At 39.5% G+C, this 72,089-nt stretch overlaps 1 long non-coding RNA gene across 2 annotated transcripts; it reads left to right on the top strand.

The window, feature by feature from the left end:
• The first annotated feature begins 28,889 nt into the window (after window positions 1-28,889).
• LOC123598904 lies at window positions 28,890-60,256 on the top strand. 2 transcript variants are annotated; one of them, XR_006712873.1, is made up of 3 exons: window positions 28,890-29,444; window positions 53,150-53,218; window positions 60,022-60,256. It is a non-coding gene; the product is annotated as an uncharacterized LOC123598904 (long non-coding RNA). The 2 variants fall into 2 exon arrangements; XR_006712874.1 differs by lacking the exon at window positions 28,890-29,444 and adding an exon at window positions 38,234-38,560.
• The last annotated feature ends 11,833 nt before the right edge of the window (window positions 60,257-72,089 follow it).

Here is a 72,089-nt window from a genome sequence, read left to right as displayed (position 1 = left end):
TCTCTTCTAATCCAGGGCATTTTTCACTACTTTTCATTCTCTATAATTCTATTAATTGCAAAATTCATCAGAAATGATCAGTATTATGGATTGAATGTTTATGTCTCCCCAAAATTTATATGTTGAAGCCTTAAACCCCAGTGTGACTATATTTGGAGATAGGGCCTTTACAGAAGTAAGTAGGGTTACATGAGGTCATGAGTATGGGGTCCTCATGATGGGATTAGTGCCCTTATAAAAAGAGATTCCAGAAAGCTTTCTGGCTCTCTCTCTCTCTCTGTCATATGAGTGCACAGGAAGAAGAAGGTGGTTGTCTGTAAGCTAAGAAGAGAGCCATCACTAAAAAGTGACCAGGCTGGGGGCACCTGGATGGCTTAGTCAGTTGGGCGTCTGACTTCGGCTCAGGTCATGATCTCATGGTTTGTGGGTTTGATACCCATGTGGGGCTCTGTGCTGACAGCTCGGAGCCTAGAGCCTGCTTTGGATTCTGTGTCTCCTTCTCTGTCTGCCCCTCCCCAACTTGTGCTCAGTCTCTCTATGTCTCTCAAAAAATAAATAAACATAAAAAAAAAAAAAAAAACATGATCAGGCTGGCACCCTGATCTTGGACTTCTCAGCCTTCAGAGCTATGAAAAAAGAAATTTCTGTTGTTTAGGCCACCCAGTCTATGGTATTTTGTTATGGAAGCCCAAGCAGACTAATGCAACCGATGAAAGAAAGAATACTTTCTTTATATGGACAAATTTGGCTACTTTCCCATTGGTTTGGTATTGGTACAAGTACTGATGTTGCCTTGATGAAGTACAATTAAATGGTGAAGGAAAACAGAAGTCTTTATCTTTATCTTTACCCCTGTAGTGCTAAGTTTCTATAACTCATAAATTCACATTTGTAGATAGAGATGTGTTGTGTGATTTATGCGCAAATTCTATCTTGGACCTGCCCTAGAGATGGAGCTGCTTATGCAAACACAGATTAATTTGATTAAAAAGAATATTTATTATGTCTTAAAATTTCTCTTTCAAGTGGGAATATGTTATTCACTACTGAATGTTCAGGGCTAAATTAGGTGCTTCCTAATTATCTTGGTCAAAGGGGTTAGTAGCAGAGGGAGTTTTACATTTTTTATTCTGCAGGGCATCTATTCACACTATTGCCCCAGCTTCCAATGAGATAAGAATTAGCTGGCAAGGTAAAATTAGGTCTACAACTTCTACCCAACATTTAGGGAATCTAAACATTTAGGAAGGAACTAAAATCAAAATGGGTTCTTTCCAAATTTTTATATGGGTTTTCTTCATAACAGAAAAAATGCTGTTGATTTTCTCATTGTAAGTCAAATCTAGATGGGTAATGTGTTTGGAGGGGACACTGTAGTTAATGTTTCAGTTTTGGATTGAGAAGTGTCAGGGGGGGGTCAAATCCTAAGTAAATGTGTGTAAGGATATTGATTATGATAAAGACATATCTGGAAGGATTTGAAAAGAATATTTAGTTCATAGTGGTTATCTCTGGGAAATGAGATACTGCAATATTTTATTTTTATGATTTATGTATACTTATGTTATCAAAATAATGTTAAAGCAAAGATAACCAATAGGATTTTTGAGCTTTTTTTGTTTAAAGCCATGCCTTTAAAATCAATGAGTTTTAAGTCAGAAATAAAATATATTTTCATTTGGAAAAAAGAGGCATTTAGGAAAGTAGCAATATTACAATATAAACACATCTAGAATGTAATATAGATTACATAGAATGTAATATAGATTATAAACATGGACTAGTAGAGCAAACACTAAATTTCAAGCTTTCCAAAATATTTCTCTTAGGATTTTTTTCCTGCAGCACAAGGATGCTTAGGTAGTAATAACAATAATGATATGTATTACCTAATTGGGTTTCATAGCTTTCCAGCTAAAGAACATCCTCTTATTTGAACCCAATAAGAATACTCTCTGGTAAGCAGGGCAAATGCAGCTTTCTTCAACTTACTCATTAAGTAACTGGGACTCACAGAAAGTAAGTGACTTGTTCAGGTTGAGACGGTAAGAAATGGCTGGGTCAGAAGTAGAAATAATGTCCAGTGTTTTTCCACCATGGAACTATATTCATGATCACCACTTAAATCACTTCCTACTCACTTAACTCTCCCTGGGTTTTTATACCACTCCAGTAGGCTCACCCTTACAAAGATCACCAAGGAACTCCATCTTGCCTTGTGATTTTTAAAAATTTTGTAAATATTTTAATTTATTTTTAAGAGAGACAGACAGACAGAGACAGAGCACAGCGGGGGAGGGGCATAGAAGGAGAGACACACCGAATCTGAAACAGGTTCCAGGCTCTGAGCTGTCAGCACAGAGCCTGATGTGGGGCTCAAACTCATGAAGCACGAGATAATACAAATATATATGTATATAGGTATATATATATATGCTTTTATTTACTTGTATCAGAGATAGATAATACACCAAAGATACTAATCTAAACTGTGACTTATTTCGTTTAATCATATATCTTCAGGAACCTTCCGTATGGTACCTGTAGAGCTGCCTCATTTTTTTTAATGGCTGAATTATATTCCAGGATAAGCCATAATTTACTTAACCAATTCCCATAATTTTATTAGTTATTTCAGGATGAGTCATAATTTATTTAACCAGTTCCCTGATGATATATATAAGTTATTTCCAACCTCTTACTATCGAATATTGTTCTTCAATATACATTGTTGCACATTTATCATTTCGCACAAGTATAAATATACTAAAGGACCACTTCTCAGAAGTAGAATTGCTTGGTCAAAGGGTCCATTCACACTTAAAATATTGATATTACCATGTTGCTCTCTATAGAGAATGTGCCAATTTATACTCCCATCCACAATACATGAGGCTGTTTCTCTGCAATCTTGCCAATGTGAATGTGGTATGTTACTGAACTTTTTGATCTTTGCTAATTTGATAGGTGAATTTTATTAGTAAATTTTATTTTATTTTTTAATTATGAGGGGTATTGAGTATCTTTTCTTTCCCAAGATCCATTTGTATTTCATTTTTCAGTCACAGTGTTTCTATATCCTTTACTCACTCATTTTCTCTGGATGCTCTGTAATTCTCGATTTCTCACCCTCCTGGTTTTCCTGCTGCTGGACTGGTTGCTCCTTCTTGGTAATTTGTGCTGGGTCTTCCTCTTTTATAGACCTCTAAGTAGTAGAATGCCCCAGGGCTCAGTCTGTTTTATTTTCTACTCATTACCTAGTGATCCCCTCCTGTTCCATTGGAAAGCTGATAGCGTCCAAACTTATACCTCCAACTCCAGTCTCTTCCCCAGTGCTTTGTCTAACTGCTTTCCAATATCTCCACCTATGTGTCTAATAAGCATCTCAAATTTAATGTGTCTAAAGGATAACTCTTGATTAACCCCTTTTCTCTCCAAGTTGTCCTCATTTCAGTAAAGAGAACTGCCACTCTACCAGTTGAGCAAGGTAAAACACAAGTTATTCTTGATTTCTCTCTTTGTCTCACTCCCAACAGCCAATTCATTGGTAGGCTTATCAGCTCTAACATTAGAATATATCCTGAAATCTACCAATTCTGATTACTATAGCTGCTACTGCCACTTCTACTACTGCTGCTGCTTCTACTACACTAATCTAGTCCAATGAGTCTCCTGCAGTTTCATCCATGTGCAGAGGTACAGTGTGTCTTCTCATATGGATCAAAGAATCACTGACCATGTACTCCAGTTTTATTGTATCACATTGGCAGGAAACGAGTAACACTTGGGGAAGAGTGCTTGATCCACAAATTCCTGGTTGACAAAAGATTCTCACTGCCTATTAGATTGGGGGCATTTTGAGAGCCATTCAGGACTGCTTTATTCATCTCTGTATCCACAGCACTCAGAATAGGGACCAGTAGGTGCTCAATTAATGTTGGTTGAATGAATGAATGAATGACTTGACTATTGGTAAGAGGTGGCTGGCCTCATGCTAGAGAGCTTAATGAGTCAGTAGCCACAAAAAATTAATTCAACAGACCTTTAGTAAGTGTCAGGGGCATAAGCTCACCTCACAGTCTGCATTCCAGGTCATTTAATGTTAACAGAAAGCACAGGGTTCTTGAGCAAACCACTCTGATTCCTTGACTCCATTTTTCCTTTGATTCTTTCAAACTGAACATCTGCATTAAGTCTGCCACCATGACCCTGTTTTTTTTTAAGTTTATTGATTTATTTTGTGTGTGTGTGTGTGTGTGAGAGAGAGAGAGAGAGAGAGAGAGAGAGAGAGAGGCAGAAAGAGAGGGAGAGAGAGAATTCCAAGCAGGCTCTTTTCTGTCAGTGCAGGTCCTGACATGGGGCTCAGTCTCATGAACTGTGTGATCATAAACTGAGCTAAAATCAAGAGTCAGATGCTCAATTGATTGGGCTACCCAGGTGTCCCTACCCTGTTTTTATTTGAGTAATTTTTGTTAGGAGATCGATTGAGAAACTCGGATGTTCAGCTTACTGGTCCACCTCCTATTTCTGTGATAGGGCTAATAGTCAGGCTCTTATTCTGCTTCAGTACCCAATTTCAGTAATTAAGTCCTTGTCATCCCTAGGACTACCTTGATAGTTTCCCTCATACAGCAATTGCTCTGGGATATATCTTACTCTAGATCCTTTTCCAGGTTTCTAGGGTCCTGCCTTTGGTCTCCATGCCTGCAGTTGAATACTTGATATGTTTAGAGACCTAATCATCTCTTACCCAGATCTGTGCTTATTGCCTGCTGCCTGACTCCTTAAAACTTGCCCATCTTCTCAGGCGTCCTTCCTTCCTGCTATGTCTGTGTCTCCAGGTCCTGCCACGTCTGGTTTGGATTTTCAGTCAGTTTCCCTCTGACTCCCTCTTTCACTCCCTATATTGAGGTACAATGAATGAGAAAGTCAGCTTGCAACTCTTTGTAGCCTGGGCATGATCCCAAAGGAAAAAAACTCATGGAGATAAAGGAAAGAAGCTCTTTGTCTTTCACCCAAGTTCATAAGTGCTATGAACATTACATGGTTTGAACTCGGTAGATTGCTTTCTTCCTTTGTTGAACTCCTACAACACATTCTGGATGTCCTAGAGTGCATTGTCATCACTTAGATGTCCCAAGTGAGATAGTAATCTCTTCCCAACAAGATGATAAGGTTCTTACAAGTGTACATCTCAAGCCTTCTTGTTCCAACATCAGTTCCAATATCAGTACCAACTACCATTTTTGAACACTTATGGTATGCTAGACACTGTGCTAAGTGCCTTATTCATAATACCTTATTTAGTCTTTGGAACAATCTTATAAGGAAGACTTGAATATAAGGGAAATTGTTATTTGATGGGCATAGACTTTTAGTTTTGCAAGATGAAAAGTTCTGGAGACCTATTGTGCAACAATGTGAAAATACTTAATACTTAAGTGTACCCTTAAAAATTGTTAAGATGGCAAATCTTATGTGTATCTTATCACAACTTAAAAATTTTTACACGTAAGACGTAGACTGAAATACTATATAGTATTGTGCTATGGCCAACAATACATACACAATATAATTTTGCTATTAAAGATGGTAGTTCTCATGATGACAATGGTTAAATGCTTCAACTATGCAATTGCTCTAAATTCTGGACATAAAAGTCTACTCTATCAAAAATGCACATGGGCAATTTTTATAAATATCATCATCATGTTGAACAGTTGTTAAGAAAAATTAGTGAAAGCTTAAGACTTTGTCTCATGTCTCTGAAATTTGGTTAGAGGTGATTTTCTTGGGAGCACATACATAATATACATTATGTGCATGCAGAGACATAGCTTTACCACACACGTTCTGACCCTTTAACTTACTCTGAAAATGTGTATTATTTAGTGAGTCAGTACCTTCCCTGGGTGACAAATGTGCTTGTTTATACTTTCTTTATATCTAGAAAAATTACACATCTGGTGCTAAATATCATGGTTAGACTTATATATTTCATTACATTTGAAAAGAATATCTTCTTGGGCTTATATATTACAACATAGAAAAAAAGCTACATTTTTAGTGAGAAAATGCCCTTTATTTCATAGCTTTTTGGTATATTGAATAGGTAATCCCATTGTCTGTTATTCTCCATTAATGAAAGTTCATATTGCTTTAGTTTTTATAATATCAAAATGTATTATTTCTGATCCTTAAAATGCCAAAAAGTTTCAAGTGTTTCAATTTATATAGTGTAAATAGCCTGTGGATCTGACAGGAAGCTGGGAAGTTTCCCTGCTCCAAGATATAGGCCTACTGTGGATGTTTGAAATGCCACCAATAGTGATTCATTGCTTTCTGCTAAACTTTTCCTTCATACAGTGGTTCTATCCTAAATTGCAAATACTCCAGGAAGGGGTAATATACTGAGTAACTCATACTCTATTATGAAATAATTGATCATATCTTTTCTATGATGGGAGAGACTATACTGGAAGTCTTCACCCAGGACCCATGAAAGAAAACTAGATAAGGATGGTCCCAATCAGGTAACGTGTAGTCTGGAAAGGATTTCTCCTTCCACCTGAACAGAAGCTGAGTTCCTGATCCTTGTATAAAATGAGTTTCTCAATTGCAAGTTTAAGTTTTGTGGATACAAGCAAAGTGCAATAGAAATCTGGGACAATTACCTAAATTATTTCATTTTTTAACACCTTCATTAAATCTAAACAGGGATTTTTGGCTTAAATTATTCAACAGGACTAACTGCATTAAAATTATCTAAAATTGCCTTGCTCTCTATTTCACCTTATCTGTTTAGAGAGACAGACCTTAGGCTGTGTCTGCTTCACCCTGTATGGATTGATTTGGGGCCAAAAAAAATTCAATTAATTCTATTCACAGAGGACCATCATAGTGCTGAGCAAATGGCAAAATGAATGCTTCTGATTTCTTGCTGCCCCATCCCACTATTAAGTCTGGGAGGGACTGAGCCTGACATCTTTAATGATCTCAGTTCAGTTGGTTCACTGCGTGTCTGTGTGGGTTTCCATTTGACGTCTTATTTTAGATATTTTGGCTTCAAAAACCGTGTTGCCTTGGGATAATCAGTAGAGCCAGTTCATTGTTTCGGAAGCAAAGAAAGCAAATTGAGGCAGTGTGTTGCTAGCTAACATCTACTGTGTGCTTGTCATGTGCTGGGCATTCATTAACTCATTAATCTGAGGTTTATTGTAAGTGGTGCAGCAGCTTCAGTGCTTGGCGGTTTGACTCTATAACCTGTGTGCTTAAGTGTAGCTCTGTGCTGAAAGTCAGTGGAGCACACCGGTCAAGACTGTGGGCTCCAGACCCGGATTGCTGAGTTATATAACCTTATTTGCCTCAGTTCCTCTCATTGTAAAATGAGGGTGATAACAGTTTCTATCTCATTGGGTGGTGGGGAGGATAGTGGATACGTGTAAAACACTTAAAAGAGTGCCTAGTGTGTAGCAGATTACTTAATAAATATTACCTGTTATTATTAATGGCATTATTATTATAGTCCCTGTAGTCAATGAAGCAATGCTTCTGAAAGGGGTCGTGTGGAAATCCCAGTCTTTTGCCACTCAATTGGCCCCTCCCCCACCTTTTACTCTTCGCTGCAGCACTCCCATCCGGCCACCATTACATATTCTTAAGAATTAAGGTTGGTGGGGCGCCTGGGTGGCGCAGTCGGTTAAGCGTCCGACTTCAGCCAGGTCACGATCTCGCGGTCCGTGAGTTCGAGCCCCGCATCAGGCTCTGGGCTGATGGCTCAGAGCCTGGAGCCTGTTTCCGATTCTGTGTCTCCCTCTCTCTCTGCCCCTCCCCCGTTCATGCTCTGTCTCTCTCTGTCCCCAAAATAAATATAAACGTTGAAAAAAAAATTAAAAAAAAAAAAAAAAAGAATTAAGGTTGGTTTGGGACTGTGTATTTCAGCAGAGTTATAAATCAACATCAAATGAGCTATTTTGGTTCATGTGACAGTCATATGCTTATTATCTTTTTAATTAAAAAATGATCATAAACGTCATCATGATGATGGGAATTGTGTAGCATGTTACCATGTTAGTATATTTTTATATTCATTTCATTTGATATAGCAATACTCTGCAGAAGATTGTGCAGATGTGACTTCCATCAATAGAAATTCTAACACAGGGAAGTCAAGTCATTTGCAGAGAAAGGGAAGGGAATGCAGGGACTCCCTGTGGAGCCTGCCTGGGGCAGGAGAAGTGGAGGGGAGTGGATGAGAAAAGTTTGGTATTAACCTGGGAGTTTGGAGTTACTGGGATTTTCAGAGTCAGGCCTATGTCTGAGGACAGGAGTGAGGGAATCTACAGAAAGAAAAAGAGAGAGAGATGGAGAGAGAGAGGAGACAGAGAGGCCAGTAAAGCAGAAAAGGGAAAGAAAAGCAAACAGGGAAAAGAGGTGAACAATCTGGGAAGAACAGAGGACTAACAGCGGTTTCCCCCACGTTGCTGACTATTCACATCTAAAAATGGAGGTTCCTCAATGGCAGGGTCTTTATCTAGGTCCTTAATTTTCTCATGGCACTTAGTGTAGTATTGTTGAGTGCCTAATGAATTGTTCTCTCTTGTGCAAAGGACTTCCACTACAGCAGCAACTGTGAGCCTAAATGATGGGAAATGGTTCATTTGTCCCATTGAGGAGAAAGGAAGACCTCCTATGAAGTCAAGGAATTGGATGAAAATGATGGGTATTCTCTGGGGTGGTTGAAATTAGAGCTCTGTGGTCCGGAAAATAAACTGTGCTTCAGTACAGATACATTTATGGAAACATCAATAAACACTGTGATTAAACTGCAGATAGGATTCCATCAGAGAGAACAATTCAAATAGTATCACAAAGTTATTTTAAACCCCTATTCATATTTGCAGGTAAAAATTCCAATTTAATTAACCAGATGGGTTATTTAGATGGTTTTGTTAAATTCAAATTATGTTAAAGTAAAAACCTTGTGCTGCAGGATACGGAAAGTTTTCTTTTCCCCTCTCTGCTTTGGTGTGTACTCTTTGCAAATTCTAGCTTCCTAACATTGAAAGTTTTGATGGGTGTATGAATTATTTCGATCAAGAAGCAATCATTAAGTAGTTATTGTGTGGTGAGCTTTAGGTTTATGTAGAGGGAACCCTGATAGCGTTCTTGCTCCTGAGGAGATTAAAATCTTTTGGAGATTAAAAGACAGTGTGACAATGACAAGGGCTCCTAGAGAGACAAGCTCAAAAGACCATGGGAACTCAGGAGAAGGGCAGAATCGGCTTGATCTGTGCCCTAGCTGTATATCTTGGAGAATGAGCTGGTGAGGGTGACGAGCCATTCTTTGCAGAGAGCTGTGCATGTGCAAAGATGCAAACACTCAGGAGCTGAGGATGCTGGCTGGAGTACAGATAGGGACGGGGAAGAGATGCGCGAAAAGATGAAGTTGGCATTGTAGGTAGGGTCCAGTCTTAGAGGGTCTTGTCTGTCATTCTAAAAGTTTGAAGTTTATTTGGAATACCCTAAGGGTGCCACTTAAGGAATTTAAGCATCAGGTCAGCATGGGAGGTAGAAGGAGGGGGCAAAAAAAAAAAATGGGAGTAGAAAGAGTGTGTGCATAAATGATGCATTTTAGATAAAAGCCCTCTGGGCTGCTGGGTGAAGAATGGATTGCAGGAGGGTGTGACTGAAGTCAGTAGGAGGTGGTTGGAGGAGTCTGCAGGAGAGGTGGTGGCAGTAATGGAGAAAGGGGGACAGGTTTGAGCAACAGTAAAGTGGAAGAGTTATTGGAACTTGGATGTTGACTCAATGGCAGTGAGTGAGGGAGAGGAGTTTAGAAGACCCCCAGATTTAAGGCTCAAGAATCTAGTAGTTTCTTTAATTGAGAGAAGTATACTGGGGGGAAGAGAAGGAGTGAAGTGGAAGATGATTTAAGATGACTGTGTTCGGGAAGAACTGTTGAAATTAACATTGCTTAGAATGGTAAATGTCAGGGTTTCCTGATTTCTGCTCTCTGGTAACTGTCTCTGAAACTTTGGATTTGACTCTCCTGCCCTGTCTTCCCTTTCTCCCTGTCCCTGACTTCCTCTTACTTTACACCACTGCTGTTTTCTTTCATCCTTACCTGGCTCTGCTAATGCTTCTATCTCGGTTCATTCCAGCACATCCCCCCCAACCCACCCCCCACTGAGACTCAGCAAACCCACACATTTATAACAGATAGAACAAATACTGAACCAACATTTTTGTTAAATAGCTTGACTGCTTTGTGGACAGGGATTTGTCAACACATCTGTTCTAAAGGATTTTCTTTTAATAGATTTTTTTTTTTTTTTTTTTTTTTTTGTGAAAACCAGATCAGCAAAGCACTGTTACCATGGTCTATCCTTGGAGACCTGGAAATTGCTGTACTAAGCAGAACTGATTAAATGGTATTTTACCTGTTTGGAATGAAACTCACAATCTGTTCCTGAAAATTGTTGCCATTACTTGGCAAATGGTAGTTGAGGAGAGGAGTATACTATTTGTTATATTCTAAGACTGAGATTTGTCATCTATGTATACAGACAATGGGCTCCATCCTCAACTGGATGAATGCAAACTGAACATTGAAGGGGACTCGTTGAGAGCAGAGGGAACTCTGTAAGAGGGAGCACCAAAGCTGACCATCAGTATAACCAGGGACACCACCAGATTCAGAGCTAGGGTGCAGGTCGAGCAGACGACCACCTGGATCCAGCATGGATGAACTACTGCTTCTCAGACATACCTTCATGTGATGCTGCAAAAGGGTCTTGATTACAAATCAAGAAAAAGTGAAACATGGATCACCTTGATGTATAAGTTCTAAAGATGTTGGACCCGCAGAGTGAATGTTATCCTCCTTTGGGAAGGCAGAGAGATAAGGAGAGTCTGACAGCTCTAACACCCTTTTACAGTAGCAAAGATTCAACCATGCCTAGTCTTCACCAAGAACACAGACTACACACCTTTGAGGTAGTATGGTAGCAATTAAGCTTCATCCATCCAGGCAGCCTGACATGACAAGATTAACAGCAGGGAGTCTGGCAGACAGGGTCCAGCTTGGCCTTGCCTCTCTCCTTCACTTCCCAGCAATGTAACTTTGAGTAAGTTGCTTAACCTCTCCAAGCTTCACTTTTCCTTGCATATGAGGAGAATAACATTACTCATCACACTGGCTTGTGGTGAGGAGTAATAGCCACTGTGCTTACCATGCTTAGCATGTTGCCTGGCATGTAATGAGAGCTCAGTAAATGCTGGCTGGGGCTCTTAGTGGCCACCTAAGATGGGAAGACGAAGTTGGAACTAGAGGGCTGTAATGAAGGGCTTTGTCAAATAAAGATGTTTTCCTGTGATGGCATTAAGAAATTGGTCTTTGGGCATTGGGTTACAATGAATATGCTACAAGGAATAATCTTATACTACATAAGCATTCCTGAGGTTTGTAAAAGTCTCGTTTTCTCCCTGCTCACACTTTACCATGTTCAACAGTATTCTGTAAACTGCTGTCATTTAAAGTCAGTTTCAGTCTCTATCTCTGATCACTCTTCACCCACAACCAATTACCAACTTGCCCAGGGAGTTTCTACAGGACATGTGAAGGGTATGCCACAGAAGTCAGAATCCTGACTCTGGTTTTGTCCATCTCTGACCTCTCTTTTTTCCTTTCTTTCTTAACCTCCATTGCCAAGGAAATTAAGCATCTTCTGGAAGAGAATTAGAGCAGTGGTCCTCACTTCTGGCTGCAACCCAATCAGTTGTAGAGCTGTTAATAAATTGTAGATGCCCAGGTGCCTGTTGCTGAATGCACAGAGGACAGCTTACCTAATTCCCCGTAGAACTCCCGTGTGTGTCCTTGTCAAATCAGAAGAAGCCAAGGACCACCCACAGTTGTATTAAGCAATCAGGAAACTTGTGAACACCCCCCTGTAGCTATAAGGCTCTGCACATGTCTCACAGAGCTAGTACACCCATATAGAAGTCAGTCCTGTTTGGATTTAACTCTCCAGTACAGTACTTTCTGCTTCACACATGACATCTGTCAATTGCACTTGTCTTTGACTCAAACTTTTCCCTTCGTTCTTTTACAAATGTATCAAATGGGAGAAATGTAGGATATGTGTTTTCCCCCAAATGTGGGTAACTCTTTAAAACAGGTTTACAACAAAACTTTCTTCCACATCTGAAATAAATCTGTGAGGAGTTAACTGGGCAGAGAGAAGATGATCTCCTCCCTGCATTTCTCCCTTACTGGTCAGAAGCCCTTTTCTCTGTGGCAGTTTATTGTTTCAAGATATCCATGCATGCTCCTCCCCCACCCCCCGAACTGTAATGTCCAGGGTTACAGACGGTTCCCTTGTGAAGAAAGCATGCCTTACTGGGGCTCTTCCTTTTAACAGCTTAATGCCAGCATCCATTAAAGCTAGAGCTGTCTCCTCCCTGTGAAGTTTATTCACAGGTAAAATTTAAGATTACAGTATTTTATCAGTACTAATTTGAAGGTTTTCATTTTTTTTTCATAAATTATGTTGCATTTCCTTCTTTGTCCCAAATTACAACAGACTGGTGAGCATTTCTCAAAAAATGTTCCTTCATTCCAGGCATGTTTATAAGCGTTGTTGAAAAAGAAAAATGTTTCCTGGTGAACAAAACTTGGGGAAATGCTAGAAAAACAAGTTGGTTTCTCCTCTATAGAATCATTTAACCTGGTAATATTCATCGTGTATGCAGTATTTTCCCATAAAACTTTCTTTATTCACAGAGAATCTCTCAGGACTAGGTTTTGGGGAAAATGCTTTGGGAAATGGTGTCCTAAATTTCTTAAACAAGAACTGTAGAAGAGAAGAGAGCAGATACATATCTTGAAACAAAAATTGATACACATGATCTGACATGTTCTTTGATAATAAGACATTTTGAAATTGAATCTGCCTCAAATAATTCAGAACTTTTGATCAATGTGTACCTCATGCCATAAGGATGATGGGGGACAGCACAGCCTTTCCCAGGCAACCACTTAAAAACAAGAGTCTTTGATGTTGTTGTCCTCAGTTGGCAACATCGTCGAAAAAGTGGGTGCACAATACTGAAAATGGGGTAATCCAGACCAGTCCTGTAATTCTACCACTGTTGCTGAGGGAGTTATGAGATTTGGAACAAAAACCATGGGGCCTTTTAGAAATAGGCATGATGTTAAATTGCATTAGAGATAAGTAGGCAACATCTAAAGTGTGGGACAGCTGTTGTGGCTGGTACTGCTCAGTGGACAGGGAGAACTATTGGATCATCTCCTGGGTTAACATCTGTGTAGCCAACTATTAAGAAGGATTCACATTCCTGTTGTTCCCGTTCAAAGCATCCACTAATTCACTCCATAAATACTTACTGGATGCCTGCAAATTAGTAAATACTGTTCTGGTCACTTGGGCTAGAGCAGTGACAAAATAGATAAAGTCCCTGATCTAAAAGGTTTACTGTCTAGTTTAATCTACATAGTGCCCCCATTTAATAGATGAGAAAGCTACTCTAAGAGATTTTAAGAGATTGAAACTGTAGATTTTTAAGACTGGAGTACCTTAGAAAACATTTTTATTCAAACTCTGCATGTGACTCATGAAGAAATACATTTAAAGGGTTACTCCTTTTTATTAGAAATAGTGACAGCTAGGGGCACCTGGGTGGCTCAGTCGGTTAAGTGTCCGACTTCAGCTCAGGTCACGATCTCGCGGTCCGTGGGTTCGAGCCCCGCGTCGGGCTCTGGGCTAATGGTTCAGAGCCTGGAGCCTGTTTCCGATTCTGTGTCTCCCTCTCTCTCTGCCCCTCCCCCGTTCATGCTCTGCCTCTCTCTGTCTCAAAAATAAATAAACGTTAAAAAAAAATTAAAAAAAAATAAAGCAATCTTAAAAAAAAAAAAAAAGAAAAAAAAAAAAGAAATAGTGACAGCTAGGACCAAAAGCCAGGTCTTCTACCTTCCAACTCTGGTCTCTCCCTGTTACCATATGCCGCTTAGAGAATTGACGTGGATGTGTACGAGGTAGGCCCTCGATAGAGGTGTGATTCTCAGACAGTGGGCACATTCTCTGTCCTAACACAGTTGGAATTTGACACTGTCAGCTCAAGCTGCTAACTGAAAATCCAAAAGCAGCAGCGGCTTAAGGACCATGCCAAAGAGTATTTTGCAGGGTAAAAGGGGGCAGGGATCCCCATCAACTGAGAAGGATGAGATAAATGGTCCCAGAACTCTTACTTGCATCTTGTTGGATTATGAAAGCACAGTGGATGTGCTCCAATTTAAACTTGGCCAGACACTGGGGGATTAAGTTTCATGACACAGGAGGTTGGTATTGTAATCTTTGTAGGTTCTCCGTGAGAAGATGGAACTCTTATATGTCATTACATGTAAGGAAGTGATTTAAGGACCATATTTCTGTTACAAACAGTATTAGAAATAAGTATTTCATTTCCCCTTGATTGCAACACTAAATCTAAGAATGTCAAGGGAGAGAATGTACTTTATGGAATGCAGAAAACTTAGTCAAAAAAACCCCTAATTGGTAAAAGTATATCAAAGAAAGCATATAAAAAAACCCCAGAAGACATTTCATATTTCAAATTTATTTATTTATTTAAAAATATTTTTTAATGTTTATTTTTGAGAAAGAGAGAGAGAGAGAGAGCATGAGCAGGGGAGGGGCAGAGAGAGAGGTAGACACTGAATCTGACGCAGGCTCCAGGCTCTGAGCTGTCAGCACAGAGCCCGACACGGGGCTCAAACCCATGAACTAGGAGATCATGACCTGAACCGAAGTCAGACGCTTAACTGACTGAGCCACGCAGGCACCCCATCACATTTCAATTTTTTATTTGAATTATCTAAATGGATATTTGATTGAATGCATGAAAGAGAGTTTAGATTAATATTAATAAACAGGCATGTATTAAGCATCTACTGTACAAAACATCATTAGATAGTAAGAAATACATCTTAAAGGTGAATAAATCTTGATCCCTGAGAGATGGTGAATCCGGCAACACAAGGGATGAAAATTGTCATCTTCATTAAGAAGCATGACATGTTTGGGAGAACAAAACTATTTCTCACTATGGGAAATATAATCATAAAAGAGCAAGCAAACATTTGTTGCCTATGAGAATGTTGGGTCTTAAGAACCTGGTTAGGAATGTGCCACAAAATTATGGAATTACGTGATTTACCTTTTGGAAACTTGATTTGGTATGGATGGTATGATTCAAACTACCATTTGCAGTATGATCTATAATAATAGATGTTATTTTTTGAGATGATGTTATATTGGCCCGGATCCTTCTGAAGTTGGTTCTGACATTTATAAGGGAGCAGTTAGCTCCTTTGCAGACAGCAAGCTCACCATCCTTGCATACTTGTATCTAAAATAGTCCTAAAATTCTCTTTATTGCCACTACACTGTTTCCCAAAATGAAGCATGAGATCATGGTAGTATTTAGTTATTGGTTCAGTTTCCTGTCTTCTTAGATCTTTTTAAAGCTCATATGTCCTTACAGAATGACCTCCTAGCTTAATGCCTGATCATGTGATCAGCTATTTACAAAGTACTGCTGTTCTAATTTGATTCCTTTTGATAACATAAGAGAACATTTAGTTGTATGGTCTGTGGTAAGTATAATTTATTTCATACTCTCAGAGTTCTGAGATTGCAATGGCAGAAAGCAGACCAACTAAATAGCAACGTTGCATGAGAAATTAAATCAGCCTTTCTGTAAAGGAATTTCTTCCAACTATTTCCCCTTATTGATTATATAGGTCTAAATGAAATAGATAAAAAAACAAAATTCAGCCGGTGAATGTGCTAAGCCATGCTTTGTCAATTTTATTATAAAAAATATGTTAAATGTCTGTGTATTGTGTATATCACATCTTACTTGTGTAGGAGTATGTACACTTTAGAATACAGTCAAAAAATTTTTTACTGATAGTATTTATAGCATTAGTTACTAAAATCCTTACCCCAGAACTCACAGCTGAAGATTCCTTTAAGGCAAATGTGCTGAACACCAGTCCCCAACTTTATTGCAAACTTATTATGCATACATAACCATTCCACACTCTTGCAAGATACAAGTCACTACTCCTCAATAACGTTCTTACACACAACTCTGCTTTTCTGTCTCTACAGGAGTGAAATATCTTCCTGAGTTTGCATTATCTTGTTTTGTGAAAGTTTTGTGAATTTTACCTATGACCACAGAGAATTGGTTGTGATTTTACTGAAAACTGTAGCACATTATTCTTATGCAAGTCTCCATGAGTGGCTATTTTTGTTCTCAGTTCTCAACAGGAACAAGTAAATACTGCAGTATGAGTTATTTTTAAGGGCTTTTAAATAGTGTTTGTTATTTCAAGGCATTAATGAGTAAAACTTCTTAGAAAATACTGGTCAGTTGTGTTTATTGCTTTATGTCAACACGCTTGTCATTTTGAGAAAGTGTCATAATCCTAGAAGAAGATGGTTTGCACTCCTTGAGTCTGATTCTAATCTGAGAAGTGTTCTGTGTATCCCTGCATATCTCGCAAAGGATCTGTGGCTGCACATCTGTAAGCATCTTGCTTCTCACAGCAGAGCACACGCATGTTGGGAAGGCTTAGGTTCTTTTCTTCAGCAGTGCATTTGCAAATTGGGTAGCTAATAGGAAAGAGTGGAAGAGTCCATATCCACCTGTAGTTTTTTTTTTTTCTTCTCTTTTTTCCTCTCTGCACTCTTTATATTGTTGACATATTTAGGTTAAGCCAGTTTTATTTAATGGTATGGACTCAACGCAGAGATATGGACTCCAGGCCTGCACTTGCCCACTAGCGGTTATTAGACCTTAAATGTAAACTTCTTGAGCCCCAGTGTCGTCATTGTGTGAAGTGAGAGATTTGCAAACTGGTGGTTCACAGCTTAAACCTAATGTGCACAGGTGTTTGGTTTGGGCCACATAATCACTTTAAAAGTCAGGAGATTTTATATATGATTCTTAATGTCTCTTACCAAATGGGAAGATCTGGCAACATGGAGCCTTCATTCTGAAACAGCACCAATTTTCTGGGCCTAGTTTGCTATCCTTGCACTTGACTGGGTTTTGTTCCCTTGATCTAAAATGGTGTGACTTTTTAGGTTTTGTTTCAAGAAATTTTGTGGGAAAAATTTAGTTCCTTTTAAAATTCATTAGACATGTTACTTTCCTTTCTACCTTATAAGGCCTTAGTTTTCCTCTGGTTCCTTTCTGTCCTGACACTCTTACAAAGGATACAGTACCCCACTTGTGTCTGTTCTGTCCTACCCATGTATGGCCTGTCCCTGTCTGCCACCTCTTAGGGCATTGGTTGAGGGGAATAACCTTGGCTTTATTTTTCATACCCCCATTTAACTTTTCTCCTTTCATAGTTTGCTTCCAGATGGATAATGTAAAATGATTTATCATTGCTTGTGTGGAAATTAGAGAAACAATGACTTTCTACTCATGAAATTCGGAAAGTATGTGGAACTGAGAATAAAATAGTAAATCTCACTTTCTGAAGCTGTACTTGTTCATATTTTTTGGTTACCACACTGTATCTAATGAGATTCTTGCAAAGCAATGCTATGCATGCAACAATTCTCCTATAACTCTCTTTGGAGACAGAGTCCAGCTGCTGTGGTGAGGGTTAGTTGCTTCTTATGGCTTGGGATCATCTTTCATTAACAATCACAGATGGTAGTGTATCCATCTTGGTATAAGAACTGATGTAAGCTTTGGTCAGGCAAAGGAGGACTGTATGACCATGAAGAGCTTCTTCAAGCACCACATCCCTGAATCATGTCCAATGGTCATGTATCTTCAGTTGAATCCTCATCCCTGATTCTTGGGGAGAATCCATATAGTCAACAAAAATCCAGGGTAGGAAGATAACCTTGGATCTATAAGGGGGCTTGTGGAGAATGATGAATGAAATATTTATTTCTAATTATTTTATTAAGAGTTGAATTTGTATAGCTAAAATAGCATTAGAGAGATGGTTTAGAAAAGACAATTGCCTATTTGCTAAAATAAAGCCTCATTTTTTTTTTAGTTAGGTTCTTACAACATGGCTAGTCTTCAACAGCTTTAGAGAAAAACAAATGTTCCTTATTATCAAATGTGATCCTTGAGCTTGGTTATTGACAGCTAAGGACCATCTAAAGATAACACATATTTTGCAAGATGATTCTCTTTTACCTGCTGATTGAATTGTGAAAACTCTGAGCCCAAATGCAAATTTCCCTGTTCCTGTTTTACTGGATAGGCTCCCAAGACTAAGACTAGAGGTAATACAAATTAGAGAATTTCCACCAGTTGATTCAAGGAAATAGCTAGCTTGAAAAATAAACCTGTTAGCAGTGAGGTTTTGTAGAAAAATACAAAAGTAGGAGCTTTGATTCAGTTAAGGAGCATTGGGGGCAACACGATTCCTTTTATAGAGCTATTACTCAACCTATGAAGTAGATTGACTAGATTCTCAATTTGTGAGCTTATTCTCTCTTTTCCTCCTCATCTTTTGTCTGGCTTCTCTTTGCTCAAGGTGGCCTACTAAAAGTAGGGCAGAACACCTTAGGGTAGACCCTCTACCTCTGCTTTTGCAGTATGCATTTCCCTAAGTCCCTCACTGGGAGATGCATTCCAAAATAATGTTGAAAGCAGAAGGGGGTACATTTTGTGAGGCACACAGGCAGTGAATAACTTGGGCAGAAAAGGCTGATGAATTGATCTCTACTTCATTTCTGACTAAATTTTTAAGAATTCCATGGAAAGTGAAAACTCAGACATGATTCCACAAAAGACAAAGATGTCTGGAAGAAGGCATTCTTATGGATGTTAATCTCAACTTTTTTCATATCTGGTCATGATTTGGCTCTGGAAGTTCCTTAATAATATAGACAAGTTGGTAAAATTTTATAACAAGTTTCTACCTGGTGTCGTTGAAGACCTCATGATCTGCTGTAGGATTATTATCTGCCAAACTATGCAAGGAGGGTAACAATCAGTCCTGGGTAAACATTTAAAAGTGCTTTATGAATAAGCAATTAAAAAATTGAGGTGGGGATGAGTACTATTTTATAAGCTTCATTTATATTTAAGTTTGAGAGGGGACTTGGGGGCAGATGGACCAATGCCTTCATTTTACAGATGAGAAAACTGAGGACCAACGAATGTCAATGCCATAATTTAGATTACATAACTTTGTAGCTGCAGAACCAGAATGAATTCTTGATTCCCAGCCCAAGGCTTTGTTATTAGGGCATGCTGCCTTAGATTTTCCCACCAGATCAAGCTGCTGGCTTGGGTAGAATTCTAATAATTGATATTTCATTTTTGATAAAAGTTTGTTTTGTGAAGCCTGCATCACATTATGTCCTTTCAGCACTGTAAAAAGGAGCTTAATTTGAATGTCCTTGTAGCATACTGCACCAACTAAGTGTACCAGCTTAGCCAGTACAGTATTATCACCAGGCTCCAAGAACACTGTGTAACTTTTCCCACCTGATGCTAGACCCTATCTGTCATGTTCAGCTTCAGTTTTGAAAAGCTGCCCAATTCTTTCTGTATCTGACTAATCTTACAGAAAGATGCTGCCTTTAGTGTATGGTAATTTTCAAGGAATCCTCCACCCCAAACCTGCTTCAAATTAATGCACATAAGTAAATGGAGTTATGTTTTTCATAGAAAACATTGGCATAAACAACAAATCATATATAACAAATTAGTTGACCGTTATGTTGAGACATCTAAGTTTACATAAAAATTGCTGTTGTACTAAATCATGGAGCCAAAGTCAAGTATGTATATGAGACCTAGACTTTGGATTGCTTTTTTTTTTCATTAAATGCTTTATTTATTTATTTATTTATTTATTTATTTATTTTTTGAAAAAGAGAGAGAGCATGAGGGAAGGGCAGAGAGAGAATCTCAAATAGGCTCCATGCTCAGCACAGAGCCTGACATGGGGCTGGAACCCACGAACTTTGAGATCATGACCTGAGCCAAAATCAAGAGCTGGGAACTCAACTAATTGAGCCACCCAGGTGCCCCAAGACCTAACTAGCCTTTGGATTTCTTAAGCTCCCTGTCTGAATGTTAGGCATCATGGAACTGTCATAATTGTCATTTTGGGTATCCAACTTTATTTATTTATTTATTTATTTATTTATTTATTTATTTATTTTTAAGATTTATGAAGTCAGACTGCTCAGTGGGGAAAAAAAAATTCTTCTTTAAGAAAAAAATGGGGAGATCTGAACATGGAGAAGGCCCATCAGAAAATATCTGTGACTCAAAGACTATCTTTGAGTATTATTTCTGGGCCTGAGTGATCTTCATGGGTTTTGGGTGTCACAAATGTCATGGCCTGGGAGAAGGAAAAGATAGTGATGGAGGATTTAAAAACAAACAAACAGACAAAAAACCAGAACACAAAAAAAGCAAAGGAGAGAGTAAAAGGAGAAAATGGGAGTGGCAGAGTACTTCCAGAAATGATTCCAAATATGTATGTATGTGCTGTGTTCTCGCTCAGGTTTTTAAAAAAATTTTTTTTAATGTTTATTTATTTTTTGAGAGAGAGAGACAGAGTGTGAGCAGGGGAAGGGCAGAATCCAAAGCAGGCTCCAGGCTCTGATCTGTTAGCACAGAGCCCAACATGGGGCTTGAACTCACGAACCACGAGATCATGATCTGAGTTGAAGTCAGATGCTTAACCGGCTGAGTCACACAGGCACCCTCCCCCCTTTTTTTTTAAACAGCTTTATTGAGTTATACTTTACTTATGTAAAACTTCATCTGTGGCAATTATACGATTCAATAATTTTAAGCACTTTGAGTTTTTCATTTAAGTTTGTCACTTGGCCTCCATTATGTCTAATGAAAGATTAGTAATTAATTGCATTTTCTCTTCTCCTTTGTCAAGTTCCCACATTTTTCTTCCATATTACATTTTCAGGTTAAACCTTCTAGTGAAGTTTTCATTTCAGTTACTGTAGTTTTAACTCTTGAATTTCTACTTGGCTCTTTTATAATTTGTGTCTTTTTATTGAGATTCTCTATTTACTGAATCATTGTCATCATATTTTCCTTTAATTCTTGTTTCCTTTCATTCTTTGAATATATTTATACCACTTGTAAGTCTTTGTCTGCTAAATCCAACATCTGGATTCCCTCAGATGTGTCAATAATGTCTTTTGACTACTTTCCTCCCTGCTTGCCCCACCCCCCACTCCAAGTATAGGTCGTAATTTCTTGTTTCTTTGCATGTCTCATAATTCATAATTTCATTGTTGAATATTGGACATTTTAGATAATCTCTTATAGCAATTCTGGATTCTGACTTTTCCCCCTGAAGGATTTGTTGTTTGTTTAATAAATTGCCTGGTCTAAACCTATGAAGTCTGTCTCCTCTGCAGTGTGTGGCCCTTGATGTTTCTATTGTTTCTTTTTCTTCTTCTTCTTCTCCTTTTTCTCCTTTCCCTCTCCCTCTCCTTCTCTCTCCTGCCCCCTTCCCCTTCCTTTTCTCTTCCTCCACCCCTTCCCCTTCTTTGCTTTCTTCTTCTTCTTCTTCTTGTTTTTATTCTTAAGTCTAACTTTCTAAGGATCATCTTTGTGCCTAAATTTCTTAGTGTTAGTCAACAATTGGTCAGAGACTATGCTCAAATACCTTGAATCAGTATGGATTCTGTTCCTTGCTCATGGATCGGTGTAGGCCTGGGAGTATATTCAAACTTCAGGTCACTTTCAAGTCTGCATCATCTTTTGCCTTCTGCTAACCTCTCTTGAATCTCCTTTTCATATGCCCAGACTCAGCTCTGTCAACCAGGAACAGTGTGGGTGGCTGTGTATGTGCCCAGCCTCTGGTAAATTCAGGATATTTGAATCACATCCCCTCTGGATGTCTCATATCCCACAACTACCTCTAAAAACTCTGGCTACTCCACCAATCCATTGCTTGCCCCAAACAGGCAAGCTCAGGCTAATGGAGACCTGGCCCTCCCTTGCCACCAGATCTCCTTTTAAATTAACTATGCTCCAAATCAAGTGAATCCCCTACAGCAGCAGCAGCAAAGCTTATTATTTTCACAGCCAGTCCCACTCTGGTTGTACTACTAGTCTGAGAACTGAAGGAGAGATGATTGTAGCCTCGGGCAAAATGCCACAGACTTGTGCTGTCCTTACCCAAAGTTTAGTAGTTGTCATGAATAAATGCTTCTCAGTTTGTTATATGTCTTTGGTCAAATTCCAGAGTGCTGAGATGATTGGTTTTGACTATTTTGTCCAGCTTTATAGTTGCTTTTGGGAGAGAGGATTTTTTGAGTGTTTTTTTTTTTCTTTTACTCTTGACTTATTTTATTCTGTCACAGTAGAAGTCAGAAGTCTAAACTTTATTTTAATGACGATATCTTCATTGAAGATAAGCAGCCCATACCCTTTGCGTGTGGATATAAAAGCTCAGCACATATTCCAAAGGTCATGCACTATATTTTATAGTATGCCCCCAAATAGGTAATATTCTGTCCACCACCCATCTTTTAAGAAGCAGACAGGTTTGAGGTCTACCTACACCTCTTCCCCTATGTTCTGGTGAATAAGCATTAAGTGTTTTCATACCTGAGTGCTGATAACCAAGGTGCAGAGGATTATTCTTCTCCTTGGCAATAATAGTAGTCATATAGTTTTCAGGTTGGGAGATTGGCAATGGAAGGACATTATCTTTCTGCCTCCTTAGTAATAAATATTTAGAAAGTAGTAAGAATGTTACAATGTAGTGAGTGCTTACTATGTGCCAGGTAAGCATTGTTAAGCATTCATTGTTAAGCATTTCACAACTTGTATATCGTTATCTTCATTATGAAGCTTAGAAAAGTTAAGTAACTTGCCTGAGGTCACTCAGCCAGTAAATTGTGGAAAAAGGATTCAAATCCAGGTCAGTTGGATACCTAATTCCATGTTATTAATGAGCAGGCTGTACTCCTTTGGGGCATCACTACTCCCAGACATCAAGCCAACAAAATTAGGTTTACATTTGTTTTGAGAGACTGGCTTCCAATAAGGTGGCATTGCTGATGATCTGTCCATGGTGATTCTTGTCTGTTTCAACTGAAACATTGCTTCTTCAGCCCTTCTTCACTGGCTCACTAAATTTACTTGTAAGTTAGGTAATGGAGGAGGGGTTCAAGGAATTGTGCTTAACAACTGATTATTTTTCTAAATCTTTAATTTTCTCATCTTGTCACAGTTTGGGTCCCCTGGGAAGTAGTATCTAAAATGGAGATTAGCATATAAGATGCATGAGAGAGCGCTCTTGAGATCAATACCTTTTTGAAGGGACTGGAAGGGGGCAGAATTGGGCAGAGGGAAGAAACTGAGCTATGATGGAATTTCAACAGAGTCTTCGACAGCCCTATGGGTAGTTTTGAAGCTAGGATACCTTTTCAGAATTCGGGGGTAGTGTCTGGGCCTTTCATACCCACAAAGATCTATCATTGGATATGGGCCACCTGGGAGGATGGGGTGTGACTTGGGGTGAGGTGGCATTCTTCAGCTGATGTAAGCCCGGAAGGGGGTTGACCCCCGAGAGTTATCAGCCAGCAGCACTTGCTCCCAGCTGGGGAAAGTACATACTTTGTTCCTTAAGGAAGATACGGGCAGTTCGTTGGAGTACCCTGCCCAACCATTTTTATTCAAATATTTTTTTCTGTAATTATTACTTTTTTAATTGGGCAAAATTGTTTATGGGAGAAAGTAGTTTTTTGTGGTTGTTGAGCTATAATTGACATAATATTGTATTTGTTTAGGTGTGCAATATAATGATTTGGTATATGTGTATATTGTAATTCTTTATTCTTCTGCTTATTCAAGCAACATACAATTTTTAAGTGTAAAAATTTCACACAGCACTATGTGAGAGGCTGAAGATATGAAAATGAAAAATATCTACAGAGTTCCTGTTCTTATAATGTTTATAGCTTGGGGGAGGCTATTTGTATTTAATTTTCTTCCTTGAAGTCTCTTGTTTAATCAGAACTTGGTTCTAGGTCAGTAACTCAATGTGGCCTAATTGAAGCCAATTTTAATCTCTCATCCAAGCCTTAAGCATTTGGTTGTTGTTTCCCAAATTCTTTTAAATTAGAGGATATCTTTCTTAGAAATACACTAGACAATGTTTAGAAGTTTTTACCATTCGTAAAGTTACAATTACCAGTTTAATGGGCTGTGAGCTGAGGGAAAGGAGACTCTGTATTTTAAAAAAGGTATTAAAAATTAATTATAATTTTTGACAGAAAGTGGTGATAGCAGCAGTTGAATTTGTTGCTCAAGATTTTCCTAACTTCTTAGTGTTATCCTATTATCCTTAAAAAAGAAATAGTGTGTTTTAATTGTAATTACTTTTGATAATTTTTTTACCCTAGGAGGTAAATTATTAATTAGGGTGTGCATTATAAATTACTTTTTTATTAGGTGATTTCTGTCTGACAATAGTTTCTAGCTTTTTTTTAATTAAACTATGTCTCTAGGATTTATTATTAATAGCTTTGGGCTCTATTAAGAGGGAGGCTAATCTGATTTCCACCTTATGACCCCACATATACCTGGAAAATGATTCCACCCAGCTGAGATAACTGGTAAATTATGTGTGTCCGATACCAATGGCTCTGGGTGAGGAATCATTTTTAAATGAATATTTCCTTCTCACATTTTTTCATCATGGTCTTTCACTATAGATTTTAAGTTAATTTGCCTCACCATTACACATGTGTCAGGAGGAATAGGTCTTTAAAAAACTAATCCAGGCATGAAAAGATATCAGGGAGAGAACAAGAAAACTCAATGTAGGATCAACTCCCAGTGATAAAACAAATGAATGAATGGATCACCAATAACGTTACCATTTATGTATAAATGGGGTACCTTGGCTAAAATTGAGTCCTAAGACTATTTTCTCTTCTGAAATTTCATAGGTATAAGTGAAAAAAACAAAAACAAAACTAAACCACAATCCATAAAAACCTCCAACAACAAAACTGCTATGAAGATAGGACTATTTAAAAGAATAAATTAGTTTTTTATTCAGTTTACCCTTTGAGCAAACAATCTTTTGTTTTGAGAAATCCTTTGAAAGAATGGGGTCTTAGAGGAATATCTGTTTCATGTAGGTTTGGAACAGAGCCTCATAACCAAACTCTTTAATATTTCTACACTTAAGTAGATAAATAAAGACCATATGTAGCTGCAGTCTGTTCAGGTCAGATTTGCTACCTAATGAGTCAGCCCCAAACTTAGGAAAAGACATTTGATTTTTAGAGATCTTTGGATTTCAGAATTGTGGGTAAGAGACTGTGCACCTGTACCAGCGAGGTACCTGTCTCTCAGAAAATTAGAGTCATTTATTTCCGGGAAAATATTTTGAGACTTCACCTCTCAAATAATTGAATTAACCTTGGAGGCAAGTGAAGTCTTTTGATATGGGTACCTGTGCCCTTCTTTAGTTGGGGGTGGGTGAAGATAGGGTCTGCAGCCTCAGAGTTGACTTTTCCCCTCACTCCCTAAATGAAGCCTGAATGTTTGTTTTACCCATGTGCACATAGCTCTCTGTTAGGTTTCCTACTCAGAGATTTCCAATCTCCCAAGTAGATTGGTTTGTGCTGCAGCAGCAAAAGAACCCTTAGCAGCCCTTTCATCCTTTTTTCTTAAGTGTGACCGGACAGGGGGACCTGGGTGGCTCAGTTGGTTGGGCATCTGACTTCGGCTCAGGTCATGATCTCGCCGTTCGTGAGTTTGAGCCCAGCGTCGGGCTCTGTGCTGACAGCTCCGAGCCTGGAGCCTGCATCAGATTCTGTGTCCCCCCCTGTCTCTCCGCCCCACCCATGCTTGTACTCCGTCTCTCTCTGTCTTTCAAAAATGAATAAACATACAAAAAAAAAAAAAATTAAGTGTGACCGGACAGCCAAGGAACACAGAGAAATCTAGCACCATGAGAAAGAAGGACCAAGATAAACAGACAAAAAAACTAAACCTGAAGGAAACCAAGATCATTTAGGAAACAGAATAAAACTTAAAAAAAAAAAACACTCATAGTCAAGAAAATATTACATAAAATAAGAGCAATCAGAGAAGTAAGAGCTCTTAAAGAATAAAAATATTATTGCCTATATAAAAAGACTTTAGTTCAAGAGCTGGAAAATGAGGTAGAGGAAATCTCCTGGAATGTGAAACAGTAATACAAAGAAATGGAGTATATGAAAATGCATGAGATAAGAGACAAAACCTGGAGGTCCAACATCTTCTGAGAAAAAGAACAGGGAATGTGAATGGGGAGGAAATAATCAAAGCAATTAAGAGAAAAATAGGTTCCCAGAGTTGCAACACATGAACGTTCAACCTGAAAGGGCATACCCCGTGAGTGAAAAAAAGTCTCTGTTCAGAGTACTGAGGAGGACCAAGAGGAAGAGGGAGGCCTGGAGTCTCTCTTTGGAGAGCCCAGAAGTAGGTGGGGGTGAGACCTGTCCCTTTTGGTGGATTGTTCTGAATCCTATTTGTAGAGGAAATTGTGATTTATTTCTTTGTATCATTCTGACCAAATGGTGGTGGTGGTGGTGCTGGGGTGAGAGAAAGTGCAGCACATCTTTTTCTACCAGGAAAATACAAAATGTTAGATTCAGATTCTGCTAGCATTTATCAAGGCACTTTATTTTTTTAAAATTGTATTTATTTATTTTGAGAGTAATAGAGATAGCACACAAGCAGGGGAAGGACAGAGAGAGAGAGAGAGAGAGAGAGAGAGAGAGGAAATCCTAAGCAGGCTCTGCACTGTCAACATGGAGTCCCAAGTGGGGCTCGAACTCATGAACCATGAGATCACAACCTGAGGTGAAATCAAGTGAGCCAACTGTGAGCCACCCAGGAACCCCTATTAAGGCACTTTAAAAAAGAGCTTTGAGTGCCCTTATTAATTCAAGAGTACAGGGGAAAAAATAGATTATAATATAGAATGTGTTCATGGTCTCATTCATTGGTACACGCATGAAAATTTAGAAAGTAATCTAGAAGGATATATTCCATCTCTCGATGGTGGGACGATGGGTGCCTTTTATTTTCTTCTTTTAATTTCCTTTATTTTATGAAATAAGTGTACACTTGTTTCACAAATTTAAAAAATACCAAACTTGCTTCCATTTGTGTGTGTGTGTGTGTGTGTGTGTGTGTGTGTGTGTAGGGGTGGGGGGGGGTACTTTTTATATTTAAATTACAAATATCCCCAGAGAAGGTAAAAATCTGAGGAAAGTAGCTTGTGAAGGTAAGAATAGGAGAAGCACCTTAGGGTGTTGAGAAAGATGGCCTGGAGGGGGAGAAACTGACTGGAGGGGGAGAATAAGGAGGTTGTAAAACCCGGAAGGTTAAGCTAAAGATAAGCTTCATCTACCTCCTGGTTCATGCAAGACCTGTCTTAACAAATTTCTGAACCGAGATACATAATTTTCTTACACTGATGACACGTTGCTTGAGGGCTGATGCTATCCAAGATTATCTACTAAAGGGCAGAAGAAACAGAACCAGATCTGGAAAGAGTCTGGCCAGGGCTCAGCTGTGAGAGCAAAGGGAAGGAGCCCAGGGCTTACAGTGAGGTAGTTGGGGCATTCTCTGAGCGCAGAGATCTTTCAACTTCTCTTAAATTCATTTAAAAATAGATACACAATGCTTTGCTGACCATTCCAGTGTCCTTAAAGAATAAATCTGTGGCCATTGTCCCTATTGTCATCGTGAAGACACATTTGCTCTCAATTGATCCATGAAGAGGGCTATTCTGGGCACTTTAAAAAGCAGGTTAATAAAGTAGAAATGGTTTCTTTTTCTCTAAGAGCTTGCAGATTGTGAGAGAGAATAGTTTAAAAGCTTACTTTGTGTAAAAACAGAAATTGTAGAACGTAGCTTCTCACAGTGAAGTGCTGAACGACCATGTGATGATCCAATTGGTTAAAAACACCCCTTAATTGAGTTTAGGTCACTAACTTTGGCATTGCCCCCCAAAATTCAAGAATATTCAATATTAAATGCATCCAGATTAATTTAATAATCCATTTAAAATAACAATGATGGAGAATTGTCATAAAATTTTCCATCCAGGTTAAATTTTTTTCTCCAAAAGAGCATTATGTTTATAAGATTAAAAACAAATAATTCAAGCTCTAAAAGTTACTTTTCCCTACAAAAAAACTATTGTGAAATTCTATTTTTTTTTTTTTCAAAGCAGAGAGTAACAAAAGCAGGGGGAAGGTAGGAAAGGAACAGAAAAGTGGATTTAAGAGATAATGTATTGCATTTAAAGAATTTGAATGCCATTACTTTTCATCACTTAACTTTTCAAAGAACACTTTCAGCTTCCTTATTTGCATGTTTCATTGTTTTCCAGCCTTTAAGCACTGTATGTTTAAAATGCAAATGGAATAATATAAGAATAATGAGAAGTAATACTTGGAAATGTTCTGTGAAAATGTTGAAAGAGGGCCTGGTTTCCATCTGATTGAAAGGAGGTGAGGCTTGAGAGAGCAATCAGACTGGATATATTTTACCTTAAGGTCTAAATAGCAGCCCATTGCTAGCCCTCTTTCTCTTGTGTACTGTTGAAAATTAGTTAACATTTCCTTTTTCATGACTCTCTTATTATTTATCTATTTCTCTTATTCTTCACATTAGGTACCTATCAATCAGTTAACCTCAATTCAATGAACATTTATTGAGCACTTATTAACTAGTCATTGTCATATCTGGAATGTAGAATCAATAGTTCTCTATTAAGAAAAGCAGGGTTTGGATAAGGGACAAACATGGGGAAACATTTGTCAGCCTCCTGCTCCACCCCTTTTGATATCTGACTCTCCACTGGATGGGCTAAAAAATCAGATGTCTTGGGTTGGAGTCCTGCATTGCCATTTCTCTAACATGCTACTTACCTTCTCTGAGCCTCCATCTCCTCACCTGTAAAAGGGAATGATAACATCTTTGGTGGCTGTGATGACTGAGACAATACAAATAAGATGCTTATAGCAATAGCGCAGATGATGTCTTTCCTTTGGTTTGTGATGCAACAAAGAAAGTGTAGGGTGACCAGACATCATAGTTTGCCTGAGACTGATGAATTTCCTGGGACATGGTTCTGTCAGTTTTAAAATGGAATGGTGCCAGACAAATCTGGATGAAGTTGTCAGCCTAGAGACAGAAGGATGTGTATTCAGTTAGTCTTAATCCCAACTTGAATAAATCAAATTACATGCTAGAAGAACAAAGTTATACTGGGGCATAGAGCAGAGCATAGCAAATTCCTTCACAAAGAAGAAGGAAAGAGCATTTCATACAGAGGGAGCTGAAGAAGCAAAGGCATGGAGGTAAGAGACTACATGGCCTGCTTGCAGAGGCCTTAAGCAATCTCGTGCGGGAAGCATAAGGGGCGTATGAGTTAGTGAGTTAAAGGTTAGTGAGTTAAAGGTTCAAAAGAGTACGGTATGGTCAGACTATCTGAGGCCTTGAGTGTTATGCTGAGGACCATGGAGTTGTTCAGAGGTAATGGGGAGATGGCCATCAAGGGGGATGGGACAGAGGTATGACATATACTTCTCAAGCCTCAGTTTAATTCTGCAAGAGAAAGCACTCATGTGACCTCTTCAAATAGATTAAAATGAGCATTTTGTCTATAGCTCTCATTGTATTATCAAGTAATCACAAATTTTCTGTTATACCGAATATTTAAGGTGGCTCTCCTTATACGATGGCATGTAGAGGGTACAAAGTCATTTTTGCTTCCTTCCACATTCAAACTTAGGGTCATTTGACTCTCCTCTTCCCATTATCCTCCTCATCTAATCTGGTGGCACAATATGTTGGTTTTTGTCTTCACAGCCGAATTTTCTTCCTCTCCATGCCCTTGCTTAGGCTCTAGATATGTTCCCCTAGATTCAACAAACCATCACATGTGGCCCATGCTCCCAGCCTCTCTCTAGATATAAACATTCATGAATATTGTGCCCAGTTAATCTTGTTAAACAATATTTTTGTCATGTCACTTTCCTATTCAAGAACCTATCATGATTTCCTACTAACACTTGGATCTAGGCCACTTTTGTCAGTCTGTCTTTAATATTTCTTCATCAATGGGCCGTTTCCCTACAACTACTCAGGTTCTCAGAAACCATTTGTGCTATTCACATCCACTTGCTTTTCGCCTTTTTGTTTTGTCTCGTTTGTTTTTGTTTTTAAATTTTCAGTTGTGGTAAAATACACATAACACAAAATTTGCCATTGTAAGCATTTTTAGGTGTACAATTCAGGAGTGTTAAATATATTCACATTGTTGCACAACCACAAATCTCTAGAAACTTTTCATCTCTTTTTGCCTTTAACACCAGGCCTTATTCACAAATCCAGCCCCTCCATCTGTTTCAAACCACTTGCCACACATGGAATTGAGCTTCTTTCCTTTCTCTCTTACTGTTTAAATCCACAGCCAAACTCCAAGAAGAGAAATCCTATGTAAAGTCTATAAAAGAAGAGGTGCTCAATAAATGGATCAAGTTCAAGTACTATTGTTATACTTTGTGTTGGTCTCTAGTCATAACTTGTATGTGGAGAACAAACACATCATTAACAGGTCTCAGGCACATTGGTTATCTCAACTGGTCCTCACTACAGCCCTGTATGGTAGATGCAGTAGATGCTCTTATGTGCAGTTTTCAGATGAGGAACCCGAGAATGATTAAGGTACTTGTCCAAGGTGATGCAATTAGTAAGTGACAGAGTTGGTAGTAGAATCTAAGTATTCTGACTCCTAAAACAGAACTATTTCCACATTGTTTAGCTGCATTTCTTTGAAGCATATCTTGTCTGTCCAACAAGAGTGAAAGCTCCTTGAGAGAGGGAACTACAAGAATTATCTTCAGCAGTCCTAGCATATGGCTGAGTCTTGGGCACAAAGGTTGTGTTTCCTAGGTACTTAGGAGCTTATTGATAATTCACTGCACTGTTGTCTATGGTTTCTAAAATATTTTATATGTTTTATATATAATCCATGTATATCCTTACATAACTCAGCAGAAGAGACTTTCAGTTCTCACTGAATTCTTTTGGGTACATGGGAAAACTGTATCTTCCTTGCCCCCCCCTCACATTGGGAGAGGTCATATGACAAATTCTGGCCAACAGGTTGTCAGTAGTGGTGCCACAAATCTCTCCAGTTGCTTTTCTCCTCCCACCCCATCATGGAGGGAGACTTGTGTAGAGATGGTAGAGTCCAGGATCTAACTAAGCATCAGGGATGTTACCTGGAGACTTGGAGAACATCTCCCCTGGAAAGTGGCCCAGGTCTGCCACTGACCTTGTGACATAACCAACTTGTATCAGGTTAAAACACAAAGATTTTAGTTTAGTTTTTTCTTTTAACCTCAGCACAGTCAAATGGCAAGCACATTAGCATCTCATACTCTCATCGTTGCCCTGGAAAAATCATAAGGAATTGTTCTTAATTTGTGGTTAGGAAAAAACAAGGGTACAGAAAGGTTAAAGGAATGACCTTGAGCCACTCCTCAGATCAGTCTCTTAATCCAAGTTGGTGATCTTTCCCCACATATGTAAGGACTACTATAGGAAATGTAAATCAGGTGCAGAAAAATGCAGACTGACACTCCAACCCTCTCTGCTTGTGCATAACATCCTGCAGCCACAGTTCTCCACCCTACTTCACAGATATCTTCCCTTTTCTTCCCTGAGGAGCCAGTTCCCTCCTTAACTGACAGCTGAAGCCTTTACCAGGGCAGACTATGTTGAAAAGGGCATTATTTATCACTGTGCTGCCAGAGTAACACCAGCCTGCACAAAGGTGTGGTTGAAGAACTGGAATGTGTACGGAAGATAGTTCTGTTGGTCTTGCATGGACTTCTCAGTCCTCATCTCCCAACCTTGTCCCGTGTGAGGAATAGATGGGGATCAAGCTTGCTGGCTTTATAAAGAGGAGCATATCTCTAAGAAAGAAGGAGAGAGAGAGAGAGAAAGAGAGAGAGAGAGAGATTGCACAATCCCATAGTTTCAGTTCAGTGATGGTCATTACAGCTTTTCCTTTGCTTCCATTTGAATCCTTTCCTAGTCAAACTCATTCTTATTAATAACACCAAATAAAATCCAATTACCAGAGTTTAGGGTCTTCTTTTCATCTTCCCAGCTTTGGTTGAAATTTAGACTTTTCTCTTATTTCCCATTAGACCTTATTTCCCTAAAGTTTTACACATACACATGCACACACGCACACGCACATGCACATGCACACATCTCTTACATAATATATAAAACTTTATGCACACAAAGTTTATATTATTTTTTCAAATTTTCTTTCTTTCTTTTTTTTTTTTGAGTTGAGTCCGGTTTTTGGAGGAGCTAGAGGGTGATGATTGAGACATTAAGCCTTGGATACAGACTAATTTTTCTATATAAATTTGCATGGCCTACCGGGAAGTTATGAATGTTTCTTTGCAGCATTATAAAGTTGAACAGATTATTCAATTCATATTTTAGCCTCACAATTTACAACTATTAGGAAAAAGCTGAGAGGGAGGCTGAAAAGATGTTCCTTGGGGGAATTTTCATTGCTGAAATAAAAGATACCAATAGACTCACAAAAAGTTCCATAAAACAAATGGGAAAAAATGTTACACTGAAGATACAGATAATTTGGGAAGCTGCAGCCATCTGGTTATGGTCAAAATAGCTGCTTCTGATGTCCTTAGATGGTACAAATTACTGGCAGACCTCAAAAACCAAAACAGGAATCCATTTTGAGATCAGATTCCTTTTGCCTTCAAGACATGTTTATAAAGAAGTCAAGATTAGAGGAAACAGAGGAAGAACTGAAGTGTGGAGAGAACATATCACCAAATGGTTACTTAATTTGGCCAGTGATTAACATGGACTGCGTTTGGATGAGAAGGCAGATGGATATCCAGCCCCAAGTTTTGGCTTTTTCATTTTACTAGAGCCATCAGTGCCCCCAGCCTCCCACCCCGGAGCTATTTGGTGATCTCTTAAGAGCTGTGTTACCAGTGGCAATCAAGAGGCTTCTTCAAGGAGGGTAGCGGACATTAACCATAGAAGACATCAATTGGTGACTAGTGGACAGTTGCTTTTAAGCACATAGGACTCACTCTTTGGAGGCTCCACCAAAAATGTCGGGGGAGTACTTTGCAGGGTTTGGGCAAGGAGGCTGAGAACTTCGTTTGTAGGAAATACTAAAGTGATTTGAGCATTTAAAGTAGATGTACTCTTGGGGTGCCTGGATGGCTCAGTTCGTTGAGAATCTGACTCTTGATTTCGGCCCAGGCTGTGATCCCAGGGTCGTGATATGGAGCCTTGCATCTGGCTCTGTGCTGAGCACGGAGCCTGCTTAAGATTCTCTCTCTCTCTCTCTCTCTCTCTCTCTCTCTCTCTCCCTGTGCCTGAGTCCCTGCTTGTGACTGCTCTCTCTTTCTAAATAAAAAATTAAGAAAAATTAAAGTAAACATATTCTAAAAAGTAAAAAGTAAATGTACTCTAAAAAAATAAAAAGTAAGGGAATTTAGAATTCACACTTCAACAAAACCTTACTCTTCTGGTCTCAGTATTAAACTGCTTCAAGCAGCCTATGAGGGGCTTGTTCACTGACTCTTTCTCCCTTCAGTCACCGCACAGCTAACTGTGGGACACCGTCAGCTGCTCCTTCCAACCCCATGATCTCTGGTTGTTGAGCATGGCACTTGCTTCCCCTTGTTTTTAAGCTAAGATCATCTTTCCTTCCCCTTATATCTTCTCTTCTATCTTCCTCCTAACCTCCCTCCCTAATTTCTAGGACTCGCCTCTGTTCAGGTCCTTGTTCCGATTTTCTGTTCTAGGAATCTGTGAGGTCAGAAACTAAGAAATCAAGTAGCTTCCTCAAAAGACTTGTTTTTCAGTAATGGGGAGGGAGGAATGAGGAAGATGGGGGATATTCTTGTTTTTCAGTAATGGGGAGGGAGGAATGAGGGAGAGGGGGGATATTCTAGTACGTAAAAAAAGTAATTTGCATACTTTAACAGATAATTTAAGCATGCTATTTATGCAGATTTTAAAAATTATTTGAAAAAATTTTTTTAAACCATTTAAAATATACTTCAGAGTAATTGCATGGAATGTTGAAGAAACAGCATCTACCTTACATTGGTTATATGCACATTGTTTTCGACTTGGTCCTTGCATTGTTCAAAACACCGAATATCTTTTTATGTCTTCAGTTGAGATGGGTATTGATGCACAATTTGTGTAAATAAAAAAATCTTACTCAAACAATTACTATATAGCATCACAGAAATTCACTTGTGAGGGTCCTGGGGGCCACTTCAAAGACATAGGTGTTCATTTTCCAGATAGGCTGAAAGGGAGGCATCATTAGAAACTCTTGGCCTGTGAATTAAGGAGGGTACTTTGCATGTGTCAAGGTTCCCTGAAAGAAAACCAACAGTTGTTTCAAAATGAGTCTTAAGTGAAAACTCTCAAGGGCGGATGTTCTGATTTGTAGACGTTGATTCGCAGTCAAGCTAATCTATGTAGATGGGCTTCTAGGTAAATAAGGGAACTTATCTATAGGTGGTTAATGCTTCTGCTGAGTAATACCCAGGAGGTCAGTCAAAACTGAAATGATTTTAACACATTTGGAGCTTATTTTTGCCTGAAAAATGTGTCCGTATTAGGTAGGATAGGCTGACTGCCATAAGAACAGACCCCAAAATATGTAATGACTAAGACATGGAAGTATATTTCTTACTCATATGATGACACTGGGTAAGTGAGCAGGTCAGAAGGGTGCCCCTCTTTCATGAAGCCATGTAGGGGCCTGGGCCAATGGAGGCTGTGCCATCTTTGACATGTGGCTTCCAAGTGCACAGCTGGTAGGGAAAAGGGCATAGAGGAGCATGCATGGAAGGTTCTCGGGGGCCAGGCTGGGAGATGGGCACGCATCACCTCTGCCCACATTTCACTGACTACATGGCCATATCTAACTGCAGAGGAGGGTGAGAAATACAGTCTATTGGAGCACCCAGGAAGAAATAGAGAACATGGGTGTTAGTGAGGAGCTGGTCGTCTCTGCCAGTGTCTGTGTATCAATCAGTGGCTGTTGGGACCTGTAGGAATAGATGTATTTCATTCAAGAGATGGATTTTGTCAAAAAGATTTAAAAGGGAGCTCTCTTTCCAAAGCATTCAGATAACTGTGACTTCATCCAAGGGAAATGTTTATTTAACATACAAAGTTACAGAACTTCATACTCCATGCAGCCCCAGCTCTGTGTGTTGTGTCCCCAGATCAAACAGGAACAGCATTCTGCCTTCATTCCCCAAGGCAGTCTTTTAATATCCTAAGGCTCATACTCATTTTTTTAACAGAGTGTTTAACAAAGCTTTACTTAATACATTATCACTGAAAATGTTTGTTTGAGTATGTATTTGTGTGTGTACGTGTGTGCGTGTGTGTACTTTCTGTCATTGAGATGAGGGTCTCTACCCAGGGAATGACATAACTGTGAACCTAACTCACGTGTACTGCAGCTACGCCCTCTAAGATCCACTCATTATCAAGATGAACATAATACCCTCCTTTGGACTTTTCTGGCATTTGAAAATGAATAAACACACCCTGGTTGGATAGGCAATGGGAGTAAGAGATCTTAAAATAACTTAATGACCTTGTTCATTACTGGCCTTAAATTGTATTTGATCTAAGGGCGGGCCCTTGCTGCTGTCTGACTCGCAGAGCCAGTTAAGTTCCAAATAGAATGACTTTGCTCCCCTAAAATCAGAGGTGAAGTCTTTGCCTAGGCTGATTAGGTGGGTAAAAGGGCAAAGCAAACAAAACTGCTTTGGAGCCAACTTGATTGTGCAGGCTTATGAAGAACAGTGAATACTGTGATAACTGAAACATGCAGATAATCCCTAAATCTCACTCTACCCATTGGTTTTAATGACTTCCTCCTTGGGTTTGGTACCAGGTGCGTCAAATCAATCACTTGGTGTTTCCTCTTTCCCCTGCCCTCGGCCCCTGTGGGCTTGTTCCTCTAACAGAGGGTCTAACAAATGGGTGCTGTGAAGACAATGGTAAGGCTGGGTAATCCATAAACTGTGTAAGAGGCCCCAGGCAACTGAGGATTGACAGCAAATGATCTTTTCTTATCACTGGGCTCATGGCACAAGCCAGGATAAAGAAATGGGGTGTGGGCTCTGAACCCAGACAGACCTTGGTGCAAATCTCACCGTCACCGCATGTCAGCAATGTGATTTCAAGCAATGATTTAATTTCTCCGAGTCCTAGCTCCCCCATCTGCAAAAGGAGACTGAAGCCGTCCCTTTCTCAAAGAGCTGTGGTAAGGAGTAAACGAGATCCTGTGTATTTATTACATTCCTAGTCTGGTGCCTGGCATGCAGCAAGCACTTAATCAGTGTTAGTTACAATTACTATCCAGGAAAAATTTGGACACCCCTTTCTTCCCTTCACGTGCCACACCCGTCTCTATTCCTGATAAGAAGCAAAGGGGCACATATTGTTGAAATTCCTCAATCTGGTGCTGTTTTAGTGGTTAACGCACTAGCCCTCAATGCCCTTTCTGACCTTAGGGATGAAATAGCTTGGTGGTTCAGAGCAGCTCTTCTTCTCAGCTCTATTTTGTTCTTGATATAGCTGTTCTATTCACACACCTTGCAATCTGTGAAGTTAAAATTAACCTATTTGCCAACCTGCGTCTCAGTGAGAAACTGAAAAATTACACCTTCTCTACGCACTAGACAGTGTTTTCTAGTGCATCTTTGATGAAGAATATGTTAAAGGAAGAGATGGCTTAAAGGGAAAAGACTGAGTTCTATCTGCGCTTAGTTTATTCCCTTGGAAGAGTACTCTGCAAATGTCAAAAGCTGGATTGAGAGAACAGGATGTGACATGGAAGTCGCTCAGTTGTGTCTCCACACACGTTTTTGAAATGGGGAATCAAAGTGTGCCAGTGTAACTGTCAGATTTGGGCATATGGAACAATCTAAGGAATCTGACTCTTTCCAGTAACAAGTTTAGCAACTTCCTTTTAAGAGAGAGAAAGAAAAACACTCACTGCACTCACAATCAATGGTTATCTTTAGTCAACAGTTCCAAGGAGTCAGTCCACTTTTCCATTTCGTGTCTGAGCTGACATATCCCTGACTCCAGGAAGGAGGAGCACAGCTGACCTGGAGGTGCTGCTCTTTGATCTTAGGTGCCCTGGATTAACCTGCTATTCTTCTGCCTCCCTATTACTTCAGAGCCATGGCAGCTGGCAAAGGATGGATCTGTTTGCCTTGACCTCGTCCCGGAGGGCAGCTGGGTGTTATCATCTGTCTGCGAGATAGCCTGGACCACCGCACCAGGCTGCACAGATGTACACTCTTTTATTTCCTCTCTCCTTCGGTGAGCCATTGTGAGATATTCCTCAGTCCTTTCACAGCATATTTCCCCTTACTCCCCCACCTCTCCCTAATGATTCTTAGAGACTCTGAAGTTTCAGGTTTTAGAGACTAAAATCAGTGGAGATGGGGCACAAACTTTGAGGGAGTGGTCTTCAGGGCCTAGGCCTAAGAATTCCTAAGCCATCCAAAAAGCTACTTGAGATTAGATCCTTAGAGATGTTGGTAAGAGGAGAATAAGAGTGAGAAATACGTGCTTCTCGCCTGGCACAGTGAACCCAAAATCATGGTGAGCAGGTGTCTGTATAGTGGGGACTGAGGTATTAGTCATAACTCTCTGCCCTGAAATGTTCTATTCGTTTCTGTAATTTTACTACTGGAGACTTATTCTTTGGATTTGGAGATATTTTAGTTTCCGAAAGGTCTTTGTCTATATCCTTTTGGGAAATAAATTTTTTTTTTTAATTTTTTTTTCAACATTTATTTATTTTTTTTTGGGACAGAGAGAGACAGAGCATGAACGGGGGAGGGGCAGAGAGAGAGGGAGACACAGAATCGGAAACAGGCTCCAGGCTCTGAGCCATCAGCCCAGAGCCCGACGCGGGGCTCGAACTCACGGTCCGCGAGATCGTGACCTGGCTGAAGTCGGACGCTTAACCGACTGCGCCACCCAGGCACCCCGGGAAATAAAATTTTAAAGTGCTTTCACATAAATTAATCTAATCCTTAAAACAACCATTTGAGTTATGTACTATTATCATTCCCATTTTACAGATGAGAAACCTGAGGCACAGAGTCACTAGCCACTTTCCCAAGATCCCACAGTTGGGCAGCAGTGGAGCAAGAATTTGAACCCAGGCAGTGTACCTCCAAAGCCCCAGCTCTTAGCCCCATCCCCTATGTTCTACACTAACAGCTTTAATTCCTATTTTGCTAACCCTAGCATCTAACTACTATTGCAGAAACTCCAGTCTCCAGCAAAGTACCCACTGATCCCACCCTCAATTATTTCTGGGAATTCCCAGAGATTGGTAAGTGTGGACAAGTAGATATTGGTATAATGTATAGTATCTATCAAATCCCTTTCTCCTGTTTGGGTGTCCTTTGGATATTATCTTGCTTCTGCCTCTATATTACAACAGTTTAACCTAAGGAGGCTATGTTCTTTATAGCCCCCAGTGAGCTAAAACCATGTGGTGTTCCGTATGGAAGGAACTTTTTGCCAGTGTGAGACACTGGGGCTTTGAGCAGCACTGTGTTGTGCCCAGCTGTAGAGGACATCTGGCATGTGGGAGTGTCTGCCCGGATCCCTTTACTACAAAATGCCCACCTTCCTTCCATCCTCATAGTTAATATAGGAATAAACACCCGAGTATCCCTTCACGTCTCTGTTCCCAGGCCCTACCTGACAGATCCACCATGGAAAGTGGACCAATCCCAGCAGCCCTCCCTCTGGACCCAGATGATGGTCCAAAGCTGATTCAGACAGGGCTAATGAGTCTTTTCCTTGGGTGGACTGGTGTCCAGAGAGAGCTTGAGGGCAGCCTCCTTCTGTTAAATCTGTAAGATGTAAAACTTAGCAACCCTCAAAGGTCATGTATCCTCTCATCTGAAGAAAATCATTCTGCAGGGGGAGAGGATATAGTAGATAGGCAGAGAGGTAAGAGTGAAGAACAGAGGAAAATCCAGTGTGCACCTGATTCCCCAATTCTGGTAATTTCAGAGATTCAGCAGTATCTCTGCTCTTCCCATGTCTGACTGTTCTTTCTTGGATACCATGAACCAGTGAAGTCCCATATTTACTCAAGTTGATTTGAACTGTGTTTTTGTCACTTGCAACTAAAACAAATCTGAAAGTCCAGCAGGTGACAGTTTCTGGCTTGTGTCTTGATATTTCCTTCTAATTCTCCCTTGAGCTTTGACTGGAGGAGTGGGTCAATTGAGAATTTTTCACTAAAACACTTTCCTAAATTCCATTCTACTCTCCCCACCATATTATAATTAGTTCCTGAGACCTAAGGCTGATGATTTTAAAGCTTTCACTTATATATGCAAATACAACTGGGAAAAGAAACACCTTAAACCAATATCAGCTAAAAGCCATTATCTGTAGAGACTAGCTGACAGTCAGCTAAGAATAAGACTTCTGGGAAATGAGAACTAGTTGGAGAGAAGCAGAAATTTGATGTGTAAGTCAGGGGAATGGAAGATAGAATTTGTCAAGGACAAGTCTTATTTTCTGGATGTCCTCCTTACTTTAGCAGGATAAATCCAGACATTTGTATGTTTGTTGTACTTCTTTTCCTACTGAGAATGTGATTAAGTCAAGACAAAATATGTATTCTGTGCTGTATTTGAGTAGAGCCCAGGGGATTGTTGTTTATTTTATTGTACATACTTTAAGTTTGGGCCTTTTAAAACTTAAGATTTAGACATTCCAAATGGGATGCAAATTGGTAATATGTTCTTTTTGAACCAAAGCCTCTGGAACTTTAAAAAAATCAGATTACAATACTGCAAATCTACCTTCCTCATCACGATTTAACATTCACTGAACGGGGGAAATGGCTGGGGTTAGGAATCCTGTAAATAAGTACCTTTGATTTTCTCCTGGGTTGTTAATCAGCCTGTGTAAAGCCAAATCTTTGTTGCCTTCTCTTCAAGAGAAATGGAAAAATAGAAGAGAACTTAGCTATCCCGAGTTTTGCTTGCTTGATGCTTCCTCAAAGGCTCCCCTATCTTCTTGTGTTGTTTCAGGAACGTTTATTACTAGGAAATTTATACACCTGTGCTTTCTGATCTGCTCATTTTATCCAACTGTGGAATTTTAGATCTCAAAGGGACTTCAGGGACTGAATGATCCAAATCTTTTGATCATAGGCTTTAGAAGATTAAGCTAGTTTGATCAGGCTATTTAGAGGTCTTTAACTCCTAGGACAGTGCTATTTCCAGGTAAAACATAGGATTTTTCCAAATTAGATCTGGTGATCATATATCAAAGCAAAATTTATGTTCAGTCTCCATTTGTTTCCTTTTGCTTACCTTTCAAGGAAGAGCTGACGGAACTCATTTTTGCTAATTTTTGATTCCCTTCTAGGTTCAAGGAGCTTGACCTAGGCTAGCAGGACCGTGGGAGGTGGGGGCATTGGGTAGGTGGGATTGCCTCTCTAGTCACCTGAAGTAGAGTCAAGGGAGCTCCAAAAGCCTATCCAGATAAGGATCTGAAGTTCAGTCCAAATTGAAATTTCCATTTCTAGGAACTGAGTGGAGATGGAGATCAATGGCTGAAGAATGCAGGATAGAAAATCAGTGAGAAGCAGGAAGTTGGGAAGGGAGTTCTGCAAGGCAGAGGTAGATGAAGTGCCTGAAGCCTTAGAACTGGGGAACTTCCTTCCCACCTCCCCGTGCCTGCACCCTTCTTTGAGGATGTGGGGGAACTGATCTGTACCCACAAGATCTTCAGTGATAACATAAAACAGAAACTTTATCAGAAAACCTTTGTTAGAAAACAACCTTTATCAGAAAACCTTTATCAGAAAAACTGTGATTTTGGATGGTATTTTTGTCTGAATATTTGTCAGTCTTGTTTATTTCCTAGTTGAAAAGCCCAGTGCAGGATGACATGGTTGCTTGAGAAACCTTCTTAAGTCCATGGGTCTGTTATGAGCCTAAGAGATATTGCTGATATGCAATCAAAGAACTAGAAAGTGTGAGAAACAATATTTTATGTATTTTAAGGAATACATATTTTTTTTTTAATTTTTTTTTTCAACGTTTATTTATTTTTAGGACAGAGAGAGACAGAGCATGAACGGGGGAGGGGCAGAGAGAGAGGGAGACACAGAACCGGAAACAGGCTCCAGGCTCTGAGCCATCAGCCCAGAGCCCGACGCGGGGCTGGAACTCCCGGACCGCGAGATCGTGACCTGGCTGAAGTCGGACGCTTAACCGACTGCGCCACCCAGGCGCCCCAGGAATACATATTTTTGTGGCAAATTCTTGATGTACTTCCATGCAAATAATTTATGATTAAAATTCTCCCACCTTTCACTTTGACAGATTGGTGTTGAAATTAGAACAATGAGTCCCTTGAGAAAAACACTGGAAAAGAATTGTAGAAATATGGATTTTCATGCTGGCGTAAGACTCACTTCTCTGTTCCCTGCCTGAATAGGGAAGGGTGTGGAATGAGGAAATCTGTAGGGAGAACTCTAGTTAGAGAACTTGTTTATTTTTCTTGTTTTCATCTTCCATTTCTGATGACTCCTCCTTCTCCTCCTCCTCCTCCTTCATTTGACCTGGATTCAGATTTAAAAATTTCAGAAGCCATGAATCATATGTGTATTCCTTGGAATAATGTAATACACAAATAAATGAAAGTATTTTAAACTTTCATGACACAGGATGAAAGTGCACAATGAGGCATAATGTGTTGTTTGTGTATAACTGGTTAGAATGCAGGTATGGTCAGAATCTGAGTAAAGCAAGCAGGCTGATCCTGTGTGCTCGCTACGTTCCTCTTTGCTACTGGTACAGCGCGAAGCATGTGCCTGCCCTGCCAGTGCCTGTCATTTCATTACTGACATTTTCAGTTCTCCTTTCCAAGCATACTTTTGAAGTTCTGTGCTTTGCCCGTACTTTACTGAACTGTGGTCACAAAGGGGTAGGAGATTTGGAGGGAGTTTAGGAAAAGGGAGTGAAGGGAGGTACCCCAAAGAATGGTTTGCTGCCAGGACCACCCTGGAGGTCAGGTAGGTGGGTGATACAGAACCAGTGCCGATGATCCTGGTTGGGCCACATCTTTTCACTTCATACATTTGTGCAGACAAAATCTGGTTAAAATGATTATCATGGGAATCACTAAGAGAAACATTCGCCTCTTTACCCCATCCATTATCTCCCTGAGGCTCCAACTCCTTTCTTCACAGCAGAGAAGCACTCCTCCCAATTGTGTGTGCCCCCTCCATACAACATGGGGAATCTCTGAGACTGCCTCCCTCATGCACTTCCAAATGGTGCAGAGTGAGCAGAAGCTCTAGGAAAACCTTGCGCTGTAGGTACTTTTCTGGCTGCCTTTGACATACTATTCCCCAAACCAGTATTTCTCCCCTCCCTCCCTTTTTTTTCTGGATGGGTGGGGATTAGGGGATTCTGTAACAGTATCTTCACTCTAGGATTCGGTTGTTCTGGAGTCTTGTTTTCTGTATTCTGGGATATTTAGCCTGATGTGAATAGGTGTTATATAAAGAGTCTTCAGAGGATGAACATTCATGGTGGATTCTGTGGCTCATTGATGACATCAACAAACCAAGCTCTTTCAATCTCCTGTCCAGTCATTCTCAATGTGTTGGTATTTGGCTCTTGTGCTGGTTATCTCAGGGCCATAAGAAGGCTACCACAACTCCTGACAACATAGCCATGTTCACAGACAGAAAGGAGGAGTGGGGGCTGGGGTAGGTGGAAGAAGAAGTGGCTTAAGGTAATTCCCTCTTTGTCTCTGTTTCAGGCTCTCTCTGTGTGTAGATAGATTGATAGATATACAGATACCTATAGATATATAGATATATTAAATATATCCACAAGATGTTCACTCATATCTTGTTGACCAGAAACATGTCCTATACCACCTATAGTATAAGTATGAGAAAGCCAGTATTAGGCAAAAATGAATGGGATCACTAACAATGGCTTAGCTAATCATGATTCAAATGGTGGAGATTGAGCACATCACTGTTCTGCACAAAATGGTGGTTCTGTTGGTATGGAAGAAGGGGTGGATGGCTGTTGTGGGGCCCAACAACAGTTCTACCACACTAACATAACCATGGTTATGTTTTATCCTCTTCTGCACTGTCACGGGAGTGTGAATCATTCATTCTGAGGGGCTCCCTTCCCAGTCCTAGAGAATGAATCATGATCATGAGTGATTTAAGCCAATCATGGTGGCCCAATTCCCCTTGCCAGTGGTTGGATTAAGCATGGAAGTGTGACACAATTTTGACCAATGAGATGTAACAGGAATTGGACAGGGGGCTTCTGGGAAATATTTGCCTCTCTGACTAAAAGTGACACATGAGGGAAAATAGTATTTGATTTTTCCGGAGGATGTTGGCATATATGGTGTGATGATGGCTGGTACTACTGTAGTCAGGAAGGGAACCACACAACCTTTGCTGAGAAAGGCAAAAGGGAGAGACAAAAGTTCATGGGGCCTGATGACAATTCTGATCCACTGAACTAACTATCCCTGCAGACACTTAATGAAGAACTTATATGAGTAATAATTCTTATTATTTAAGCCACACTGAATCATTTTTTTTTCTGTTACTTTCCATCCAAAGAATCTCAAGGCAAGGTATTAATTAGGTGAGTTTCCCAAAATCTATAACTCAAAATATTACTCTCTAACCCAAAGTAATCCATGATCAAATAAATGTGGGAAATTTGAAAACTATACATGTTTGTGGAAGTTAATGATCATATTAGCATATCAAAGGGAATATCATATTAGCATATCAAAGAGAATCTTTGTCTCTACTCATAATTCTATAGCTCCCGGGCACCTGGGTGGCTCAGTTGGTTAAGCATCTGACTTCGGCTCAGGTCATGATCTCACAGTTCATGGGTTTGAATCCAGTCGGGCTCTGTGCTGACAGCTCAGAGCCTGGAGCCTGCTTCAGATTCTGTGTCCCCCCCTCTCTCTGCCCCTCCCCCACTTATGCTCTGTCTCTCTTTCTCTCTCTAAAATAAATAAACATTAAAAAAAATTATTCCTACAGCTCCCATTTAAGAAAATAATTAAATAAACAGTGTATAGGTAAGAGAAATCTCTCTATTCAAGAGATTTTGAATAGAAAATATATTTGATATACTAACCCCTCTCTCCTAGTGAGAAATCCATAAAACCCCCTGCTCTTCTCTACCCCTTGGACTTGAATCTATCCTTGACACTGGGAAATCACTAGCAGGACTCTCGTTCTTTGCAACAATCTTGAAGTGGTCCATTGTTTCCACTAAAAGACCAGCTCTCAGTTATAGCCACACAGGCCAGCTTCCCTGACTCTTAGAATCATCATAAAGGGCCTTCCTGTTAGTCAACAAACATTGATTATTGATTATCAGCAATAAACCCCAAACTCTGTGAAATCTGAAGAAATATAGGTATAAGATGTGGTCTATGTATTAGTTTCCTAGAGCTGCTATAACAAATAATCAAAACCTGGGTGGCTTAAAACAACAGAAATTTATTCTCTCATAGTTCTGGAGGTTGTTGACAGGGCCATGCTCTCTCCAAAGGCTGTAGGAAAGAATCCATTCTTGCCTTTTCTAGCTTCTGATGGTTGTTGGCAATCCTTGGCTTTGTTTGCTTGTGGCAACGAAACTCTGCCTCTACTTTTTCATGTAGTCTCCCCTCTGTGCATCTGTGTTTCTCTCCTTATGAAGACACCAGTCATTGAAATAGGACTCACCTGCGTCCACTATGATCTCGTCTTAACTGATGATATCTGGAAAACCCTATTTCTAACTAAAGTCCTACTCTGAGGTTCTGGATGGGCACTATCAAACCCAGCACAGTCTGTAGTTGAGGAGCATTCACTGTGGTTAGGTTTGCCCCACATTTCTGTTATTGGCAGTAAGAGTCCTTACTGTGAGATCCAGGTGGCTCAGAGAGAAGAAAGTGTTCAAGTTGTTTGGATGGGGTCAGGGAAAATGTGTGGATGAAGTGGAACTTGAATGGAACTTTGAAACAGGGCTGGAATTTCATCTAATGGAGGTGACAGAGTAGAATGTTTTGCATCTTGGAGATGGGAAAAATTCATGACCAAGGACTGTGAATTAACAGCTCTATTCTGAATAAATGAATTACTCAACCCCTTACTCACTTGGACTGTGATTCCTGAGGACATATGTAGTCAGGGCAGGGCAAAGTTACCATTCCCAAGGCCCAACCTCTTCTTTATAGCTGGGAGGGGTTGTTGTAGGGAAAGAAGATGTGTGTGTATGTGAGGGGTGGGGCACAGAGGAATTTCCTTTATGTACTGAAAATGGTCTGTCTCCTTGCAAGAAAGAAGTTGGGGATAGTAGCAAGAAAGGATTATATACTTTAAGTAATCATAAAAGCTTAAGACAGAAGATAGATATTACCCACTTAAAATAGACATGTGAAGACCACAGTTGTAGGTCAGATTTAGATGTGGATTTTTTTGGCTTAAATCCAGAGGAAAATTTAAAATCTTGATTATTATTATCTACAGTTTTTTCTTTTGCCAGCACTGTTTTTTTTTTTAAGTCATCATAAAGATTTGTACACCTGTCTAAATTTATTTCCAAATATCCTAATAATTATTTACTTATAGCCTTCTAAATTTTTGCAGTATTGTTTGGATGCTCCAACTATTAACCTTAGTCATTTTAAAGTAATTGTAGCATGGCTCCACATGCAAAACATTACTAGAAAAGACTTTGCTCTGCTTCACATAGAACCAGCTGAGTATTTTACTTCCCTTTCCTTTATATAGCTTCTTTTCCCTATATATAGATCAAACAGTTTTTAAAAGTATCTCTAATTCCTGGTCTTCAAAGTCTGCTAGAGCAGCCCTGAAAATTGTCTCCAGAAATAAGTTTCTTTGCAGCCTACTAATTTAATTCAGCCGTCCCCAAATTTACGAACGGTGTGTGCTCCAAAATGACCTCCTTTTCCTTTGCTACAACCACAACTTTGGTTCAGTGGACTTTTGACCATTATTGCCATCCACAGTGCTCCTGTATCACCACTGAGAGTTTTACCTGATACCCTTAGGTCATCTGGAAATATGTCTCCTGCCTGTCACTGGCTTGTTTGATAAATCCCATCATATTTTGATGTCAAACTTTAGGTTTCAGTGGCAAAATTGTCCTTTTCCCCCTAGCTTCTGCAGGATGGGATCAAGACGCACTATCCATGTTGAAACTGATGAGGCTGAAACAAAATAGAAAAATATTTAATGATATGAGCAAAACCAGAAAAAATCTATCTGACAATTAAAGAGAAATGATTAAAAGGGGTGTATCCAGGGGCAAGGCACAGACTCTGACAGAATGGTGGCCGGGTGGAAACATCTAGAGTGATTATTCTTATGGATACTGATTGCCTTTTCCAGGCTGTTTGCTATCACTCAGGTTCTCTTTGGGTCAGTTGGCCTCTTATTTCTGTGATGGGCTGCTGTTGGAAGGTGTGATGTCACACTTCCTAATGTACCGAAAGACTTTCCTTTTTGAAGAAAGCTACTACTTTTACCTCGAGGATCATTTTACAGAGAAACTATTCAAGGGGTCTCTCCAGTTTGTAAATTTGAAACTGACCCTGAAGTGTTTTAGAGAAAAGTTTTGGAACACTTCTGGCAGATCAACTTTTTAGTTGTAGAGGTTGAGGAGAAATTAAAGACTTGACAGATATTAGAACTAGGAAATGCTTTTTAGTTAAAATCGGGATAGAAATTTCTGGGAGTTTGGGGGCCTCGAAAGGAGTAAAAGGTATTTGAAGTGTGTTGGCTACAATGTTGAATCAGGCTTCAGTGTTCTTATGTGAACCAAGATTGAGAGAACTGTGTATAAGTTCTGTGAGGTCAGGGACTAGGTCTGCCATATTATTACATTTTTAGTACTTTGCTCAGTGACTGGTACATAGTAAGCTCTCAATAAACATCTGGTGACTGAATGGATAAATGAATAAAAAAATGAATGCCTCTGAGATCTGTGGGTAGTTGGATCTTACTGGTAGATGAAAAAGACTTGAAATTCCATTAGAAATTAATTACTTTGGTTTAAATATTGCTTTTTTACCTCCCACACCTTCTTTGAAACACAAATACCCCTGAGCAAAGTGACATGCTAGTCCTCTGATGTTTTACTGTGAATGGGTTTATCAGATCATGATGCCATGTGACATTAATGAAAGGGAGGAGAAACTAAATGGAGGTAAATTGTTTCAGAAAGGGAGGCCAGAACACAGGAGACCAATTTGATGCAAGTAGTTTCCCTATGGCTGCTTTTGTAAGGAGAACCCTGCTCCAGCTGTTATAGTCATTCCCGGGAGCACCTGCAGCTTTTGGAAAGTAGCACAAATTAGGGGAAAGAGAAGAAAGGTAGTTGGAGAGTGGACTTTTTTATTCTGACCTAGTTTTCTATTAATAAAATGTATTTATTACTTACGCAACATTTTTCCCAGCAGGCAAATTATAACTAACAACATACAATTTTAAGCTAACATTCTTTCTGCTAAAGGCCTCAGTCATAACAGGTGCTATTAAGGGTAATAAGTACTTGACGAGGGAGAAAGAACAATTCTTTTATTGGAACATTTGTGGAAGGTCCAGTCAATGTAGTTAAGAATTATGTCAAGTACCTTATTTTTCTGCTCTCAGGGAAGACCACGATCTGTGAATGATTTTACGGTGCTTGGGTAATAATGAATTCTGGTAGATACAACTGAAACAGTCCTGTGGATGATTATGCCCTTGAAGGTAATGACACTGGGTTTAAGGAAAATGGATATTTACATGTAGGAATTGAAACAAACACTGAACGTTCAATCTGTGGTACTGTATTGCTATTAAGTTACCGAAAAGAGAGAGAAACCCTGTACATTCTCAGCTCAGAAAAGAGCGCAAGGAAGAGGAGAGCTGGGAGATAGTACCAGATGGTCACCCTTCCTACGAGCAGTAGTGGTGCTTTGAAAGTCCTCTGGAAGAGCATCAACTCCTGTAAGCGCATTCCTTGGGCCACTGTTTTTTGCTTTCTTCCTGAGCCTGGGTGTCTGGGGTGCATGGAGTTGGAAGAGGGGCAGGGATGGGCTGCTGCTCAGATCTGCCACGTCTAGCATTTGCAGCCTAAAGAATATAGGACCATTGTAAGAGTCATTTATCGTAGGGGCACTTGATTGGTTTTAAGAATAGACACTCACAGGGTGCCTGGGTGGCGCAGTCAGTTAAGCGTCCGACTTCAGCCAGGTCACGATCTCGCGGTCCGTGAGTTCGAGCCCTGCGTCGGGCTCTGGGCTGATGGCTCAGAGCCTGGAGCCTGTTTCCGATTCTGTGTCTCCCTCTCTCTCTGCCCCTCCCCTGTTCATGCTCTGTCTCTCTCTGTCCCAAAAATAAATAAAAAACGTTGAAAAAAAAAATTAAAAAAAAAAAAAAAAGAATAGACACTCACTATTTTATTTAGTTGTGAAAGCTCCCTTCTGGGCCCAAGGGCCTCACAGTCTTATTAGCAACCAATTTAAGTTCACATTGATACCAGGTTAGTATCACTCATTTCTTTAGCACATTGAGTGCCTACTATGTGCCTTATTCCACAGCTGGGTATGCTGTTGTGAAAAAAGCCAACAGAGTTTCAGGATTCTCAGAGCTTATGTTTTAGTGGGGATGATATACCATAAACAGCACATAAAGATAGAGAGGTTGCTTTTAAAAAAATAGTCTCTACCTTGGAGGATGTAATTAGACAGACTAATATATCAGCATATACTTAACAGATAATCTAGAAAGACAGTATCAGTAACTTAGAGGACCTTTGTGGATCTCCAGTCGATGTCATTTACCCTGTTATGGGGCATGTTACAGTTGCATCTTTACACTTCAAGCTGACTTGGAAACTTTTTCTTGTTATTGCCCTACCCCTTTCTGATGATGTAATTACTTACCTTACTGGAGAAATTAACATTCTGATGAAATAGGTCACTGTCACATCGTGACTGTTGATTTGCATGCTGTTCTCCTACAGAAAGTAAGAGAACTGAACCAGTCCTCATTGTGACTTTCCATTCCCACTTTTCAGCTCTCAGATAACATCTTGAAAAGTGGCCTCTGGCCCCTCTTACCCCTCCCCCCCACCCCAGTTGTTTTTTGTCTCCTTGGTTTATCCCATAGTGTTTATAAACAAGAAGAGGAGGTAAGAAAAATATGTGAATAACCATGAAAACAAGGCAGAAGGTGTAAAATGCTACAAATAATTATAAATAGTGTTAAGTAGATTTAGTAAAAAAGAAGTCACTTATCTTTTTTTATTTCATATTTTAAAAAATATTGAATCCTTGGAAAAGATGAGGTCTTATACATCTATATCTATATCTATATCTATATCTATATCTATATCTATCTATATGTATCTTTGAATCATTGGACAAGAAAATAAAGGTCCTGAAATGTTAACAAGATTTATGAACACAGGAACAAGGTCTTATAGAGGCGATTGAAATATGTGACAAGCATTAGCATTTCAGAGTAGTGATGAGCTATTTGTATAGATTGATGTGGCTAAAAATTAGACAAGGCATATTAAAAGCTGAGATCATTCAGGCTTAGGAGCAGCTGAATATGAGCAATTATGAAGCAGTTAAGCCATTAAATAAAACTGAATATCTTGTGAACTGCCAGAGCAAAAAGGCACCTCCGTGTGACCGAGAGCTTTATCACCAACACTCTCGTCTCAAAAACATAAACATTAGGAAATGTTGGTGCCAAGGGCGATGGAGAGGTTCTTTGAAGGCAAATCATGTCACATGTTGCTCAGGACAGCAGTCTCATGCAGAGAAAACCATCTCTAACTGGGCATACCGATTGTGTGAGCAGAATGTGGGGATAAAGGGATTAAGGCCACCGTTTTGGTTTGGGGGCTGATACAGGGTCTGAATGATTCAGACCCTGTGGTGAATGGTTCACCTGGTTTTCGTCATGCTCCTATAATTGTACATTCAGGCTGGCTGCTTTCATCAGCTGATCCCTCTTGTGTGAAGGATTGTAAACATGGGTAATGCTGTCTATGTGAAGATGATTATTCTATTCCCGTTCTGCTCTGGTGTTAGGTGCTTTAACATGAGAGGGTTTCAAGAACACACTATGTGAGGGGAAATAATCCTTAAAACATCTGTTCTTTCTCCAGTCCCTGTGACTTGGCTATACCATTTGATAGTAAATAAGATTATTCTGTGAAGAATAAGCTGAGGCAGTTCCAGAATGGATCTGCCCCCATGCAGTAATGCTGTGTCTATATGCACAAGTCGTTTGAATGGCTTAATTGGTTGTCAATAAAACATCTAATATTTATTAGGAATCTGCCATGTGTTAGGCATGGGGTAGGTACGTTTACATATTTATACAGGAGAAACAGGGCGTCAGAGTAGAAAGAGCACAATTAGAGCTTAAGTCTTGGCATAGCCTTTAACTAGTTGGGGCAACTAAACAAGTCATTTAAAACACTCAAGGGCGCCTGGGTGGCTCCGTCAGTTAAGCATCTGACTTTGGCTCAGGTCATGATCTCCCAGTTTGTGGGTTTGAGACCCATGTTGGGCTCTGTGCTGACAACCCAGAGCCTGGAGCCTGTGTCAGATTCTGTGTCTCCCTCTCTGTCTAACCCTTTCCTGCTCACACTCTGTCTCTTTCTTTCTCAAAAATAAATAAAAACATTTAAAAAACTAAAACACTCAACAAATGTAGAAAAGGAAAGCAAAGTCTCTAGATCTGTATTTATTTTGCTGTTTAAAAGCATGTGTGTGTGTGTGTGTGTGTGTGTGTGTGTGTGTGTGTGTGTGAGCATGTGCATCTGCGTCTGGAAGAGATTATCTTTCATATTCCCTCCAGCCCTAAAGTTCTATGGGCTGTGCGTGTATACAGCTTTATTTATATTTTTGACCCTTCTGCTTTTTCTTGGAAAATATACTTTCCATTTGCTGTATTTTCTTTCTTCTACAACCAAGTCAGTCATCAAATTCCACTTTGATTCTTCTTTGAATTCTCTCTCAAATACCTTGCTTTCAACCAGTCATTCTGTATCAGGAAGCCCAGTGGTTAGAAAAGCAGTCTCTAGAGTAGAATAGATGTAGGTTGCAATTCCTCCTTTACGGTTGGTAGCTGTGTGATCCTATGATCCTGTGATCTTTGCTATTTATTGAAAGTGTTTGAAATTCAGCTTCCTTATCTGTAAACAGGAATGGTGATTTCTAACTCTCAGGATTGCTGTGAATATTAAATGAAAGAGTGCATACAAAGTACTTAGCAAAGTGTCTGGTACAGAAAACTCAATGTTAGCTAGTCCTTATACTGCTACACTATTAGTAGTAGCAGTTGTGGAACTACTTTCCTACCATTGCCACCGTTGTTTTCATCCTACCATCCTTTTTCATTATACTGGTTCACTACAACAGCCCTGTAGCTGATGTGCTAACACCATTCATGGAACATGTACTATGAGAAACAACTCTACAACAGGGTAGACTCTCTCTGTGTTTCATTGTGGAGAGTTTCTGTCATTTTAGACCCAGGTTTGTTCATTTTATTCCTGTGGCGTCTAATCTGCTGTTTATTTCTTTCAGTGTATTTTTCATCTGATTGCATTTTCCATCTATAGAAATTTTAATTTTTTTGGAACAAGTCTCCTTGACTTGCTCATGGTTTCCTCTACCTTAGTGGTGCTCAACCAGAGGTAATTTTGCCCTCGAGGAGACGGATGAAAATGTCTGAAGATATTTTGCTTGTCACAGGGGAGCATGGGGAATGCTACTGGAATCTAGTGGGTAGAGGCCAGGCTGCTGCTAAACATCCTATAGTACACAGGACAGCTCCCTCAATGAAGAATTATCTGGCTCCAAATGGCAGGAGCACCAAAGCTGAGAGACACTGCTCTACCTTGGATAAATGGAATATAGTTGTGGTATTTGTTTTAATATTTTTGCCCACTTGTTCCATCATTTGTGTCATTTCTGAATCTGTTTCTAGTCATTGTTTTTCTCCTCATTATGCTTCTTTGCATGCTTGGTGATTTTTCATTGGATGCCAGTTACTGTGAATTTTATCTTGTTGGGTGCTGAATACATTTTGCATTCTTTTAAATATGCTTGAACTTTGTTCTGGACACATTTAAGTCACTTGGAAACAGTTCGATCCAGTTTGAAAATTTGCTAAGTGGAGTAACCTTCCGTCTAGGAATAATTTTTTCTCACTACTGAGTCGATAGCCTTCTGAGTCCTCCACCTGATGCTCTGTGTATTATAAGGTTTTCTACTGTGGTGGGGGCAGGGGAGAAATGGAACTATTTTCAGATGTGTGTGAACTCTGTGGATTGCTTCTTTTCAGCCGTCTTTACCTGTCCTCAGTAATTTCCTCACACATACATGTCCTGGTCAGCTGTCAGGTGAGTACTCAGGGAAACCCTCTGTATATCTTTCAAACACGAGATTCCCCTCTCTGGTACGGCGTGCTGTGAATTCTACCTACTTGGCCTCCCTTCTTAGTCAGCTCTATCTTCTCAACTCAGGGAGAAAGCCAGGCTCTGTTTGGGTTTCCTGTCTCCATTATACCCTAGATACTCTCTCAAGGCAGTAAAAGGGAGCATTCGAGGTAAAACTCACCTGGTTTGTACTCTTTCACTCAGGCATCACTGACCTGTGCTTCCTATTGTCCAATGTCTGGAAACTAGTGCTTCATATGTTTGGTCTGTTTTGTAAAGTTACTTAAGGTGAAAGGGTAAATCTGGTCCCTGATACTCCATCAGGGTCAGAAGTAGAAGCTTGCAGTAGACTTTTAATAAAGGTACACAGACAGTGCTCTATATTATATTTAAAATAGAATCTCATTTTGTTTCCACAGCTGTGCTTCTAGAAACATATTCTATCTTCAGAATCAAACTGGCGTCAGTGCTGAGATCTAAGCCACAAGGTATGCATTTAGCAGAATAACCTCTGAACTCTTCCATGTTGCTTCTCTTCTGCTCTCTCTCTCTCTGTATCACTCTCCACGTGGTGTTCTTCTCTTGAGAATGTACTTCAGGGCTTCAGCTGTTCCATTTTAAACCTTTTACCCTCCTGTATCCTATTACTTGCTCAATTAATTTGGAACTTTTTTGGTTGCTCTTGGCCTTTTCTGCAGTCAGGTCCTAAAGTTTATGTACGGCTCAATAATTCATATGTCTGTTTGTTGGTTACAATGCAATTTAATGGTGTATTTATATTGCTGTATTTATTAGCTTTGAAATTCCTAACAGAGGGATCCATTTTCTGCCCTCAGGGCATGCTCACATTTTAATTACCACTCATGTATTAAAGAATATTTCTTTACATGTTTTCTAGTCACTTTTTTTTTTTTCTTAAAGACTTTCATTAAGATATGTTTATTGAAGAGGATGGGGGCTGGAAATATAATGAGAACTGGGGAATGAAAGCAAAATAAAATACGACTGAGTCCCAAGTTTCAGTGCTTGCCAGCTGTGCCATTACTATTTCTCTTGGTGGCAGGATATCTTCAGATTTTTCCAAAGCTAGAGAAATGTTAGCTCTTCGTGGCTTGTGGTCACTAGCCTGGAAGTTACTAATCCTGATGCTGTTATACTGTAGCTTGAGTGAGCTTGATCTGGTTAGGGGCTTGTTATGCTACTCCACGTAGTATGATGCTTGACAATAAAGCCCAGGATTTAGGTTGAGTGGCTCATAAGATTAGAGATGGGAAATGTGGAGTCTTTCATCTTTTGGTTCTTAATTCAGAGCCAATCAAGAAGTCATTGGATTTAATGACCTCCAGTTAGAGGATTCTGTGAAATAAGCTGTTGCTGTCAATCCTATTTTTAATGGACAAGAATCCCCATAATTCAGTGCCACATGGTACCCTTTGTTCTATAGGGTTGATAAATGGGCTGTGAATTGATGGTTTCTGGAAACAATTTCTCCCTCCCTCCTCAGAGCTTAGGCAATTTGATAGGATAAACTATAGAAATGCAACCAAACTTTATTACTGATCTAAATATGTTATTTGGAGTTGTTCCAGGACTTGGGGCTCATGTGGAGAATGGGGCAGCAGTAGGAAGTGAATTCTATGCAAATCAAAGGAAGTTAGGATCCACCATTGACCTAATAGCTTAGGGAGCACTATGGAAAAGCATCAGCAGTTTCCAAGCCAGGGAACCAACTCTTTATTCCAGGGTATAGCAGCTGTTTGAGCTGCCAGCTTGAGGCCAGGAGATCAAGGCCAAGAAGATAGTAAAACACTGAATACGTACTTGAATAGCAGCCTGAAGATATTAGCTCCCCCTCTTGACAGAAAGTCTCTTACATTTTTCCTTCCAGTGGGTGTAGATGAGCCAATTTAAGAGAATAGCATGTAGATTGAACAGTATGATGCAAAATGACAACAGGTTATGACAAATGGTAAGAGGTCCCAACATACTTGGATTTAAATCACTTGAATTCAACTCTATCCACTTGGGGGAAAAAAGAGAAGAAAAAAATAATTGAAATGGAGTGGATGATTCTGCTTGCCTTTTCATCCAATAAATGAGCAAGAGATAGATGTGAACCCAAGTTGTTTCCTGAGTTGGTCTCAGTCCTTATGTGCTTCTTACACTGAGTACTTCTATGCACAATGATTCAAATGTTTAAGGAGACTTCATTTTAACAACAACATGTCACTAAAAGCAAGCTAAGAACTTCACCTAGTGCTCGGTCAGAGAAGGAACTGGAAGAAGGGGTTATAAACCTTTCTAATAGATTTTTTTCCCAATGGTAATTTTGATTCTGTGAGTTTTGCTTCTAGAACCTGATTTCCATAAAAGATGCAACTACAATAGAATGGCATAATACCTGGCACATGGTTGGCACTCGACAAATATTGGTAAATTGAATGAATGTATGAATATTAGATATACTTATATGAGCAGAATGACAGGCAATCCTTTTCTAGAATATTTAATAGCTCTGCTAGAAATGTCTCTGTGAATTGCCCTAGCTACCATACATATATGGGTCTCATCTGTGTATCTTTTAATTGATCAATAGATCAATTTATCTAAAATATAGTTGTAACTACCACAACTCTTTAGTACTTTGAGTACTAAAGAATGATCTTGGTAAAATTTTAGTAAAATTTGAGTTGTAATACTGAGTGTTAAGTGTTATATTTTGTGACTTGCTCATCTTTGAGTTTAAAAAGAAATCTCTGTCATTAAAACAAAATAAATCAAAGAACGTTGTTGAAAACATATTGTAGAAATAGTCCATGTAGGCAGAAATTCACCTTGAAGTGAGTACTGCAACAAGGACCAACAATTGAATTGTAAGCCTTCCATTGGCCTTCCTAGCTGACTGACCATGGGTAAGCTGTAATCTTTCCATTCTCACTTTCCTTTTCTGTAAAATGAATGGGTTGGATCAGAACAAACTCTGAAATCTTTAGACTTTAAACATTCCATAATGAGTTTGAAAAAAAATCTTTGAAAATACTTTAGCAGACGAAAAGATTAAGGGATTTTTATTAGACTGATTTCCTTTTTCAGAGATCTCTAGCATTGTGATTTGGTATTTACAGAAGGGGCCAATCTTCAGAGCAAAGATTTCTACCTTAATACCTAATTTGCACCTCTTTAGAAACATTCAGAAATACTATTTGGAAGTCTCTTCTTAATTCTATAGTGGTTCTTAAATTTTATGATGCATAAATATTAGCTAGGAGGTTTGCTAAAAATGTGCATTCTGGGGTGAAGCCTAGAAATCTGAATATTTATGAACATCCTAATTCTGAGGTTATGGTCCCTGAGCTCATTTTAAGAAACACTGATTTAAGGTATAAATACAATTGTCTTTGGATAGGAAGGAGCTCGAGAAATAATCAAGTCTAATCTATCCTCAAAGATAGTTTATTCTCAAGGTCCACCATAGAAAGGTATTATACAAAGTTCTACTTTTATTTATTTATTTATTTATTTATTTATTTATTTATATTTTAGAGACAGAGTGTGGGTGGGGGACGGGCAGAGAGGGAGATACAGATTCTGAAGCAGGCTCCAGCTCTGAGCTGTCAGCACAGAAACCGAAATGGGGCTCAAACCCATGAGCTGTGAGATCAAGACCTGAGCCAAAGTCAGCTGCTAAACCAACTGAGCCACCCAGGCTCCCATACAAAGTCCTACTTTTAATTTATTCATATCTTTAAGAATTCCTTCTTTGTGTTGAACCTAAAACAATCCTGTTTCACTTTTATGGTTGCTTTTCTTTGTTGGCCCCAATACTTCTAGTAAAAATTCTTATGGGATCATGAAATCTTGGAATTGAAAGTGACACCAAGGGATGGTTTTATTTAAGTACTCTGATTTTTGGCTGGACTAGAGTAAAATAAATTTTTAAAAAATCATGAAATGATTAGAAGGCTAATATAAAAAGATTTGCTCAGTAAAAGACCTTAAGGGCATTTTAGAACACACAAAAAACTAGACAAAAATAAGGAAGCAATTAGAGACATTTCAAGACACAGAGCATTCCCAGTTAACTATCCTTAGGGAGTCATCTTTAAAAGTAAGCGACTGCCTGGCAGGTTGGTAGGTAAAAGGTGAGTAAGTAAAATCTGCCCTTAGGGATTTGTGGAAATGTAGATTGGCCACAGTTTGAGTAGAAGAAGGCAAGTGAAGAGAATAAGTCTTATGACTCTTACCCACTGATACTTGGTACCATTAAGCCTCCAGTTAGCTAGTGCCTGGACTTTATAGATGGTGCCTAATGACCTAAGAATTGTTTTCAAAGTCAGGCATGGCTCACAGCTCTGCCTTAGGGTATGGTGGAAGGTGGGAGGTGATGGTAGAGAAGATGAGTTTGTCAGTACCTTTTGTCATAAGCATGTGTGGGCTTGAGCCTAAAAGTTGTGTTGTTTATTTTGGCTTCCTTGCCACCTTCCTGTAGTGAGAATGCTCTCCAGAGTTTCATCATCTCTCAGAGGTTACTGAATGTCTGTTCTTTGTAGTATCAGAGGGGATGATTACAGGCAGCGACATTCTGGCTTTCACTCCTTTGCCCTTCTGACCCCAACAAATGTGTCCCATGGACAAGTCCATTTTTACTCTCTAGTCTGAACTTCATCTTTGATTTTGATTTGAACAACATCACATAATAGAAGAAAATGGAGTTGGAATTGAGAGCCATGCTTAAGGAAAATAACAGAAATTGATCAGATAAGGCTGGCCTAGGACATCCAAAGTAAACTTCAGTTTTGCCAGAGTTTCAGGTTGGTGTTGTCAGAAAGCATTTACCACCTCCCTTGTTCCTTTTTTCCCCCACTAGTAAAGCAAAAATCACATTATTAATATTTTTAATTGAAGCACAATTAAGAGAACTCTAAAAAGACACATTTTGCTGGTTTTTAAAATACTACATGTGAAGTCATTCAGTTTATTCTTTGTTCTATAGCTCTGAATTTATTCAGAATTTATTCTCTTGATAACTTGTTCAAATAATTTTAAAGTTTGGGTTGAATTCAAACAAATAACTTGAATAAATAATTTCCAACTGGATGGTTTTCCCCAATCCCTTTTTTTGAATGAAATAAAAATTGTCTCAATTGTAATAATAATGGTATAAAAAATAAATAGTATTTAATTCAAATTTATTTGATAATCAATACTAAGGAAAAGATCCTCTCCAAAGAAAAAATCAATAACCTCAAACTCAAGACATACTTTTCCAGAAATTTCTGAAGCCCCGACTAGGTCATATGTTCCTTATCTCTGCTCCTACAGCTTCCCATGGATACCTTTGTCATAAATTTTACTAAAGTACTATAAGACAGTAGTACAGCAGGAAGGGCCAGTGTATAAGCTAAAACCTAAAGCCTGAAGTATAATCCAAACTCCAGCATTTACTATCTCTGTGATTTTAAAAAAGTTAATCAACTTCTTTAGACTCGGTTTCTTCATCTGTCAAATGAGGATATCACTAGTATTTACCTCATACTCCACACATGAGGATTAAATGAGACAATCCATGTAAAGTGCTCAGAGCACTGCTTGGCATATATCGGATGCTCATTAAAAGTTAGCTAGCTATGATAATTGTCTGGTCCCTCCTCTATACTGTGAGTTCTCACAGAACACAATTTATATGTCAACATTCATGTTTATTCCTGAAGTTTGTGGCATATATTCTCTACTCCATAGATGCTGAATGGCAAGATGCTTTACTCTTGGTGACACTGTGGAATCCATTTTGCAAATGGAATTAAACAAACACAAACCCTCAAAGCTAATATTGTGGAGTATCCACACAAGGAAGCCGCAGATACATTATCTCCAACATTACATTGTGTGCAGTAGGGACAACAATGGAGCTTTAACAACAAATCTGCAACAGTTCTCTACCTTCTCCAGTTTGTGCTAAATATACACAAAATTTTAATACTTAGGAGAAGATTTGCAATTCGCCAAGTCGACAGAAGACTGCAAAAAGATTATGGAATTTTGGTGCTAAGAGGGCTCTAATCCTCTCATTTCATTGATGTGACTTTGTCCCTAGTGGTCCCTGTGGTTGATGCTAAGACACATAAGTAGTCATTAGAATGTCTGGAACCAATACCACGGACACCCGGTTTCTTGGAAAGGCTTTTGTGAGCAAACTTGCATAACTGAGGATAGTATGAGAATTTACTGGGTAATCTTAATGAACAACAACAAAAAAAGGGAGATGGGGTTATAAAAAAGCCTGCTAAAAAATCTTTGACTGAATACCCCAAGCAGAAAACTCTATCGCCAGCAAGGTGCTGGATTGCTGTGGTGTAGCAGAACAGTTTTGACTTTGAGGTAGAAGGATAGTGCTGCTTAGTGGTTTGGAGCCTTGGCCGTGGAGTCAGAAAAACCTGGGTTCTAACCCCAGCTCTGTCCTTTACTAGTTCTGGATCCCTGAAACCTTAAATTCTCTCTTTGTTATCTCAAGTGTATTTATTTATTTTTTAAAAGTTTATTTATTTATGAGAAAGAGAGACAGCATGAGTGGGGCAGGGGCAGAGAGAGAGACACACGCAGAATCCGAAGGAGGCTTCAGGCTCTGAGCTGTCAGCAGAGAGCCGGACGTGGGGCTCAAGCCCACAAACCATGAGATCATGACCTGAGCTGAAGTCGGAAGCTTAACCGACTGAGCCACCCAGGCGCCCCTGTTTTCTCAACTTTAAAATGCATACAATAGTACCTACTTCCTGGAATTATTTTGAGGATTCTCTGAGAAAATTTATATATTTAGTATATAATATTCAATAAGTGATAGATGTAGCCTTTGAAACTTCATTAGATTCTCTGAGCCTCAATTTTCATATCTGTACATTGGCATAATAACCTGTAATTTGCAAGACAATTGTAAGAATTAAACTTTCAACAAATGTTCTTTTGAAAATACCTACAATCTGGGTGTATTTGCTTCTTTCCTACTTTCTTCTGTCTCTTTGGCCTGTGTTTCCTCCTTCTTCTCTTCTCCTACCCAAGGATCAGGACCTTACATTATCTGCTGGTGGTCCAATGCTCCTTGTTGATCTGACAGTTCAAACCTAACTTTCTTGTTAGTGCCCTGTGCTTCTGTTTTTATTCTTCTGGTCAAAAAGTCACAATTCTTTTAGTGTTCATCTTACATGAGTATCAGTAAGGAAAGCAATCTGATTAAAGCAATTCACAGTCTACGTGTAGATAACTGGTAAATTAACTCAGAGACATTTGTGTTTTACAGCTCATGCTAGGAGAAATATTCTTACCTTGAAAAAACACATACAATTTATTAAATCAAAGAAATCAGCAACAGCTGTGTGGAAGATAAAGATAAAGAAGAAATAATTTGTGGAAAAATATTTTGGGACAGTACACTTTCCTCCTCTGGCAACTTTCCCTTAATACATACAAAAGAAAGAAATGGGTCAGCATCCCCACTCTGGAATGGTTGCGTAAGCAAGAGGAGTCTTTTAAAGGTGAGAGTGGATGTAGGTATTTAGATTTGGGTCTCTCGTGGGCCTAAGTGTCTCCTGTTCATGTGCGTTCTCTAGAGATATAGTCTGTGAGATCTCATTTTTTTTGAGACAGCCCCAAGTACCGAAAACATAGACTTTTTTTTTTCCTTGAGAGCACAATGGAAGCCTCTATTTTTATCTTGGCTGGAAATGAAAGGGAATGCTTCCAAATGTTTCAAATCTTCAGATGTCTTTAGTTTGGATGGAATAATATGAAAGATGAAGGCTGGCGGGGATGTGATTGAAGTCTATAAAGTCACGAAGGGTCTGAGCAGGGTGAATACAGATTTGCTCACCAAATTTCTGAAAGCTAAAGCCAAGGGCAATGCCTTAAAGCTTAAAGGGTGAACTCTTTGCACTTAATTGCACCTTAGCAAACATTCCTTTAGTTACAAAGAAAATAGAGTAGAATTCGAAGAGGCTGATGGGGAGTTTACCTCGAGAGGTGCTAACTGGACATGTGAGTAAACTCTGGGAGAGTTTAGGTTTATGTTCTGCATCGAATCTGCAGCTGAAAGGCTTGGATTAGAGAATACTTCAAGAGTCTCTGACATCCTGTGGCTTTGTATGTGATTAGTGAAAAAATTATGGGGTGCTTCTGGGTGCGTCCCTACCTTTCAGAGGCTGACATGGTATTAGAATATAAGTTCCTTAGTGTCAAAATTGGAGACTCCCTACTGGATCCAGAGTGTCTCACCTTTGCAGGTCCTCACTTCTCATGAGGTGAGTTTATCCAAGGGGAAAGTAATTTCTGAATTCTTAAACTAATTGTTGAATTCTTAATTGCCCACATTGTTATATGAAAAAGCAGAAGAGAATGTCCAAACCCTTGAGATTTATCAGATTTTCCTAATGAAATCATATTAGTATTAGCAACAAAACAGACACATTTAGTTAAGTTCCAATATATTTGTTTCTTGACCTGCCGTGATTCTATTAGTTTTAAAAAACACAGTGCTCAACTCAAAATGGATTGTTCTCTTGTTATAGCAAATGTATATTGATTTGATTAAAAATGCATTAATTTCTTTACATTTCAATAACAGTGGATTTTTTTTCAGAAAGAAAGGGCTGGAAAATGTGTAGTCATGTAACCTGATAATCTCAGATAAGTGATATTTAATATCACTCAACAGGAAATTTTTTCCCTTATACTTTTAAAGCAAAAATCTCCAATATTAAGTAATGTATGTAGTGCATATGAAACATTTAGAAGAAAAGAAACCTCTCTAATTTAACTCAAGGTCATATGAACATTGTCAGAGCAAAGAGGGAGCTGTGAAATTATCCAGGGAACTTGAAACAGTCTAGACAGTCAATCCAGATCATTTAAAAAGATATGTTAAAGATGCTCGTAAGAATAAGAGAGTTCTGCTAATATGAAGACACAGTTTGGGGACAAATCAAGTTTTGTTCTGTTTAAGAACTGGAGGTCTTACTTGCAATTCATTTTATTAGAAACATATATGCTTAAAATAGTTCCAAAGATAGGAAATTATTTAATAAATTAATATGTTTTATTCGTTTATCATGCACACACATATAGCCATAGAAATAGCCTTAGAAATAACCTCAGGGTACTCTCATTAAATCTCCCATTGACTGTATTTAGGCAAGTCCTTTATTCTTTTTAAATTTTTTTTATTTGTAAAATGAAGACATGATAGCTGAAAAGGCACAGAATAGATCATCTCCACGTATGGCTTAACATAAAATTGAATAAACTATGTCTATGTACATACAGACATACCACAATGTAAGTCTGCAACAGTTAGCTAATTATATAACTGGGGGAATAAATAGCAAATTAATAAATTATGCTTTTGTTTACTCTTCTGCAAAGGATAATTGCTCAGTAGCTCAAGCTTCCAATTAGTGGGAACTCATTCAATGATTGTGGAATTGAATTGATTGTGACCCATATCACATAAAAATGGGCTTGAATTCTAGCAGATATGCTTGAATTTCACAAATCTTGCATTCCACACTAGGGAAATCAGCCTCCAAAAGTATTTTCACTATTTTCATGGCTTGGATAAAGGTGGTAGGTTTCACTACCAAATAGCTATCTTTGAGAACAGAAATATAAACAAAATCACAGCTTGTATGTGAACTGATTCTCCTTTCCAATGCAGACTGAAGGCCAAATGTGTAAATATACGTTAGCAGTGTGAAGGCTCTCTTTCAGACAAACTGACATGCTAATTCTGCCAGGAGAATGTCACACACTTGCCTTTCTCTCCATTCTCAACATTGTCAACATTTTCATTGCTATCACTGCCCTGAAATTACTCCTGGATGACTTCTTTGCCCCCACCTGAACTGTTCAGTACAGTAGTCATAGCCACTGTGGCTGTCGAGCCCTTGAAATGTAGCTAATTCAAATGGAGCTGTGCTTGACATGTAAAATACACAGCGGGGTTCAAAGACATAGTATAAAAAAAAGAATGTAAAATAACGCATTAGTATTTTTTTATGTTAATTACACATAGAAATGATAGTATATTGGATACACTGGATTAAGTAAAATATTTTAGCAAAATAAATTTCACCTCTACTTTTTAAAGTGTGGCTTTCAGAAGATGTAAAGTTACCTAAGTGGGCCCACATTAGTGATTCATGTTTTATTTCTGTTGGATTGCGCTATTCTTAAATATATGCTGAAAATGAATCGTTGCCACACACTCTTTCTCAGAAACTTTCAGTGGTATTTGAATCCATCCACATAACCTACATGTCCCTTTTAGCTTTCAAGGCCATCTCTAGTCTACACCTTTCCAATTTAACTGTTTTAGGAGGAAATTTCCTCTTCCCTCCTTGATCGTGTTGTTTACTGTCCTTTTTCTCTCCTTCCCGGCTTGTGCCAAGACTCTGAGCAGTTTCATTCATCTCGCATTTACTGCTTTTACTGCTGGGCTCTGGAGCTACAGTCCCTCCCTCTTGGAATATACAGTCTAGAGGAAGAAAGAGACAAGTAAACAGTAAATGGTAATATAGCTTATTTGTGCCACAGGGGGTGAGAACAGGGGGGAGGAGGGGACACAGATGGGTCCCAACTCAGGTTCAAGAGTTTAAAAAAGACTTAGCAGAGGAATTGAAGTGTGAGTTGAAGCCTGAAGAATGAGTAGAGTTGACTGGGCAAATGTCAGGTGAGATGGGGGAAGAAATGGCCTTCCAGGCAGATAGAAATTAGACCAAGGCCAGGATGTGAGAGAACACCAAGTCTCTTAGTGAGATGAAGAAAGCGATATGGGTGGGAAAGGAGACAGTAAATTGAAGCCATAGGTCAGAGCCATGGGTAAACCATGCCAGGGAGCGTGGTCATGTATACACTTTTGCATTTCTCTCTTACCTGTCTGCTATGGGTTGATTCCATTCATGGACCCACATCTCAGCCTTTTCTGTATCCTTGCCCCTTGTCTTGTGACACTGCAGTACTTCTCATTAAATAGGCAAAGTCTATTTTCCACCCTTCAATCTAGATTTGGACACGTGACTTGCCTTGGTTAATAAGATATTAGCAGATCCTATTTAAAAAGTGCTTGTGCATTTTGCCTGTGCTTTTGCACTCTACTGTTGCCATGAAAAGGACATGCCCAAGATAGCTTGCTGGTCCCAGAAGGGGAATGAAACACTAGTCACCCTTGTCAAACTAGCTAAGGCCATACTTGACCAGCCTATAGACAACCAACCCCTAGACATGTGAGAAAAGCCACCCAAGATCAGCAAATTCACCTAACAACCCCAGATATGTAAATACTAAGTGCTTACTTTGCATGATTATTTGTTATTCAGCATTTTTTGTGGGAATGTATATCTGATACACTAGCCAACTAGTTTGTGTGCTCCTTGAGGGCAGGACCATGTCCTTTCTATCTTTTTTCCAGTGCTCAAAAAACCAGTAGCAGTTGATAGATTTAAACTTTTTTTGGGTTGATCAAGGATTTCAATGCCACAGTTTTAATGAAAAATGGGAGATTTCTCAAGGTAATGTTAATGACCTTGCTAAAGCTTTCCATCGAGGAGAAAGATAGCACCTAATTCTCCTTCTTTACTCTATTAAAGACCCCACTGGCAGCCCTTGAGGGAGGAAAGATGAGGAAGCTAAGTGTGATTGCTTAGTGGGTTTTCTGTACCAAGGAGAACCCCCCCTCCTTGATCCCAGGGTGCCAGTAGGATTTAGGATACTTTATAGGGGGGCCCACACAGTTTTTAAAAGCAGCTGACATAGGAGAAATGTCCAGTACAACTTCTGGAACGTAAATCTTATTTGACAGTTTTTCTAGAATGCCCGTCCTTCCCAGTAAAGCTTGGCTCTGACAGATGCTAAGTAGACTGCCAGAGAAAATTGCTGAGCTTCATGGACTTTGGTCAGGTGGGTCAGAGTTGATGGCATTGTGTCATAGTCATTTTCCATCACCACAGGAGAGAGGGAGGCTTCTCAAAAGATCCAGCTCTGCTCTATTCTGTGTAGCTATACTTCAGAATGCCACTAGACATCTAAGAACTGATGTTAGTCTCTGCTTCAGATCTCCTAGAAAACTTTCCTAGATCATCAAGAGTTACTGAACATCTAAAGTCCTTTCTTAAGTCAATATATATATATATATATATATATATACATATATATATATATATATATATATATATATATATATATATATATCACACTAAGAAAGGCACACATAAGCAGATGTGAGGAATATTGGTCCACTTTGTGGAATCAGTGCAGTGCTGTGGTCTGAAGAATGAAATCACATACCCATGCCTATGTGAGGAAATCCCTGCCCTAATGATGACAGTCTTTCTTGTGAATCAGAGATAAAAAGTGGCTTTGGAGTCACATTTCCTGGGTTTGAATCCAGCTCTGTTACTTATCTGCCACATGATCTTGAGCAGGAAAACTTAAGTCTCTAAGTTGTCTCTTGGTAAATGTCCTCTCTTGGAAGATGGAAATGAGAATAGTTCCAACCTCATTGAGTTAAGGCAAGGACAAAATGAGATAAAACAGGAAAAGGTGTTGAATTCAGTGTGTGGCATTAGTTCTCAGTAAATGGTCCATTATTATTAGTGATTTTGCACTCTGTTGACTTTGAGAGCCAGGTAGTAGGCAATAGTGGTCCAGCTTGTCCTATAAGAGAATGACTGGCATAACTGTGTCATTCAACAACAGTTGAATCTTTAGGGGAAGCTGAGGTTACCTTAACGGTGGATTGCTTGTTCCATTATGAGGCTTGTGCTGGCTGCAGATGATGCTTTTGTGCCACCATTACTGTCCTCCCTATTGTGGGTGGCAACCAAACTGTTCTGAGAATGTTTTATGCTCACCTACTCCTACTCTCCCAAGTTTGGGCCACAGACTACTAGAAAAGAATTTTGCTTAACGGTGGAAGCTACTTACCATATTCACTGCTCTTGGATAATTCTTCACTCCCATTGGCTATAGTCTGGCATGATGGTAACTTTGGATGATATAGAGGCTTGGTATTCCAACAGGCCAGTGGCCACAGATGGCTAGTATCAAAGTTTTAATAAGTGCAAGGTATGCCACTGTGAGGTGTGTGTGTGCGCGCACGCGCACGCACGTAGGGTGCAAAGGGTATCTGGCTTTTACTTCTCCTTTAGTTGTTTAGTCTTTCAACACATGTTTACAAAATGTCTACTGTATGCTAGGCACTATGCTTTAAGTTAAGTAGATATGCCTCACTGATGAATTGTTTACAGATTAATTTCTTGATCTTTTCCTGCAAACTGTATTTTCCAGATTCCCACATCAAGTGGCTTCTTGCTAGATTCAGCCAATAGGAGGTACTAGAAAAAGATAGTTGAGCAGGAATAAGAGGAGAAGCAATGGTATTTCTCATCGTGGCTCCCATCTTCCACATTGGGAAGTGGCTACATGTTCTCTGTGTCCTGCCTCCCACAAGGCATATTCTGTCATGAGTCCTGCTCCCACTAAACAGCCCAGATCTTGGGATCAAGTACAAGTCCTTCCTTTCATTTTCCTTCTAGCCCTAGTAGGGGCTTCCTGCTCTTGCTTCACTCTGGAATGTTTCACTCTCAGTTTTTCCACAACTTTGCAACTAGTTTCCTAAATTAAATGCCTTCTGTTAAACTATCTGATGTGGTCTCTGTTTTTCTGACTAGATTTTGAGTGATATGTTCTCAACACTTTACATTTTGGGGGGTGACAGATATTATTCAAATAGCCCTCCAAATGTCTAATGACATTCTGTGATCTGCTATGAAGTACAGGTACAAGGAGGGCAGGTAAACTGGGTGGGAAGCTGTGTTGATATGGTTTAGGGTCTTGCTACTCCAAGTGAGTATTGCAATCCCCTGAGGGCTTGTTAGAGATGAAGATTCTCAGACCCTAGCCCAGTTACAACTGGTTAAGAATCAGTATTGTAACAAGCTTCCCATTCAGAGGAGTGATCCAGTGATGGCCTCTAGTTTCAATCTGATTACCATAATGCAGTCCTCCCAGCTGTAGTCTGTTGGGATTGTACAGAATCACTGGTGGCCCTGAATCTCAGCTCCATTCAAACAAGGGAACTTTATAATGCCTGCCTCTTGACTCTGCCTGAGCAAACACTGTGGGCTGGACTCTAGGGCCAATGCAATACAGAGGGTAGAGAGTAGGGTAATTCAGGTATAAAAACCAAAACACTGCCTCTCTGCTGGCTGTTTTGGGATAGCTGGAACTGACCCCCAGAGGACTGGGTCTTTGAAATGTATTGAAGAATGTTGTGGGAAAGTAAATATCTTCCCCAAAGTGACCATATCTTACATCAGCCAATGTAGGAAATTTGATTGCTATAACATTTCCATATCAGTAAACTTCAGATGAGACTCACATGCATTGTTTTCTTAAACCATAGTGGAAGAAGCTTTCATAAGAGCAGAAATTGTACAAATGTTATAGGCAAGTTTTTACCAATAATATCTTCAAGTTTTTAATAGTTCTGCCCACTCCCCAGACCTAGTCATTGATTTTGGATGTGCTATTTCCTTTGCCATGACCATTACCCAGAAGTGAGAATAATGTAAGAGGAATAGAATCTGGAAGTAGAAGACCATTTCAGGTCCCACTCGTGCTGTTCTGTGGGCAGTGCTAACTTGGACCAGTGCCTTAATATTTCTGATACTTAGTTATTTCACATGCCAAATAAAACTGAAACCTACTTACCCATTTTGTGGTATGGTTTGTGTGTGGTTTGTGGTATGGTTCAGATGGTATAAGAATGCTCTATAAAGTGAAAGGAAGTAACTGGTGTTTGAAAACTACACTTAAAGCAAAGCAAACTGGCAAAACTGTGGGGAGAAAGTGGAAGGTGTCAACAATATGATTAAAATGAGATGCTTTACAGCCTCTATGCTTGGGTCAAAAGGACTAAAGACTGCACAGTGTCCCTTGTAAATACTTGTGTGTGTGTGCGTGTGTGTGTGTGTGTGTGTGTGTGAATGCTAGTCTGTACATCTTTCAACCACCCCTTGCCTCTTGTTTTGAATTTGTGGCTGCTAATACTCACTTCTTTCTTACTTGTGGCCATGCATGTTGAAATTCATTCTATGCATATTTATTGAACACTGACTCTATTCCAGGCACCATTCTAGGTGTTTGAGATACTCCGTGAACAGAGTGGACCCCAAACTCCTGTTTTCATGGAGTTTACACTTTAGAAAGCTCAAGTGACCCTTCTGGTTACACTCAAGTCTGCCAAATATCCATCAACTCTGCCTAAGGATGTGAAACCTAGCTGATCCTAGGTGGGGTAAATATGAAGATCCCTATTTCAGCTGCTTACTGGTTGTAATGCTGTTTGTACAGCTCTGATCTTATAGTAAGTAAAAGTGTTCCATATTTACCCCACTTCTGGGTATCTTCATGCTACCCTCCCCTTCTCCCATGACTATGTCAACTCTACTTCTGATCTCCTGGAATGAGACATTCTGCTTGCATGGGATTTCTTTATTCATTCACTTATTCATTCGTTCACTCATTTCTTCAACTGGCGTATACTGAGAACTTATGCTAGTCACTATGCTAGGAAATGAGGCTATAGATATGAACAAAATAGAGAATGATCCTGTCTTCATGGATCATCCTTTCCAGCAGGGGAGCCAGTAGATACAATTAATTACTCAATTATAATTATGAAAAGGACTACAGAGGGTAAGTTTGCCATATTAATAGAGTGTCTAATAGGGGTACTTAGACTAGTCTGACTTGTTCACTTTCTTGAGGAAGACATTTGAACTGAGTTATTGACAATAAGGGAGTGAAGGGAGCATTAGTGAGTAGTGGGGGTGGATAAGAACCTTTTATATGGAGGAGCGCCATGTATAAAGGCTCCAAGACAGGAAAGAAAATGGCATATTTGAGGAACTGGAAAAGATTGGTATTACTGAATCACAGAGAGTGAGTAGAATCAGGAAATGGGATGAACTGGAGATATATTTAATCTTGTAGGTCATGTAAAGGTTTTGATTTTTATTCTAAGAGTAATGGTGAACAGTTGACGTGTTTTATGCTGAGGTATGGTATGATTTCATTGTGTTCCCAAGGAAACATTTTGGCTGCAGTGTTGACAATGGTTTGGGTTGGAGGTATGGCCAGAATGGGTGTGGAGGGACCAACAGGGAATCTATTACAGCTGTCCAGAACAAGAAATGGAGTTAAGTTGTATTAAACTAGTGGCCTGGGTCATGGAAAGAGGTGGGTGGATTTAACAGGTATCACGGAGTAAAATATGTGCAGGATGTGGTGACTGAGTGGATATTGGCGCTAAGGAAAAGGGAAGATCCAGGTTGACACCCAGGATTCTGGCTTGAGCATCTGGGTAAAGGTGGTATCATTCACTGAGATGAGACATACTGGAGAAGACCTAGGTTTTGGAGACAAAATGACTTTGATATTGGACTTGTTGGATTTGTGTGGTTTTTAAAATTTTCAGAAGGAGATGTTGAATAGGTAACTGGATGTACAGGTTGGTAGGTCGAAGGTAAATTGCTGCTGCTAACTACCTCCATCATTGTTGACTAAACACTTCGGTTATTGAAATAATACTTCAGCTCTTAACTGATGGCAAAAGCATCCTATCAGTTCTCCCCATGAAATGGGTGTTCCAAATAACATTATTTTCAATGCCTCTTGATAGACTATTAGACTTTTACAGTGCCTCCATGTTAACCCTTGGGCTTTTAGATGTAGGATGCCAAATTGCTCTGTACTGCCAATAACCAGATACCCAGTTTTGATGATAATGAAATGTACTTACTACAGATATTGCTAGCTGCTTCCCAATGTTCATTCACCCTTATTCCTTAGTAACAGAGTCTGGGCCACCTTTCCTAGCCTCTTTTGGCCCTGTGAGTGAAGTGCTTGCCAGTGCGATGTGAAGAATAGTAGTACCATGTGGTCAGGGAGGGAGGGATGGGGAGAAACTCATCTTCTCCTGCCAGTTTCTTGGAAGCCAGATGTAATGGCTGTAAAAAAAAATACCAATTTGGATTATGAAGTTCATATGTGGCAGAACAAAAAGATAGAAGGAGCCTGGGTCCTTGATGACTTTTTGCAGCCCCAAATATTAACCTTCAGTTGACTAAAGTATGTCTTCTCTTCCCCTCAAAGAGGTGCATTTACTCTAAATTTGGCAATTATCTGGATACTGTACTGTAATACAACCTATCGCAACAAAATTTGGTGTAAAGAGAATAGGTTTGAATCTCATTCAAAGAAGTTTCTGATTGGAGTGCTAGTGGAATCTTATTATAATATTTTTATCTCTTGCCCAAGTCCTGATCAAGAGGATTGTAAAGGCAGGGATCCGGCAGATCAGAAACTGAGATTGGGTAGTAAATAGGAACTCCAACTGAAGAAAAAGAAAGAAATGAATTAGTGATTAAAAAAATACACAGATTGTAACAGTGAGTTTTTGCTGCTTAACAAACTACCCCGTATTTAGCTGCATAAAACAATAACCATTTATTTAGTTTATGCTTTCACAAATTGGAAATTTGGGCTGGGCTCAGCTGGGCTGCTCTGATGATCTGGGCCAGGCTTGGCTGCTCTTGGCTGGAGCCCATCCAGGCATCTGTGATCAGTGCCAGGTCAGCTGGGGCTTACTGGCTTTTGGCTGGGGTGCTTTGGTTCTCTTCTATGCAGTCTCTTATTCTCCAGAACTTTTTCACCTGGTAATGGTGGTGGGGGTCTCAAAAGAGTGAGTGAAAGTACATGAAGCTTCTTGAGGCCCAGGCTTAGAACTAGCACAAAATTGCATCTGTACCCGTTTTTGGCCAAAACAAGTGACAAGGCCAGCCTAGACTTAAGGGGTGAAAAAATTGTTTTGTTTCTTGATAAAAATAACAAGAGAATTTGTACCTGCTTTTGCAGTCTACCACATGGATACCTAAAGGTCTAATTTAAAGGAGAAATGATGTAAGATATCCAAATTCCTTTTGTAGGAAATGTAACCCAGGAATTAGGAGTGTGTCTATGGAATTAGACAGAACTGGATTCAAATCCTAACTGTGTTGTTGACTGGCTGAGTTGCTTACTTATAATGACTATCTCATGGTTTTGTGAGGATTATATGTATGTAAAACTCTTAGGCACAGTGCCTGGGATGTGCTAAGCGATAATAAAAGGCAGCTGTTGTAGTTGTTATTATTACAGGATACTGCTGTGGCATAGGGCCTGGGTTGGAGACAGGATTTACCAGGTGGAGTGTTGGGCAAGAGAAAGTTGGCTCAGGTTAGCAGAGAGAAAAGAGAGTTATCACAGGATTATGCAGTGGACCACAGCATCTGACCACAGGATCAGATAGACTAGGGACTCATCAAGGCAATAGGCATACATATTGGCACAGGCCTTCTACCAACAACAGTGATAGTTAACATTTGTTGAACACTTACAGTGTGCCAAGCACTTTTGTTGAGTGCTTTGTAAGTATTAACTCATTTAATCCTCATAACACACTTATCTAGGTATTTTTGTTATGCCCATCTTAAACTTGGGGAAACTGAGGCATAAAGAGATTCTAGCACATTGTCCAAGGCCACACAGCCCATGAGTGGTGAGCTGGGATACCAGCCAGGTTTGTCTCACTGCTGACTCCAAGCTTCTAGTACCTCACTACACTGTGGGATGATCTCAGGCAGGAGTCAATGGCAGGCAACTGAGGTTCCAAAGTTCCCAGAGAGGTAAGGAAGATTCAAACAACCACTTGTGGCACCCATAGCTGAGTGAATGAGAGAACCATAGCTGAGGAACTACTAGGGGCAGGGGGAAGATTGTCTTAATAATTGAAACGTCTATAGCTTGGCACTCCCATTTGCACTGTCTCTGGCATTAAAATCTCTAGTACTCAGAATGAGGAAGGTGAGAATTGCTTTCCCTTCACAACTCAGCTACTCGAAAAAGTAGTCTCCACTTGTTGACTTCACTTCCTCCTCTCCTCCTGCATTAGCCCCCTGCAGCCTGACTTCCAGCCCCTACCTTTGTCAAGATCACTCGTGAACTGGATGGTCACATTCAGTGGACTCTCTTCAGTCCTCATGGCCCAGTGTTGAAGAGTGATGGTTATTCATTTATTGAAATGCTTTCCTCCCTGCCTGATAATTTTGGCCTAGGGGAGCAGACCCACCCTTTCAAACGTGGCCTCAGGCAGCCTACTCACTCTCCAGGCCAAGTGGCCTCCTTTCTTCAACTGTCTTCTGTATGTACAGCAGCATATTCCTATCCCTATGGCCAATTTCAGGCATGTACACTGTTTCAAAATTTTTTTTCTAT

This window comes from Leopardus geoffroyi, chromosome C1, assembly GCF_018350155.1.
Source record: "Leopardus geoffroyi isolate Oge1 chromosome C1, O.geoffroyi_Oge1_pat1.0, whole genome shotgun sequence".
Lineage (NCBI taxonomy): Eukaryota > Metazoa > Chordata > Mammalia > Carnivora > Felidae > Leopardus > Leopardus geoffroyi.
The sequence above is the reverse complement of the archived record's forward strand: the minus strand, read 5'-3'. Positions and strand labels throughout refer to the sequence as shown.